Source organism: Acanthopagrus latus, chromosome 17 (assembly GCF_904848185.1).
Source record: "Acanthopagrus latus isolate v.2019 chromosome 17, fAcaLat1.1, whole genome shotgun sequence".
NCBI classification, from domain to species: Eukaryota; Metazoa; Chordata; class Actinopteri; order Spariformes; family Sparidae; genus Acanthopagrus; species Acanthopagrus latus.
Genome location: NC_051055.1, coordinates 29377339 through 29449427, shown reverse-complemented (window position 1 = coordinate 29449427; position 72089 = coordinate 29377339). Strand labels below are relative to the sequence as shown.

Sequence of the window (72089 nt, the reverse complement as noted above, 5' to 3'; positions counted from 1 at the left end):
ACAAACAAACAAACAAACAAACAAACAAACAAACAAACGTCTCCATGAGGAGGAGACGAGGTGAACGGATTCCTCTTTTCTTCATCCCGCCGTACATCCTCTTCCTCGTCTCGTCCAAGACACAGGGACTGACCTGTGGACGTGGAGACTTGGATTGTTTGGGATTTGAGGAGAGGCGTATCCAGTCCTGCTGAAGTTGCCTTAGTTAACACAGTCATGCGCTTACATCATCATCATCGTCATCATCGTCATCATCATCTTCTGCTTCTTCATCATCCGGACACACAAAGCTTACATTGTTTTTTTTTAACTATTTGACATTAACGTTGGAATAAGAACTCTGCGCTGATCATCTAATTATTAGAGTTATTTTAAAAGAAAAAAACAACTTAACAAGCAGTCAAAATGTAGACGTGTCATCACCTTAAATCTCATCTTTAACTCAAAGACTGTGTATCTGGTGTTTTTTAATCTTCAATTTTTCGCCACTTTCACGCGTCTTGAGTTTGTTTCCTTCAACGGTTACACGCTCCTCTGTCGCTGACGGGATATCACAACCGTCAAGCCCAGATACAGGAACTAAATATGACGTTTACTTTGTTGTGTTTGCCAAATTCTTCTGAGAGAGTAAACCAGCCGGTTGTGAGACGAAGGCGTCGCGTGGAACAGCGCCGCACGTGTTTTCAATAGCAGGTGTTGATTTATCTCCCGACAATACGACACAGTTTAGCCGTTTTACTGTCTGTTTTTGTCAGATTTGGCCCGAGCCTCTTTGTCTGCAGCCAAACTTAAAAGAGCATCTGGTTTTGTTTCGGTTTAAGAACTCAGCTTAGATAATGAGACGGCAGGAACGATTAGCATTAAGTCTGCAGGCCGTTGGGGGGCCGCAGACGTTCCACATTCAGCTTTCGGTGTCAAATGTGAAGTTTGTGGACAGAAACCGAACAGGCAGAAGGATGTAGTCAGCTTACTTTGCTGGTTGTTGTGACCATAATTAATTAATCGATCACTGTTTTTTGTTTTTTTGTTTTTAGCGTTGTGTATCAGCATCTTTTTTACATTCATACTGAAATAAAAGTTTAAAAAACATGCAGCGATGTTACTCCAAATGACTCCAAATAAAAGTATGTTGATTCAAACATCTGTCGAACGATGTAGTTTTTATTCGTGGCTCCACACAGATCTGATGTTTTCATCTCCCCAAAGTTGGACGTTTAAGTCAGATGATTTATTCGTGTCATGATTTCTTTCGGCTGCACGTTGTCACATTTCCTTTCAATATAACCGACTCTCCCACCTCGGCCAAGCATACATTTGTTTTACGCTGTTTTATCAACCCATGTTGGCGTTGTGTGTTTCTGCAAACCACAGATACGTTCTAACTTTTCCCCACATTTAATTTTCAATTTTATGTTTTGACACTGTGTCCATGTTTTAGCTAAAAATAGCTGGTTTTGTTGCTTACAAATGAACAGACAGATGTCATTAAGAATATCATTTTTTTAATCGCCGCTAACTAAATACTAGAGTTTTTTATTACAGAGTCGCGATATCAGATGCATTCACAATAGCGACATTATCGCAAAATCTAAAAACATTCGATTAAAGAAATTCCTCTAGGTGAACTTTAAATATCACCATTATGTGGACGATTAACGAGGTATCAATATTTCATGTTTTTAAACTGCGGTATCTGTGAATATTGTGATCCAGCTTCACCCCAGAACCTGATAAATATTCATTTGAACCTATTTGTGTTTTATTCTGATGTGATTTTGCTGGTTACAATAGAAAAATATGTTGTTGGTTTTGGTCTTTTTCATGAAATGTGTTGAGCATCGTAACAACGCAGCGACTTCACCTGTTTTCGTGGCTCAGCTGTCGGGTGAAAGTGTTTGACTGTATTTTTTTTTTTTTTTTGGGTTTGAACCGGGCAGGCCAGACTTACGACAGCTTCCTTCCCCCTCTGGTGTTTAATCGTCTTTTCACTTTATCCACCTCATAAAGAGCATCTCGCTCTTCTGTGTTTTACTGCTGACACTCGCCCTCCCTCTCCCCCTTCATCTCCCCTGGTTAATTATCTGTTGGCATTCCACCCGCTGCTAATGAGACCACTAAACTGTCCTGTCAGACGGGCCTGAGGGCTGCTCTGTCACTGTGTGTGTGTGTGTGTGTGTGTGTGTGTGTGTGTGTGTGTGAGAGAGCAAGCCAGCCTGGCTTCGCGGAATCAAACCGTACAGTGTGAGTGTGTGATTTGTGTGTGTACATAATTACAGACACCATTTATAACCCCCCGCAGGTGTGTGTGTGTGTGTGTGCCTGGCTTCTCTCACACACACACTCATGCCTTGTCACACTGCCAGTCTGCTAATTTAAAGTGTGTGTGCTGTGTGAGTGATGTCACACACACACACACATACACATCATGTCATCACGTCAGGCTTTCTCACCGCTGATGCTGCCGCCAAGCATGATGGGACGGCGGGGGTTTATGGTGTTGAGTCAAGACCCGTGGCTCGACGTGGGGTACGGTATGTGTTTGTTTGTGTGTGTGTGTGTGTGTGTGTGTTTGTATACACACTGCAGCTCTAGACGCAGTGATGAGGAGTCTGTCTCGCTCTGTCATCTCGCTGACACACACTTTTATGGGATTTCCCGAGCCGCCGTCCGACCCGGTACTGTACAGCACACTGAGGAGAGCGAGGGGGGGGGTGAGGCGATGTCAGCGGCTCACTGAGGTGTTTAGATGGAATGAGTCAAACGTAAATTGTTTGCAGGGCCGCATTTCCAACCTCTCCTTCCCTGAATCTGAGAGGAAAAAAGTTGTTAGTAGTAGCTTGAGCCTCTTGGGTCATCGCGCTGACCCGGTCTAAAAAATGTGTCTCACTCAGCTCGCTCATTTACATCTGGAAGCTGCCCAGCGCACAACCACAGTGTGATCCGCTGGGAGCAGAACCGCTGGAGCAGAACATGAGTGTTGAAACTGTTTCAAATAGTTAAGGAAAAAAAAATTTAAAAAATCAACATTTCGATGTTTTTGTCAGAAAGGTCCAAATCTATTGTTAAACACCCAGAACTGCTCAGCCACAAGATCCACATCAGATCGTGGTCACACCAGCCACCTGATGATGCTTCACTTTCTGAGAAGTTAACAGAACCACCCTCTCTCTCACAACGGGTCTGCACCAGGACTATTCTGGGCTCTGAGTGGTTTTTGTGTCGTCCTGTTGATGAACCAACAAACGGACGTAGGAGAGTCGGGTATTATTAAAGCTCACCTGGTCCGTTTCCTTTCCTGCAGCGGCCCGACATGAACCCAGAGTTCTGATTATTTCACGTTAACTTCTGTGTTTTTCTGTCTCACTCCGTGTCAGCGAGTACGAAACATGAAACATGCCTCTGTACGTAACACTTCGTCACTGTCACAGCTGCGTATCCAGCTTCAGTTTCCAGAAGATTCAAATAACTTTCTAAATGGATTGTTTGGCTCGAGATAACAGCAGAATCGTCACCTCGTCTTCAGTTTCATCAGCTCCAGATTTGGAGATTCATGGTTCATAAAGGAGTATTACACCCAAACAGTAACGTGAAGACACGCTCGGATGCCGACGGAGGAATAAAGATTGATGAGTCATGAAAAGAAAAGAATATTACAAGTCGTATCCTCTAACTGAATGTTAATGATGGAGGAGATTCTTGTTGTTGTGAGTTTAATTATTCTCAGGAAGGTTTTTTTTTTTTTTTTTTTCCTTCATTCGTTCACAGTTTGTTTGTGTCTCCATACCGACTGCAAACACTCCGCTGTGTGTTCCAATAATAGACCAAAAACTTTACCGGACAACTGATTTCCTGCAGATTCCGCGAAACAACTCTCTGTCACACACACACACACACACACAGTCACACAGTCACACACACTTTTACCATCAACTCAGACCGCAAACTATGCCCTCCAACTCGGTCCCCTACTGTCCTGCCTGATTCCGTGAAACCACAGTCTCTCTTTTTTTTTTTTTTCTCTTCTCTCTTTTTCTTCACTTTTTTTTTTTTTTGTGTTGCTGTAAGCGTCTCAGGGGGGCCGCGGCGCTCTGGTGTGTATCAGACAGCAGAGCGCAGATCAAGAAGATCAACAGATGAGAGCGATTAGTGATGAAGAGGAAGTCATGAGTGTGTGTTCGCCTTCCGAAGCCACGCACGCACACACACACTCACAGATACAACACACCAGATTGAGACAGAGAGATAACTGACATGTGAAAATGACGACATCCTGTAAGTGTGTGTGCGTCTGTCTGCTGTCACACACCTTCAATCTGAATACGGAGGTAAAAGAATAAAAACTCAAAATGTGGAATTAACAGAGAGAATAAATCTGAAGCACGAGTGTTAAAACTCAACATGTTCGTCTGTTTGTAGTATAACAGACAAACTGTTCCACATATCATCAGGCCTCTGTAACATGATAAAAGTTACATTTTTTTATGTTTAGCCTCCTGATTCTTCCTGGAAAAGTGGAAAACAATGTTTTTCATCACTGTGGGTTTCTGTCTTCACAGTTTCCAGTTTCTCACACGTTTTGTCTTCGTTTTCAAATTTGTTTTATTGTTAAATTTGATTTAAATTTAGTCCCAGAAGCAATAAAGCTGTAAAAGTATGTCTTAAATGTAGTTTTGTGTTCGATTTAAGACTAAACGTGAATCAAAAAGCTCTTATATACTTTGTTTTTGTGTTCTTCCCTCATTGTAGTTTTATATCCATCTATATCCAATTAAAGGTTCATCTTTATCTTTGGATGTGTCGGGCGTTGAAAATACTCAACTGTCAAATATTCAACTTTCTCCTGAATATTTCAACCTCGTTCTCCCAACTGTGTCGTAACTGTGACATAAAGAAACGTGCGTTTCATTTTAACATCTTATTTTAAATCACGACACATTTGGAAGTCTTGTTTAAAAGACCCGAGTGGGAGAACAGTCGCAGTCTGATCCGGGTCAGAGGTCTCATCTGTCAGTCAGAACCTGAAGTCACTGACAGAAAACTTTTATTGGCTCGTCTGCAGTTTGTTTCCTCTTCCAGCGAGAAGCAACCAGCGCCGTGAGTGCTTGTTTGTCGGGGTAACAGTTTACTGGCAGTCCAGTTTTTTTTTTTCCTCTTCCTGTCAGCGCAGTAAACACCAGCGTACTCCAGGCTGTGGCTGCTCGCCTCTCACTCGTCCTCATTAAACCGTAAGAATGTGTCACACTAATGTTTAATATTAAAAGATGCATGTTTTCTGTTAGTTTCCTGTGTGTTTGCATGGGTTGATCCTTTTCTAAAGACACGCAGAACAGAGCCAGATTTAATTCTGACTGCTACGTTTGGTTATAATCACACGGGACACAAACACAATTAAGACACACTTTGGTGAAAATACTCAAACCAGTGATTTTGTGATCTGTGAGTAGAGAAACGACCAGATGTTGAGGATGAAAGTGGGCTGATTTGGAAAAAAAAGTGAACACTGAACCATCCAACGCGACTCTGATGCTTTTATTTTGAAGTAGTAAAAGTTACATCACGTTGCTTTTATGGACACATTTACAGCTTCTTAAACTTCCTGCAGCTCTGAATCTGTCACCAGACGTTTTGAAAGAGATCTGTCGATAGCTTTTGCAACCGTGACCGTTAGTTAGTTTAGCTTCATTTTACAATCTAGGATTTCTCCACGTTACATAAAAGTAAGAAGTCGAGTGCAAAGATTTAAACCGTGACGGCTGATGGATGAAATATTTTTAGTACACATTGAGTTTTTTTACTTTTTCCTCCAGTGAAACCAGTAAACAATCAGCGGACCACTTTGTGTCTCTGTTCCTGGCAGCGTGACACACACACACACACACACACACACACACACACACACACACACACACACACACACACACCCTCCCCTCTGTGGTTCTCTCTCTCTCTCTCTCTCTCTCTCTCTCAGAGGATGGAGGGATGGATGTCCATTTTTAACGAGCACGACAGCCTTTGATGTTTGTAATGAGTCAAAGGACGCAGTAACTCTCTCTCTCTCACACACACACACACACACACACACACACACACACACACTCTCACACACACTCATATGACACATTAAATGTCAGTCGTCTCCTTCTATTGTCACGTTCTCCTTTTCTTTGTCTAAAAACTACAATCACTCCCTCCCTCTCTCTCTTTCACTCTCTTTGTCTTCCTCTCTCGCCCCCTCTTCCTCCTCCTCCTCTTCACTTTCCTCTTCTTCTTCTTCTCTCTCAGAGAAAACTTTCCCCTTTGCAATAAAACCCCTAAACCACTCAACTTCCCCTCCAGCCTCACAAACAAAAGTGCTCTTTTGTCTTGTCGCTGGAAACGAGTCGACGGGCCAACGACCCGGAACACGGTGCCGCAGAATATTCTGTACACGAGTGACATCGCCAAAAGTATATGGACAGCTGGACATTACCGGTTCAAGTCCCAGTTCAGGTTCCAGTTCACCTCAGAGGTGTTGATGGGGTCCAGGTCAGACCAGTCCAAACCCACCACACCCAACTGGGAACATTATTACTTTACGGGTCTGTTGTATAAAACTGACCCATGATCAGTTTTAGTCTCAGTAATAATAATAATAATAATAATAATAATAATAATAATAATAATAATAATAACCTTTATTTATACAGCACCCTTAACAACAGTTGTGTGAGGACTTCTGAAGTTTCTCTGTGATGTCGGCAGTAAAATAAAATATAATTCTGAGAAGAATTAATTCAAATTGTTGTAAAAAAAAAACAAACATTTTACTTCCTTATATAATCATTAACATTATAGTTTTAATTGATGGCAGAAAGTGCTTCAACTCAGGAAACTCATGAATATACTATGATGGAATAAATACTGAGAAGTGGAGACGAAACACTAGGAAGCTCAGTTTAAAGAGAAGTTAAAACAAGAAAATGTAAAAAGACAAGGAGTCGTTATGAGTAATTACAAGAATCAAAGCGATAAAACAGGAAAAATCACTGAAAAAAAATCACGAAGAGATAAATAAAAGAATAAAATCAGTAAATAGAAAATGACATCAGATCAGACAAGTACAGATAAAAAGATAAAGAGCAGTAAGAAGAATGGAGGATGATAAATACATTTAAATTAACAAATTAAAGCAGTAAAGGACAGTGAGAAACACGAGAGGGATCAGAAACAGATGTTCACTCAGAGGAAGTTATTTAAAAAACCTTCCTCTGATGTGAAAAAGATCACGGGAGTCTCGACTTCACTGATTCTCCTGCTGGCTGTGAAGGAGAACTGCAGTTTGGGACGCGTCAGAGTCTCAGATGGACGTGAGTTCAGACTCCTCTTCCATCGCCGCGATCGCGTTTAGATTTTCTCTTTTTGGTCCAACCCTGACTGAAGTCTAAAGTATCACTGTGTGCGACTGAGGCATAAAGATTTCCACTCACTGGTTCTGCAAAACAAAAGGAAAAAAAAACAGTTTGAGTCCAAATGAATATAAAAGTCCACAGGCGTGTCCACATACTTCTGGCCACATATTGTACACACTTTGTCATGTGGACAAAACAACAGAGACGCTCTCTCTTTTTCCTGGAGGTGCCCTGTGGTTTCCAGTCATCCTCACACACACACACACACACACACACACACACACACACACACACACACACACACACACACACACACCAGCCTGTTATTAACCCTGCCGCCCTCTAATAGGCAGGTGGTGAAGAGAGAGAGACGGACACACAGATAGAGAGAGAATGACAGGAGGATGTGGATGATGAGGGCTGGCGAGCTTTAACACTTTGATCTCTCTCACACACACACACACACACACACACACAGACTGTCATTAATAAGCACTGTCGGCCTCTTTCCGGCTCCTGACTGGCTGGTATTATTTGTCACAAACAGGCTGCGTTCAGATGAATTCTTCAGTGTTTCACCGTCCCGTCGACTTCACAATCAAGATGACGTTTTTTTTTTAACCTCACAGGAAGTTGTACTCATATCAACCCTACATGATTTAAAAACCTTCAGAATTAGTAGAAGCTGAAGTTGTCTGGTGAACTGCGTCTATGGTTGACATGTTTTGAAGCCTTTAGCTCTGTTAGCTCGTCCAATACGTGAGTCCAGTCTCAGATCAAACACAGGCGATGTGCACACAACCATGTTCAACTTGCAACATGACACAGCACCACAACAACATCATCATCATCATCATCATCATATCCAGAGTCACAGAAATGAATCAGCGCGGCTGAACAGAGATCAGCCAGCAACAAGCAAAGCTGCACGAAGACGAAACGGAGAAGAACAACGTCACGCTTGCAGCCTGGATTTCTGAGTGAGGCCTACATCGTCATCCCATCTGATCACTGAGCGCATGATCAATCAGTCCGAAACGTCTGATTTGAGAAACAGTTTGGAAGTGCCTGCTGTCTTAAAGGGATAGTTCATATAAAGTACATATCTATAGTCGAACCCCCGTATCCCTCCGCAGTTGCACTAATGTGGAGGAATACGGAGAGTTAAGTTTCGTTTTTAAAGAAAGTAAACGTCTCGTCCAGCAGCTGGGCCTTTACTGTTACAGATTTTTTAAGGTGAGCCTTGTTTTAGGTGGTTTATTTCACTTTTTCTCTGCAGTACAAAGCTGAGTGTCTGGGCTGGAGCGGCTCTCTACCTCTACAAATTGAGGCTGCGTTGATCGGTGAATACGGTAAGGAACAGATCGACTATAGATATGTACTTTATATGACCCCCACTTCAAACAACATGAACTATCCCTTTAAAGTGGCCTCAGATTTACAGTTATCAAATGTCAAAAGTTGTGTGACGACTTCCAAAAATTATGAGTGAAAACAGCAGCAGGCGAGTGAGAGTTGTTTTCCTGCACAAAATGAAAAATGGACCCCAACAGGTGGTGCCACTGAAGACCTGTGACCAAACTACTGTTGAAATACGGTGCAGAAACACAAATGTTGTAAAATAAGTACGTTTTAATGCTGCACAGAGTTTATTCCACTCATTAATTCTATAATAGTCCCAGGAAACAATGTCATTTTGGAGTCATAATGAGTCTTAGGATGAGAAACACTCACAACAAGTCAAGAAACAAACCGAACCAAACAAAAAGCCAGAGGAAGCGCTCGGCTGCTGGCTTAAATCCTGTCAGCGCAGGTGAGCTGAATTCACCTGACGACCTGACCCCGCCCCCCTCCTCCTCCTCCACACACCTGCAGGATAAACAGTCTGTGCATGAGGGTTCACAGACGGTAAATGATGAACGTTTCCAAAGCACACGATAAACCAAAGCAGATAGTCTGATATCTGACCGGGAGAGATGACCACAGTAATACTAGCTGCCGGTAGCAGGAACTAGCAGTTACCACCGAGTTAACAGTAACTATTAAAATGTCAGCACGCACACACACACACACACACACACACACTCCCCATGTGTTCCAGTAAGCATATAAAAACGCTTCCTCGATGACCAACACGGCGCAGCAACATGTCGGCGTGCGAGACATGTGGACGGTCTGCAGGAAGCGACGGCGTCTGCTGCGGTTTTGAAGATGAAGAGAAGAAGAGACGGAGCCTCCATGTGTCGAAGATACAGGAGGAGGGGTGGATGCTTTTTAATTCTGCTGAGTCATCCTCCGCCGTCCTCCACACGTGTGTGACAGACAGAGGTGATTAACGAGGAAGTGTGTGAACGTTTGTCAGGCGTGATGACAAACCTGCGGCGAGAGCTTTAAACCCATCGCTGCTCTGCAACATCAGAGCTGTCCTCGTCAAGAATCAAGGAAAAGATGGCGACTTCTTACCTGATCTCCTGGTTTTAAGTCAGATAAAAACTGACAAACCATCCTCACAAACAGAGTTTAATAAAGTTTATTTGAAAAGAATCTACGACCAGGCATCGTCTCTAAACGTTAATATAGTTCTGATTTGATGACAGGAACAGTTGGGGTTAAAGGTCAAATGTCAGGAAATCATTTACATCTTTGATAATCACGAAAAAAACTCCCACACACCTGATGACCTTCCTGAAACGTTGTCGTCATTAAACTTAACTGCAAGAGCTGCGGACAGTGAGAGAGAGTTTTCTGATGAATCCTGTCCAAATGATCTGCACTGTAAAATCTTACAAACCTTAAAATTGAACAAGCAAAGTAGTCTAATAATAAAAAAGGGAAAATACTTTATTTAATCTACTTTTTGTCCCTGATTTTGTCGGCTTCTCCTATGCTACCTGTCAATCCTCAGGTGTGCACGAGCTCCACACGGTTGTGGAACAATAAAATAATTTCCTCCAAGCACGCAGACACAAAGCCAACATGCAACTATCCGTACGACGAGGACGAAGAGAACCTGTAGATGTTTCATTCACTCTGCACTCTTTCCTACTGTAGCCGTCCATCTTCGTTTCACTGCCTTTTTTTTTTGCCGGATATTCAGAAAATAATAAATTCCAAGCTGCCGCGAATGAGCGCAGGTTGGACTGAAATCTAAAATGAGAGTGTCAGAAATGAGTCTAGGTGTCCTTCAGTAATGAATCTGAATATTTCTGTTTGATCGTTAAAGAGAAGAACGACGTCGGCTCTCCAGAGAGCAGCAGGACTGTCTGGTAGTTTCCTATTCTGGTCTGCATCGTCATCTGATGAACTGAGATGACACCAGTGTAGGAGTGTGTGTATATGGAATTGTTTCATTTCTTATACGTGTGTATGTGTGTGTGTGTGTGTGTGTGTTTTCTTTAGCGTATGTGTCCTTATCAGAGTGTGTATGTGGGGTTTTTAATAATATCCATGCAGAGTGTATGTTGAAAGATGACGGGGGGGCTGTGATGTTCTGAGTTAATAACTTGTGGTTTTTCATGAGCCACATGTTACAGAGGAGCTTCTGATCTATCACACACACACACACACACACACACACTTACTTCCTGTATTGTATTGTACGACATATTCCTGTATATGTATACACACACTCACAGACACACACAAACACACGCGTGTTAAGGGTGTATGATGTGGTATAAACAGCTGACAGCTTTTAAGTTTCATGTCTCATCTGAAATCTGATCGCTGATTTTGATGCTGTTATCTTTTTTTGTTTTATGCTTTGGATGTTTTTTTTTCTGGCTCGGTTTCATCAATAAAATAAACTTAAAGTGATATCTTGTGGTGTTAATTGCGCCATTTGGTGTCAGTGTAGAAACACCAACACAACACGTCACAGATAAATATAAATAAACAGATACAAATCTTTAAATTTAATAAAAAAATGTGTCATTGTCGGTTTTTGGCTACTAGCTTGAGATGTAACACATCTGAGGTCAGATGTGAACAAACATGCTACTTGCTGCAGCGCATGTAGGATTCAACTCTTTAAGTGAAACTCTCGTCTAAATGCAACCGAGGCTATTTTTGTGAATGTATATGAGTCAAACCTTCATATAAAAGCATAATTACAATGAAAGAGGCACTTTTAAGATTGACCGTATTTTCGTTTTCAGGTCAAACTCATTTTTAGTGGGAGTGCTATGGACACTTTTATGTTAGCATCAAAATCTCTGTTTTTAAAACAGTAAGAAGTCTCGACACAACATGAAACTTTGCTGGTAGCATCACCAGGGTCTCTACACATGAACACCAGCACTGACAACATTGTTTGTGAACACAGAGTTTAATAAAAAGAATGTTTTTGAACAACTCACGTTAGCAGTAGCTTGTTCAGCTAGCCACCATCTTGCCGGTGGAGAAGTGTCGATCTCAGAATGTGACGTAACCTGGACTTTTACGTGAAGCTTTGACTCGGGTACATTCACCAAAATAAGCCTAGGCTGGTTTTTGGCAAGAGTTTCGTTTTAACACCATTTGGGTTTAAGCTACATCAAGAGAAGTCGACAGAAGATTTTCAGCATTGCTGACGTGCTAACAGTGACAATGCTAACGTGTCACCTGGCATCTTTACAATCTCAGGGCACTGGGTTAGCACGCTAATGTTAGCGCTGTTGCTGTCAAGGATATCAGATTTTTACAACACAATCAATAAATGATAACTATTTTATATATCATATCTAAAGTAAATGTGTGGAATCCCAAAAAAAAACCTCTAAACTGGCAAAGCTAACTTACAACATCATTTTCAGCAGCTAGCTCGCTAGTTTCTGCAGTGTCTCCTTTATCCTTCGGAGGGCAGGTGGACACCAACAACAAGGTGTGAATGGATGATTTAAGAGGCACTTTATAGTATCATATATGTACCAATAATATAAATTTCATAGCGGTCCATTCAGTAGTTGTAGAAACACTTCGGTGACACCAAGAAGATGTCAAACCTCAGGGGGGCGCTAGAGGTGAAAAAACAAAACAAAACAGGAAATCCACTAAAGCCAGCAGGATTCAGCCTCTGAGGACCGTGAACGTCAAATTCATCTGGTAGTTGTTGAGTGTTTCTGTCCGCTGGTGGAACGACAGACCGACATTACCGAACACAGAACAACGTTGCTGCTGTGGCTGAAAGGTTTCTGATGACATCAGACCGTCACGGGAGACAAAGATACAAAAAATAAAATAAATCATGTCCAAAATCTGTATTGTCTTTTATTAAGACAGAGAGGAAACTGTTAGCATGAGGACGCGGAGCTCTTTGGTGACAAACTGCGACGTGATATATGGGAAATGTGGTCTTGATTTGGAGAGACATTTGGCTCACGATCATCTCCATCAAGCTCTCACTTGTTTATAATGTTTTTGATTATTTGATTAGGCGCTGCAGTCAGTTTGACGATGACATTGATGTCTGATCCTGTCACTTCAACATCTTCAAGAAAAAAAACAAAACAAAACACCAAAAATGGCTTCGGCTTCCAGTCACAGCCTTTTTTTTTTTTTTTTTTGGAAGGAAAAGTATATTTCGGGGAAGTCGGAGGGAAGTCAGAGGAGGTTGGGGTGAGGCGTCTGACTCACCCGTCCTGACCAGTGACCCTCCTCTGCTGTCTGAGCGGCGTGACGATGTGCTGCAACGCGTTTACGGTAAAAACAGCCGCCAGGGACGCTGCTCGGTTTCCTAAAAACATCTTCATCTCCTCCATGCTGCGTTCCAGAGTGACGCAACTGGAGTGTGTGTGTGTGTGTGTGTGCATACAGTTTGTGTATGTGGGTGTCGAAGGGTTTGTTTGGTTTGTGGTTCCATTTTGATAGAAACTAATCACAACATTTCAGAGGAAACTGATACAAACTGATCTCCCGAGAGACAGATGACGAATCAGTAAACGGAGACACGAAAGAAGATGAACCTTAAAGATGTGTGTGAGTGTAACTCTCAGTGTGTGTGTGTGTGTGTGTGTGTGTGTGTGTGTGTGTGTGTTTGGAAGTATGTGTGCTTGTACACGTTTTTATTTGTAATTGTACAAAAAGTGCATTTGCGCCTCCTGATGTGTGTGTGTGTGTGTGTTTATACTGTTCTCCATGAGTTTTGTGTTTATGAGAGTGAAAATGTGTGTGGCCTAGTGTGTGTGTGTGTGTGTGTGTGTGTGTGTGCACAAAACTCACAAGTGTCTTCACTGAAACGACGCCAGCAGCGCTGTCACTGTTTACTGTCGGCTCTTTCGCTCCGGCCTCGCAGACTGACGCTGCGTCCTGACCAGAGGAGTGTCTCTTAATGACCAACTTTATCAAGATTCGTCCTCACTGCGTCTCGAATACACACAAAGAATTTCACGACGGTCTGTTGGCCAGTCGTTGCGAGAAGTGTTGGAGCGACCGTCTGACTGTATGTCATCGCCGCTGATCACCACCAGCTGTGCTGACGAGCAGAAACATGTTCCGAACAAAAAATAAAAAAGTAGAATGCTCTTGGAGAAACAAAAATGTTGCTCTAATAAGAAAGAAATGTTCGCATCTGCATCTGATCTGGATCAAAATACAATAATGGACCAAAATGGACTGAGAGCATAACTTCCTCTGCGTGTAGAGATCCTAAAATATATATATAAAAAGGACGACAACCACAGGAACAACATGTTTTTAGCTTGGACAGCAGCTTGACTTGATCCCCCAGGAGGAGCAGCAGGCTCATAGTGTCCAAACCGTGTAATTACAAGGTCATGTGGCCTAAAAAGTCTTGACCCATCAGCTTACATTGTGAAAGAAATGTCTGCAAAACAGTGGATACATGTTTTAGAGCATCACAACTCCTGAGAATTGACTCGTGTCATTGTTGTAAGTTGATCCTTTGGCTCCAACAAAACCTGGAAAGTCTAGAGCCGCAAGATTCCCCAGTCAGATGCTGTGTGGGCCACAAGAACATGGAAGATCTGGGTATTTAATTCCTGGAAAGTCGAGTTTCTTTGGCTTTAAAACGCCACAGAGGAATGGAGCTCCGCCTCTAACGCTGTGTCCAGATGTAATGTAATGGCTGGCCAAGACTCGGTTTGATGCAGACACATTTTAAGCAAAAACAAGCAAAACATGGCGGGTCTCCTGGGCGCCGCCTAGTTTCTACGAAAGATTTCGCCACCTTGTTTTGTGCTGCCTCACCTGCATGTGTGAGGGGGGGAAAGCACATTGTTAGTGTCTTTGACAAGGAAGGAACCGGAGGTGCACGAATGCAAGCTCATCGCCGGGTTCTCGGACTCGTGTCTGCGGCACTGTCGAGGGAAAATTCCTCGCCAATTCAGCACCATGGACAGGGCTGGCGGTCAATGAACTCACAACCGCAGGGAGGTCGTTTACTTTCAGAGCAACAGGTGTTTGTTTTCAGGGTGACGGACTTTTGGAATAATGAGCTCTTGGAACGATGGCGTGGCAGAACTGTTTGCATCTCTCCTCCCACCTCTGCACCGGACACCAGAAGACCAACACAGATGGTCAGAGCAACTTCAGGGTCAACTGTAGGAGCCGAGGGGTTTACATGCTGCACCGTCAGGAAGAACGACTGTAACATACAGTATGTAAAGAGCCAGATTAGTTACAAAGGTGAAGGTAAGACCAGAGAATGAATGAATATCATCCTCTGATTGACTGACATGTTGATTTACCTCTTGTAACAGTAAATAACAGAAATAACAGTCCACCTCAATGATTGGGTGACAACAATCAGATTCGCAGAACAGACTTTAGCTCTAAAAGACTTTTCCTTCACGTTAACTAGAAGCCGTCAAACAGACTACAGTTTCTTTTAACTGTAAATCGTGGGTGTCCCCTTTCTTCAAAACTGTGGGCATCTCATGCTTGTTTGTGTGAAAAGGAGGACTGTGCAAGTTGAGATAAAACTGGAGCCTTTATCAAACCCTGTGGGGAAGTCGGATGGCAGATAAACAAACCTTACCTCGGCTCAGGCGGGCCTGACATTTTGGTTACATGCATCTGGACCCGTGGGATATCCCCCCTCCTCCAGTGGTGGTAGGTGTCGTCCTCCCCCGCTCAGAAAATCTTAGTGAAACCCCAGCGTCACGTCGCTGAGGTAGTGGAACTCGCTGTGTCAATGGGTGACTTGAGAAGTTTCCCTGATAGTAATAATAAGATAGAGCAACAGGAAAGAGAGACGCAGTGTGCAAAAGTGAAAGATGCTGAGTCAAAGGGTGGGGGCGCACCCAGTGTTTTTAGCTGGGTGATGAGGTAACGGATCGATACTGTTTTCTCATACGGTGAACTTTTTAATCTGCGTGGAATCCTAAATAACACGGAGGTGGAATGTGTTTTATTACTTCCTCTCTGACAAATGTCAATTTGCACAGCTGTCTGCGGTGCAGATTAGTGTAAGAAGAAATCAGTTTTTTTATTGTTTGTCGAGTCTGAATTTGTCATAACAGTCACATCTGACTTAAACACCGATGCTGCCAGCCGGTGGCTGTATGAGTGTGAAAGTACTGAAGGAAACTGAATTCGTTGAAAATATTTATCATCTGTTCTCTGTTGCTGCTGTGGTCGCTGAGGGGGAAGATATCCTTAATTGATATTTTTCTTTGGAAGATCGTTCGAACGCGATGTTTTTAAAAATATTTTTATTTTGGTGGCGCTCGGGGCTTTCTGTGTGGGGATGCTGCCTCAGCCGGCAGTGACTGTGTGAACTGATAAAGACAGTTTATCCAGTGCGGTTAGTTTTCAGGTCGTCATAACAAGATAAAAATGCTCGGACATATGTTCATTTATTCGCGCTCCGTCTGAAGCGCGGATGTGGAATGAAACCTCTGTCATTCCGATGAAACCTGCTCAGTTGCCTTGGGAGCCAAAAAAACCTCGACTTCCTGGGTGTGAAATTCCCCGTCTCTTCCGTGTCGCGGGGCCTTCAGAGTTATGCACACCGGAGACTTCTGCCAGCTGATTTAATCTTGCTGCTCCGGTAGACTTTCCAAATGTTAGTGAACTGGATGGATCACACTGTGAGAGTGAAACAAGTCATTTTCCAGGGGTTGTTCTCCCGTTATCTATCCAGATATCTTTTTGTACTAAAGTGCATTACGTAAGTAACGGTTTGTCCACTAAAAAATATGGCTCCATAGCCTGCTGCTCTTTCCGGGGGGCTCGGCCTCAACATGTTCCTGCCCGGTCTGCAGTGACCGTCCAACACGTTCATCAGATCTGTTGCGGATTTTGCAACCTCGGCTGTGTCGAAGGCCTGGCTGAGGGTGGTGACATCACAACCTGCCCTTACAGCTCATTTTAGGCAAATGTTTCTGAGTCCAGGCTGTGTGCACTCTCTTGGGATTTAGTGTTTTGATATACTTTTAAGGTATTTGCAGCTCGGAACCTGACTCACCGGCTGACGTAACTTTTAGAAGAGCCCTGATGCTGTGAAGCCTAAACTTTGCCAATCTGAGTCATAACTCCTACATGATTTGGGGGCTTCATGCAGATTATTCAACACCTGGAGTCAGTGGCCTCTTCTGCAAAGTCACTGCTGTGTTCAAAGAGTCTACGTCAGTTTAGCCGTCTGTCTTTGACCACCCCCGACATACTGATGGCAAAAAACAGTCAAATGTCACCGAGCTGCTCCATCTTCTGTCTTCGACACCCTGCACGTCACCCTCTGTGTTGCGATTGGAATCATTGAGTGACGTAACGACTGCTGAGGTCACAGATGGAACGTGGGTGGTAACACCGCTGATAGTGAAGTAATATGACAAGCTAGTTTTAGTGCCCGTTTCAGTTTGACTTGAAAAGGGTATTTCACCGCTGGAAAATGGTCTTAATATGAAAAACCGTGCTGTCTACACAGTGGAAACACGGAGGGAAGTTCAACAATCATTCATTTGTTTGCACTACCCACATGTTACGCTACTGAGATGATTAAAAACTGGCAAAGCTTAACTTTAAATCTAGCAGATGTAACATGAGAAATAAACTCGCCTTAATGTTTTTTTTCAATTTAATCCTCAATCAGTTGATCTTTGACCTTCCTACTCTTTTTTCCACCACATACGTTCTGTGCTGGTCCAGATCGGGTGATACGATCCACATTCTTGTCAGATTGTCAGCTGAGGTCTGATGACTGTCGGCTCTAAAATGAGTCATGTTGTCTGCATGTCTCCTGCATGCAGGATAAAAGACAGACCACAGTTGTTACTGCAGCCCATAGGGCACGGCGAGCTGTGTTCCCATTTCCTGCTCCAGCCTTAAAGCTTGGAATTGCACGGAAATGGACATAAAGATTCACGACTTTTCTGCCAGAGAGCCTCAGTTTACTGCAGACGTTAAAAAGTTGTATTATGTGAATCAATGTGGTAGATGTTAAAAGACACGACTCTGAATCTCTGTTGGTGAGTCTGTCCGTCTGCTGTTTGCATCATCAGCCGCTTTCTTTTGGTTTACTGTCTTTTCTTTGAAGCTCTGTTCTCACAGTGTCCATTTACGACTCTTATTTGATGTTTTTAAACTGTGACCGAACTGTGTCTGGGATGAAAGTCAAACTCCACCCTCAAAAGTTTCATGTATTCTGGGCGATCAGAGCTCCGCTCAGGTGGAAGTGGTGGGAAATGACATCAGCACACTGAATATTTGTGCAACAGTACGTGATCGCCCACAGGAGCCTTGATAAAAGGTCTGATAAGACAAATTAAGCGAAAACAACCTTTGGTAAATTCCACGAATGGACGATGGACTATCTTAAAACATCTTTACACGTGGCAGAGAGAAACATCTCGTGGTCGAGAGTTTGGACTGACAGGCTCAAAAAAATCCCCAAGTCCTGTTGAAGGCCTCAAGCAAGATGTCAACTTAATCATAAACCTTTATTTTGTTTATCATTCTGTTATTGTGTCAGTATTTCCTGTCTTATTTAGTTCTTTATTGTGATTTTTGACATCTGCTCTGGCAAGGTGATAAAAAAATATTGTACATTTCTCAAGTTTTCTTTGTATTGCGTATGAACAAATCGTATTAAGACACTCGCCACGTTACACTTACTAGTTTTGCGTTGTTAGATCTTAGCTAACACAGACTTAATAAGTTCCATGTATTCGTAAATTATGGCTGGTAGACTATTTAACCTGTTATCTAAATATCTAGTAATGAGGTCAAGATCTTTCTTATATTTTGATTGATGTCTTTACCGCAAACTAAAATCATGTTATTTCGATTTGTGGCCATTTTATTTTAGTTCAACTAAAAAAAGTTTGTTTTGTTTCTAGGCTACATTCACTTTGGTTAAACGTGGCTGCTGATGACAAGGTGAGTAAAAATGTAAAGAGCATTTTAATAAGAAACCTGTTAATTATCATGTCTTCTGTAATTTAAGGGTGTCAGTATGTGTGAAATAGACAGTTTGTTACCCAGTTGGGTCAGTCTGTGTTGCTCTACAGCTATAATATGCTGGTGGTAAAGTTATAACAGCTAAATAGTTGTGTAAAGATCAGATATATGTTAACCAACACACAAAACAAAGAATCAAACACACGGAGCCACAGGGTTTTAGATTAGAGCAGTGAACATTTATATCATAATTTACACTTTTTTGACATTTTTGCACATAAATAACTATGTAAACCAGAATGTAAACAGAGACAGTCCTTTGGGGGGGATTCTCCTCTGGAGTTAAAGCTCTGATCAGAGAAAGAGACGCTTTGGTCGAACATTAGTTTAGAGAGAAACGATGAAACACAGAGAGACAGAGAGAGATGATGTACAACTGATGCAGAAAGTCACAGTTGCTGTAGTAACATTAAGTTTGGTCTTAATGCCAGTATGACCAGTTTTAAGATATTGTACACAGTGTGAATGGTGCAAGCATCGGCACTGAAGTTATAAAGTGGGAGGAGGGGGGCCAGTGCATAAAAAGAAGGCCGAGGTGCTTTGGTGTATGCCAGTTCATTAACAAGATGGCGGACGGGTGGTGGGGGGTGGGGCGGTTCAAGAAGGGGGCGTTGCTTCTCAACCAAAATATTAACAAACAACAAGAACAACAAGAACAAAAAAAAAAATCTACCAAAGAAAAAAAAAAACGAGAGCCCACAGCTAAAGAGCGAACACTTCATCATATACACACAGTACATCTTCCCTTCTTCAGCATTTTGATTCCTCAAGTCCTTCTTCCCTTGTTTTCCTCGTTTTCTTTCTTTCTTTTTTTTTTTTTTTAATTTTTGGTGTGCATTTGGAATTAAAGCCAAGTGAACTTTGGTTGCTAGCATCAAGTGTGAATCCCTTAAAAAAAACAAAAAACGGAGGATGTTCACTTCCCTGTTGGGTGCCGACAGTGTTGTAGAAAAATAAAACAAAAAGGAGGGACGAGGGAGGCTAGCCAGCTCCCCCACCGAGTCCGTTATGTGCTACATGTCGAGCGGGCTTTTGCCGCTCCTCTTTTGGACCACATGAAGAGCTGCACTCCAGTTCAGTTTGGTTTCTTCTTCTTTTTTTTTTTCAAGTAGCAAAACGCAAATAAATAGAAAGCTCCCACCTCTAGCTGTCCCTTTGAACACTCATGCACGCACACACACATACACTCATATAAGTCACATGCACACTGAGGTAACCGTTGTCAAAAAATATACAAAAAAAAAAAAAAAAAAAAGAAAAATGCCCTTTTTTTGTTTCATTTAAATTAAGCAGGCATCAGAAAAAAAGGACACAGACATACTTTAGGGAAGCTATCGAGCAGGGTTGAAATAAAGCTCTTCTCGCTAAATTAACAAATTTATGTGCCGTACTTTGGCAAGTTCTTCAACCCTTTTTAAAAACCTGCTATAGTGGTTTTCTCAATTTAAATAGACAAAACCCTGAAGAGTTAGACACCCCCTGGTATTATAGGTTATTAGAGGCTGCAGGACGGATACAGGCATAGAGAGAGTGACTATCTACAGAGAAATGGCCACAGGGAGAAACAAATATCAAACAGAAAGATCGTCTTTAACATTGATTTCACCGCGTCAGTGTAACCATCCCTTCCACTTATTGCTTTTGAAGACAACAAATAAAAAGTATAATAAATTAAGGAGGTTATATAACAACTAATTGATCCAAAAAAAACAACAAAAAAAAGACATTTGAAAATAGAGACCAAATAATACAACAACAATAATGATAATAGCATTATATTAATTACATTAAAGGTAAATCCTGGGTAGATGATTGTCTCTAAGTATAATAAACGCTGCTAAGTAGTCATGGGACAGTGTCTCTTGAGCCCTGAGTACGTGAGTCCCTGATGAACCTGGTGTAATCATGATGTCACTCCTGATCACAACCAGGTAGAGAATTATTTATTTACAGCTGTTGCTCCTGGCAACCCAGTCCGCCTTGAGTCATGCAGTCTTGACTCTATGTCCTTTTGGGTTCGAGGGTCACTTAGGAGTGATCCTCTGACTCCTGCTTGATGGTGACGCTGGCAGGAAGCGGCAGGATGGGGCTGCTGCGCCGCATTTTGATGACCGACGTCTCATTCGGGGACTCGTATGCACCGTAACCCACAGACAGGAGCTCGGTGGCGCCGCTCTTGTGGTGGGGATGGAAGTGAGAGGACTTGAGGTCACTCTCCCTCCACAGCATTCCCAGGATCTGCTTCTCCAGCATGGCCTCCACTTCCACTCCTCCCTGCAGCTGCTCCAGACGCTCGGCATGCTCGCTGACGTCGAAGCGCTCGATCTCCTCGTTGGCGCGCTGCACCTCGTCCAGTGCAGCCTGACTGGAAACAGCTGGGCTGCCAGAGCTGGAGTTAGCCGCGATGCAGTAGCCCTTCAGGTGAAGCCGCAGGCTGCACAGGTGGATGTAGTGGCGGTGGCAGTGGAGGCATTTGTGTGGACGCTCGCGGGTGTGCAGGCGCTTGTGCAGCTTGAGGTGGACAAACTGGGTGAACTTGGCTGGGCAGAGTTTGCAGTGGTAGGGCTTCTCCCCCGAGTGGAGGCGCAGGTGAGTTTTCAGGTTGCTGGTGCTGCTGAAGCGCTTGTGACAAACCTGGAAGAGGAGATGATGTCAGTTAACCATCACATCTCGTTACTAAAATCATCCATCTAGGAAATCAGCCGAAAGAAAGTGCATCATCTTTGGCAGCGTTTTCTCACCTGGCATTCATGCGGCTTCTCCCCAGTGTGGACCAGGAAGTGCTTCTGCAGGTGAGCAAGTTGGGTAAAGCCTTTGTTACAGGTTTGACATTTGAAAGGTCTCTCACCACTGTGGACACGGAGGTGAACCTGACGGAGAAGAGGAAGGACAGTTTGTCAGTTGGTTTCGTCTGAGTAAGTTTGTTTCTTGTAAAACATTTTGTGACACACCCCCTATTTTTAAATGCCATCAACCTGCTCTGTGGTCTAATGATTACAGTGCATATCCCCAGAGTGCAAAGGAATGGAATGATAATAAGGCAGACAGGATGTTGGACGCCAAACACAAAACAACCCTGCAGCGTATCGAGCCTCACCTTCAGGTTTGACAGCTGTCCGAAGGTCTTGCTGCAAACGTTGCACTCGTACTTGATTTTGCCGTTCTGCTTCTTCAGCGGGTACGGCAGTGCCTTGTATCCCGCTGAGCCCACGCCCCCACGCTTCACCTTGGTCAGGTTGATGGCCTCCTCATCAGAGCAATGCTCTTTGGCATTACCAAGGAGGGCTGAGGTAGGCTTGGTGGGCACCTGCTCGTTGGGAGGCGATGTGCCAGCTGTTGGGGAGCCGCTGGAGGGGGTGTGGGAGGGTCCGTGTGGGTGAGGGTGCCCAGAAAAAGGGTGGTGAGGCCCTGCTTTTTCCTTCAGAGCAGTGGCAGCTGAGAAGGCACTGGTGGGCCCGGGAAGGAGGAAGTCTCTGTGGGCAGAGATGGAGGAGGGGTGGACGTGGTCAGGCATCAGTAAGCGCCTCCCTGCTGTGTCGGTAGGCATGAGGGGCACGTGAGGGGGAAGAAGGCTGTTGTAGAGAGGGTACATCCTGGGGAAGATTCCTCCTATGGTGGGGACACCACCGCCAGGGAGAGGGTAGTGATGGGGCAGGAGGTAGCGAGAGTAGGGGGCTCCTGGAGGGTAGAAGGATGATGGGAAAGGGGCAGATGGCGGGGAGTAACCAGGGTAGGAACCCAGTCCAGTGGGGTAGAAAGAACCTGGAGATGGCGCCGGACCCGAGGGGCTACCCTGAGGGCTGCTGTCTGGGCTACTTCTCGCTGATGGGCTGGGTGTGGCTGAAGACTGGTTGCCAGGGGAATGAGAATAACCGAGCTGGCTGGGTTTGTGACTCAGGAAGTCTTCAGGGATGTGTGGGTGTGGCCTGAGGGCCGGGTAGAGGGCGCGGGGGTACAAGGGGCGCTCGGGGCTGTCGGCACAGCGCGGGCGGGTGGGAAGCGGCCGGTTGGGCTCCCTCTTCGAGGAGGAGGAGTTACTGTTGGTGCCTCGCAGAATGGAGAGGACACTGTGTTCCCTCTTGGGTGGGGTGGGGGTGGGGGTGACTGCGACGGGTGACGGGCTGGAGGCTTCAACCAAACGCTCCTCGCTGCTCACCTGCTGCTGCTTGACCTCCAGGAGAGACTGCTCTGTAGAGACAGAAATAGAGAGAATAAAGGTCAGTGGGAGTTCATTTTTATTGTGATAAGCTCCTCGTGGTTCCACTTGGGGCCTGATAATCGTGACTTCTAGTTAATGTCATAAACACTCTGATCCTCTGCAGGCCACATACGTCCTCTACCGGCAAAAATGTTTGTCTCTCACCGGGTGAAAGAACACCATAAGTAACTCAGTGGACCAATTAAGGTGACAGATTTGACAAACGAGCACAGAGGGGCCAGGGCGGGGGCAAAAAGACAGGAAGTGAGGCGTGACAGCTGCCTTTAGGCATTGTGTGTGTTTATATCTGTGTGTGCCTATAAAATCGAGATAAAATCAAACTGGTGGCAGACACGCAGCACTGATGGAAGGTTTCCTGCTCAAGACATCTACCGCAAAAACAGCTCAGCCTCCACCTGCACACCATGTGACAAGGTACGCACCCAGAGGCGCCTGCAGACAAAGGCCTCTGTCTGATTTGTTGACTCCTCCACTTTTAGTGAACACACACACACACACATTCACACACTTTTGATCGAGCTCCCACTCTCCTGATTTTTCCTGGCCCTTTGCTATTGTTTCCGGGTCAAAGGTTAGATTAGAGAGCTTCCTCCGCAGTCACTCACACCTACTGTCTCGTCCGCATGATGAAAGAGTGGATTAGGGAGGAGAGCTCACACGCACACTCTCTAAAAGCCCGGAGTAGTCAGCTCGCCGCACATCCCGGCTGTTAAATGGCCACAGACGGGCCTTTTAAAGCGCCGCGGCGTATTATCTGTAAGCTCGTTTACTGCCCAGTCAACTTTTTACCGTGAGGTCGCGCAGAGGGGAGTGTGTGTGTGTGTGTGCGAGTGTTTAAGAGAGATGGCGCTTGTCAAAGTTAATCCTGAGTGCCAGCACTGATGAAATTTGTTTGACTCCCCCTGATTCACCCCCTTCACTCACGAACACACACTCACACACACACAGTCGGTGACCCTTGCATCAGTAGTATAGTGGCAGTGTGTAAACATTGAGGTTATCAGTGAGCCTTCCTCTTCCTCCTCCTCCTCCTCCTCCTACTCCCTCCTTCCCCCCTTTTTTTCCCCAGAAAACAAACAGGGACGCCATCTTGGAGATATCAATCTGTCAACACGGCCCCTCTGCCAGGAAGTTCAAGTAGTCAACAGAGGGGGGGGTGGGAGGTGCAACTCTACCTCGAGTGCTCCCTCCTCCACCTTTTTCTGCTCTTTCAAGTGGCAAATATATCAGGGCAAATGGCCAACACACACACACACACACACACACACACACACACACACACACAGTTACGTGCATGCTAGCATGTGTCTGAGATGAAAAGAGTGGGTGTGAATGTGTCGGCATGTCGAGCTTATGACTGTGCGTGTGTGTGAGGAGAGAGAGTGTTTTTGTGTCGGCAGAGTGTCTTTGAACACACACACACACACACACACACACACACACACACACACACGGCTAACAGGTGCTTTCGAGTGCTAACACTTAAAGAATGCTAAACGACGGCGACAAAAAAAAAAGGGCTGAGAGAAAGAAGAAGAGAAGAAGACGAGAGGAGAAAGTGAGGGAGTGAGGGAGTGAGACCGCGGTGCGAGCTCAACACAGATGTCTGGTTTTGCTATGACTGCGCTGGAAAGAGCCAAAAACCAGCGAGAACAAACTACGACATCATCCCAAAATGGATCAGAGACTGATGAGCGATGTCTGATATCATTCACTGATTAATGGACCTGAGTGCAGCCCCCTCCCCTTTTATTTTTTTGATCCAACAGAACTCAAAAAATAAATATAACAGTGCTGAAAAATGCCGAATTCAGATCGAATCAGGAAAAACTGAGGGAAAATCAGAGAAGCATCGTCCTCGGTCTGTTCTGCACGACTACAAGGATTCATCAGAGCTTCCTCTTCTTCTACCTTTTGCCCTCGTCGCTGGGTTTCAGTCTAACGTTACTCAGTTGAGAACAGATTGTGGTTTTCCTGGTTTTACTCAGCCGATGAGATTATTTCTGACGGGCTTTGAGTGGGCCACACCAACAGTCAGAGCTCGTACTCATTTGAGGAACGGTACGCTCATCAGACCGAAAAAAAAGGAGAAAAGAAAAGTAGAAACTCTGTAGCGCAAAAAGACAAAAGTGCAGGTAAAGCATTTTTTTTTTTTCTGCTGCAGGTAAAAACATCATTGTACAAGTTCAGCGGAGGGTCAACAGGAGAGCCTGTGGGGGCTAAATGACAGAGGAAGCTAATTAAAAGGCAACAGGTATACTGTATACACACACTCAGGCTTTAGAGAGGTGTGTGTGTGTGTGTGTGTGTGTGTCCCTCCCCCCTCCAGGTCATGCGCATTTTCTCTCCCCGGGCAGTGGAGTCGGCCAGGCTGAGTCTGCCGGTTCCTCTGCCGCCTTTACGCTGCTATTAGCCTGCAGTCACACCTGGAAGCCCCTGAGCTCCATCATTCTCTCTCTCTGTTGTCTTTGTCTTCCTCTTAGCTTCTCTCTCTCTTTCTCTCTTTGATCAGCTCAGCCAAAGTGGATAAAGGGCCGTTAGTCTGCCGTGTCATCAATGTATAGGGAAAAGTCACGATTTTTACTCGTTTAGCCTTTTTTAAAATATTAACAAAAGGGAAAAGTGAGAGAAAAATATTTACAGTTTTCTCTGCAGGGGACGGAGAAAATCAGACGCTCACTTCTTCTGCTTGTTTTTCCCTCGTAAAAAGGTCACAAGACAAGCTATGCACACACACACACACACACACACACACACACACACACACACACACACAGTCTCTGCTCCTTTTATTGAGGTTGAGCAAGGTTGTGTGTGTGTGTGTGTGTGTGTGTGTTTCATGTTAAAAGCGGGTCTTTAAGTGTGTAAGACTGTGGCATTAGGGGCCATATCCCCCTGTCTGTGTAATTACACTGTCACTGGCACACACACACACAAACACACACACAAATATCCAACGATGGCACTGACAGAGATGAAAGGTTGTTGGTCTTGTACTCTTGGTGTGTGTGTGTGTGTGTGTGTGTGTGTGAGATAATGACAGGCTAACGTTCAGAGAGGAAGGAGACACGGCTACACTCAAAAGACACTGTTAGGCTTTAAGAGCGGCGACAGGACGCGCTCACGACACACACACACACACACACACACACACACACACACACACAGCAGCTCAGAGCATCAGATGTTTAATAAAATAACCTGTCCTTTCAGAATAAAAGCTTACACGCACACACAATATTAACATCTGATGCTAAATAACTACATTCATTTTTATCATATCATCTTAAAGAAAAAACTGATTATTGTTTAATGATCAAAAAATAAAAAAAAACTTACTGAGTTTCTGCATCATCAGCTCTCCGGACGGTGGGTAGTGGAGACGTCGGGCGAAGTCGTGGCAGTACCAGACGAGCAGCTCGGCGCCGGCCGGGATGGGCTTCACCGTGTAGAAGTAAATCTCCATGCCGTTCTGACACGCCGCCAGGTTCTGCTCCGCTGCCGAGTGGGCCGGGTTCACGTACCGCATCCAGTTAGAGCGGGTCTCGTCCAGGCCGTCGACGAAGTGGTGGAACTCACCGTCTGTGTAGATCTGGAGCGAGGGAAGAAAAGACAGGGGGAAGATGTTAGAAAGACCAGGATTTATTTTATTTGTCTTTAAATCAGTTTGCTTTTGAGAAGAATGGAAGGTGTACAATGTTTTGAATAAAGTAAATTAGTAAATTAAAGTGGAATAAAAGCAACAAAAGCACATTTTAAAGGCATTAAATACCTCCTCTGACAATCTAACAGTTACCAATTACAACAGTATCTAAATAAATAAATCATAGTTCTTCACTTAACTCAGCGCGGTATATCAGATAATAAAAACTAAAAAAGCAAACGACAAAGAAACTTAGAAAAGAGTTTTCCAGACTCAGTAACTTCAATAAAAAACATTAAAAGCCAGAAAGTCATTATTGAACTTTAAATAAAAAAGTAATAAAGAGCAAAATTAACCCAGCAGAGTTTAAATCTGGCCTGTGTTAATATAAATCACATTACATCTAAACCATTTCCCTTCTCCTCTCACTCATCCCTCTCTCCGTCCTTCTATCATTTCACTCCTCTCACCATGTTCCTTCTCTCTCTCTCTGTTCACCTTCACCTCCTCCGGACAGACGAACAGACCGACGGAGGAGGAGATCCTCTTTTATATAAAAGGACTCATTTTCTCTCTCTCCTCCCCCTCGCTCCCTCGCTCTCTCTCTCTCCCTCGCTCGCTCTCTCTCTCTCTCTCTCTCTCTCGGCTCAGTGTGTGTGTGTGTATGTGTGTGTGTGTGTGTGTGTGTGTGTGAGAAAGTGAGATATGAGCATCAATGGAACACCTTTCTGACTTTGCGCCTGCTTTGTGGTTTTGTAGTGAGTCTCTCTCTTTTTCATGCACACACACACACACACACACACACACACACACACACACACACACACACGCTGCGTAGGTGTTGGTCAGGTAGGTGGTTTGTGAGCGTGTGCACTCTCACTGTCAGTTACTGGTAGTGATGTATAGTAATCTGCAGAGCTGTGTGTGTGTGTGTGTGTGTGTGTGTGTGTGTGCGTGTGAGTGTGTGGGTTTACAGGAACCACAGTGTGTGACATGCTACTCTGATAGTGACATCACATCCCCCATTTCTCTTTCTCAGACACACACAGAAAAAAAACCCAAAAAAAACAGCGAGCCCCCATCTCTGCTCTATGAGACTTTGGTGACGTCACAGGAAGGAGTCCCTCCGGCTTCTGAGGAAGTGTGTGTGTGTGTGTGTGTGTGGTGGGTGTGTGTGTGTGTGTGTGGTGTGTGTGTACACTCACCCTCCAGAAGTACTTCCGGTTGGTGTCCTTGGGGACACTGTTGGCCGTGTAGATCTCGCCCACCAGGGGGCCGAAGCGGGTTCCTTTGGGGATGTACTCCCTGCTGCACACGCCGACAACCTGCAGGAAGACACGCACACACACAAACAGACACACACACACGGTTAGACAAAAGATTGAGGAGGATTGTGTGTGAAGTTGTGTGTGAAGTTGTGAACTTCACACACTAAACTTCAGCCCCTGAAACGCTGATCTGAATCATCTAAACGAGTTCACTTCTTTGTTCTTTAGATGTTTTTTTTTTTTTTTTGCGGCGATCCACATCGTTAAAGTGCGATAACACAGTTTTAGCCACTAGCATGGAAACATCCATCAACACTGGTGTGAACACACAACCGAAGTAACTTTAACCCACTTTTAATGTCTTAAAAACACCAGATTTAAACTTGAAATGCAAACATTTTGCATGTCAGCATGTAAAGATGTTTGTGATGACGCTTTTAAAAGGTGCAATATGTCAGCTACCTGCTGCTAACTGTTGTTTTTATTAGCTAGTTATCTCAGCAAGATGTGCAGTTAGTGATCCTGACTGGGACGCAACACACAAAAACTGTTAATTCTTCACATTCTGCTGATAATTTGAGCAAATTCTTTATGTTTTACACTAAAATTCTTGACGTTTTTGACCGTGCAGCTTGCCGTAGATGCATGTCTTCATGCTGTCGTGCACATCCATCAGTGATATGTGCCTTTTAGTCTAATTAAGTCTCATTGTACGTATAAATACAGACTCCCAGACACACGCTATCAACCAGCTGTCAACACGGACGATGATTAATGAACCGACTTCACGCCTCAGTTAATCTGGAGGTGTGTGTGCGTGTTCGTGCGCGGCGGCTGTAGGACGACTGTAAATTATCTCCTTTCATATCTCTTTCTCTTCGTCTCTCGCTCTCGTCACACCTCCACTCATCGCCACATCAAACTAAAACTGCTGCCACTTCAGACGCTTCAGGGGCAGGAAACCAGAAAGAAAGAAAAAAAAAAGTAATCTTCTGTTTTTTTTTTTTGTTTTTTGTTTTTTCCTCCTCGTCTGATTGAATCAAAGAAACAAAATGGGAGGAGGAGGAGGACGAGGAGGAAGAAGAGAAAAGAGAGGGATTATGTGGCGACTAGACGTCAGGCTCCCAGCGTGGATGGGAGACACACACACACATTTTGTTCATGCAGAAACCCACACAAACAGACGTCTCTCCCAAACCCCTGGTGACGTGGAAATCCCCCTTCTCCTTCTCCCTCCTGAGGACCAGACATCAGCGTGTGTGACTGGATTTTTTCTGACTGATTAACAGACTTTTACAATGCTCTCTCTCTCCTTCTCTCTCTCCTTCTCCCTCTCTTTCTTTGAACCAAATCATCTTTGATCAGAGCGACAAACTCCCGTCCTCAGCCTTTCCCTTCTTCCTCTCTCCAGATAAATATTAGCTGATAGCCTATCAGCTCGTAAACAGAACTACACCTCTCTCTCTCTCGCGCTTTCCTGCGTCTTTCCTCTGTTTTTTCCTGATGAGAAAATCCATGCGGTCACGTCGTTTACAGGCAAACTCACAGGGTGTCAAAATTGCCAAAGTCGAGACCTGCTGACGTGCAGTCACGCACCTTTTTTTTTTTTTGTCCAATCTGAAGTCGAGATGTTATTAAGAACTAATCAGTCATATTCGGTCAGAGCTGTGGGAGGATGCAAATTTGATCTCTTTTTTTTCTTTTTGCAAACTTTTCAACTTTCAGAAGCTTTTTCGTGATGCTATAGAGTCATTTTGGTAGTGTGCGATGCCTTCGCTGTTATCTAACATCACATTCAACCTTTGACTTTTTGACTTTTTCACCTCCGGTCCGATCAATGACCCGCCGACAGGTTTGTCAAAGAAAAAAAAAAAGAAAAAGTCACAAGCTCACTATTTGGTTTGTTGAGTAAGATTAACAGAGGAAATGTCAACAGTTTTCTTCCTGCCTGATAAAAAAACTGTGGGAATATCTAACAGAAGGGTTGATACGTTTATTGATTATCACCTTTGAAGCGTCTGAGGGGCTGAAGTTCACTTTATAACCTCATTAAACATCAGCGAGGAGCTTAAAGAAATCAGAAATCAGCAGACAGACACGACTGATGTGTTTTAATTGGTTGGGACGTTGAACACTGCCCCCTGCCAGCGCTGACGGCTACTGCAGCAATTTACAATGAAAAGGAAGTCTGTCAGATTTGAGACACACACACACACACACACACACACACTTTTGGGATGAAGCCATCATAATTCTCCCAGACGATGAAAGACTTTTCATGGATGGATTCGAGTCGATCAAGTGGCAGCGTAAACACACAGCTACAGTTACAGTGTGTGTGTAAAATTTGCTTCAGGCGTTTCACACACCCACTCGCATACACACAGATTCCTCTCTGTAATGTGTGTGTGTGTGTGTTTTACGACGAGACACGACCCCCTCTTCATTACATGACCCGCATCTGACTCACGTGTGTGTGCAGATGGCTTTCTCTGCCTGAGTGTGTGAAAAGAACCCGAGAGAAAGTTTGCATGTCTGCCAGTGTGTGTGTGTGTGTGTGTGTGTGTGTGTGTGTGTCTGCGTATGTCTGCATGCAGTGTGTGTGTGCCAGAGTGTGTGTGTGTGTGTGTGTGTGTGTGTGTTTGAGTCTGACCTCCTTGCCGTCAGCCGGGTGCTTGAAGACCAGGTTTCTGGGCAGCGATGCCTCAGCTCTTGTCGTCGTCATGACGTCACCGTCTGGCCCCGCCTCCCACGCCGTGTCCTTGACGATGTATGTGCACTTCTCCTCGAACTCCGCCTCCTTCCACCGGGTCATGTCCGCCTCCTCCACGTCCAGCTCCATGTCCACGTCCGTGTCTGGCGTGGTCTCGGCTGCGTCCAGGCCGGGGCTGCTGGTGGCTGTGGAGGCCATCTTGGCCTCGTGGTGCGCGTCGTCCTGCTCCATGGTGTGCGCCCCCTCACTGGTCAACATGGCCGAGCTATGAGAGGTCGCCTGTGTCGAGAGAGGAAGAGATGTTTTATTGTTAAGAACCTTTGTTTTAAACATTTACACCGACAAGAACTCAGGAACCTGAAAGTCAACTGGTGGATTCCAGAAAGAAAGAAGGAAAGAAAAAAATGTGAAGGAAGAACTGAGGAGAAAATGACAATAAATCATGAAGAAGAACCCAAAAGCAAAATAAAAGATGAGAAAGACAACAACATGGAAAGCAGAGACAGAAGAAGATGTGGGAGGAAAAAGATAGAAGATATAAATAAAAAGAGAGAAAGAAAAAGGACAAAAGGCGACGGGATGAGAGGAAGAGCTGAGATTATTATGTGGAGTGACTCAATGAGCGAGGGGGGGCCTGACTAAGACTGCTGTCACACACACACACACACACACACACACACACACACACACACACACACACACAGACAGGAAACAGTTTGTCTTGTCAACACAAAACATGAACTAATTTGGGAAACAACTGGTGAATAAATAAAAAAAAAAGCCTCCAAACGTGATTCTGTTTTCACCTCTGATGTTTGTTTACGTTTCCAGTCTCCTAAATTAATTTCACTGATTGATTTCTCACTGATCTTTTTTTTCTGTTTCCTGTTTTCTATCAAAAAATGACAAAAAAAAAAGAAAAGAAACCACAAAGTAAAAAATGTACACACTGAGTCAGACGGAGATAAGAGACTTTGATCACAGGAGGATGAAGAGGAACTGATAGAGGAAGTCAACGCGTCTCACGTACAGCCAGAAAATAAAAGCACGCTGCTTTTCTCCGATTACCTAAAGCCTCAATTATTATAAAAAGTTCTGGATTTTATCCTCGAGAGAAGAACTGGATGACGTTTTCCTGTTAATGTCGGCGAGTGAAATCCGTATGTTGCTTTTTTTGTGAATGAACAATTACCAAACAAAGAGATAACGAGTGATTAATCCAGTAATAAGTCAGATTATCAGCAGGTCTGGACGCGTCTCTCCTCCCTGAACAACTAAACCAACTTCTCTTTTTTTTTCTTTCCTAAGCAGAAAAACAAAGTGTAACTCAGCGGTGTGGTGGATTATAAACCCCAAAATCTCCCCTGTGTCCTCCTCCCTCCTCCTCCTCCCTCCTCCTCCCTCCTCCTCCTCCTCCTCCTCCCCGGCTCTTCCTGGGGTTGAAGACAGAGGAAGGAAATGCTGTCTGTGTCTGAATGAAGCTAAAATTGGAAGCAGAGTGGCACTGCAGCGGAACCGGCAAATCATCCCGACTCCCAGCGTGTGTGTGCATGTGTGTGTGTGTGTGTGTGCGTGTGTGTGTGTTGGTAATGGATGTGGAGAAGGGAGAAGGGAGGAGGAGGAGGAGGAGGAGGGGGGTGATGAGGAAGGGAGCGCCAAAACTTTTCCATTTGGGGGGCCACAGCAGCACAAACAAAAAAACTTCAAACGCAATCCCACCCAAGACACACACACACACACACACACACACACACACACACACACACACACACAGAGGCAGCAGATATCCACACAGGGACAAACATGCCGCTCGTCCCACGCAAGATGAGCGGAAAAGCTTCCAGATCTTCGCTGACCGCGCTCGGCTCTGTGAATTCTTCTGCAGCCGCAAGAAAGAAAATTATTTCACATCCAACTGGCTCCGGTCACAGAGGATGACTTTTCCTTCCAAACAGCAGCGAGACAAACTCAGCAGAGATCATCTCTGAGGAGTTGATTTAAAAAAATAAAAAAAAAAAGAGTCAATAACAAGCCAAGAGACTCATTATCTCCTCATCTGGATGTTTCTGGAGCTCTTGCAAGTCACACAACTGCTTCTTTTTTTGCTCTAAAGCTTCAATAAAAGGCTTTTAAAATCCTGAATCATTTAGAATAAGAGATTTTATTTGCTTCAAACACAATCTGCCTCACTGAAACTCATCAGACTGGAGCAAAGCCTCAAAATCACATTCAAATCCTACAAAAACCCCACAAAACACATGATTTGAATTGTAAAAACTGAAAAATTCCACCAGCAACAACAGAATTTCTCCCCAACAGCAACTGCACGTTTTCTTTTTTCCCCCCCATGTATTTGCCATTTAAATGAAGCTCCATTAAAACAACGTGATCACAATATTTCATCTCTCAGCAGAACATCTCCTCTTTGCATAACAGCTGCAACATCGAGAACTAATAGTGAAACCAAAAACCAAGAAACAATTCACCTCTGGCACATTAAGACCAACTGAAAACACACAAAAGCTGAATGTGCAAGTTCAAAATTAAAAGGTGCAAGTTAAGATGAAACCGTGTTGAGCCGTTTTAGAAGCACGCAGGGGGACAAAATCACACTTTTCCGATCTCCACATGGACAGAAAATGTAAATTCATCTCTAATATATGAGGACAAGGGTTAGAAACAAAAAAAAAACACCGCAAACAAATCCAAAAACACACTTCATCAACCTCATCAGAGGGATAAAAGCGAGAGAAAGAAAATCTGATCCAGTGTGAAATTAAAACATCTACGAATCCGTGTTAGAAACTGAAAAAATCGGTTTAAAACAAGCGGAAAATACCATAAATTTGCTTCCAAGAGCCCAAAAATCATTTTAAAACTGAGATTTTTGACTTGTTTTCGTTCGTTGTCACGGTCCGGACACGTGAACACGATCTTTAAATTACAACCAAAGCAAACAGAAGTGATCAAAGTGTTCGTCAATTAAATTAATAAATATAATAGAAAGAGTTGCTGGGTGTCGCGCGCTGCTCCGGACTCACCGTGTAACTTTGGTCCCATCCACACATAGGGACGACCGGTCCGAGCCTGTGTGTGTGTGTGTGTGAGGACAGGTGCAGTTCTCCACCCAGGTCGGTCCGTCCGTCGGTCCGCTGATACTCCACACGGGGATATATGTGTGTGTGTGTGTGTTGTGTGTGCGTGCGTGTGTGTGTGAGCGTCTGATCCGCTCGGTGTCCTGCGTTAACTGTCTGACAGCAGGACCGCTCGAGGACTATAGCTGGAGAGAGGGGCCGTCGCTATGTGGCCCCGCCCATCCCGGGGTCAAGCCCCTCCCACTCCCCCTCCTTCACACAGACACACACACACACACTTTTCTCTTTATGAAGAAGAAGAAGAAGAAGAAGAAGCAGCAGCAGCAGGCGCTTTCACCTGAGGCCATCAACACACACACACACACACACACACACACACACACACTGGAAACACAACTTTTTCTGCATAAAGTTTTCTATCACTGATGATGCTGTGTGTGTGTGTGTGTGTGTGTGTGTGTGTGAGAGAGTGTGTGTGTGGGGGGGAAATGTCTGTTAGCAGCTTCAAAAGCGTAAACAACATGTGTGTGTGTGTGTGTGTATGTGTGTTTTATGTGTGTGTGTTGGTGGGGGGAGCATTGAGTCACACTGTCACAGGATGTCCCTCTCTTCCCCAGGAAAAGACACACACACACACACACACACACACACACACACACACACACACACACACACACACCTGATTCCCTCTGATGGCTCTGCCTCTAGGGGGCAGGACTGATCTGCCCTGCTGCCTCGCTGACTTAACTCTCTCTCTCTCTCTCTCTCCTTCTTCTTGTTATCATTTATGTCTCTCACCCCTCTCCTTGCTTCTCTCTCTCTCTCTCTCTCTCTCTAACTCTCCCTCTTCTTCATTTCCAGTTTCTGATGTTAATCTCAGCTTGCTCCACTGGCCGACATGCGGACACACGTCCTGGATGAGCGACGCAGAGAATAAAAGAAAAAAAAAAAAAAGGAACAATAAAAGCCAAAGTGAGCAGATTCAAGATATCCACATGCAGAGATGTTGGAATCTAGATGTGCCGAATTCACAAGAAGGCCCAGATGAATAAGAATTATTCAGAAGCAGCTCTTCACAAAGTTTATCAAGTGTCTCCAAACTCAAGAACTCACTAAATTGAATGATTTTATAAGGGAGTCTGGAGAAGAACACACCCAGCCTGATCGTACAGACACTTTCTGTATTCTCTCTATCAGACAAGAAATACATAACACCGCTTGCTTCATCCGTCTGTTAGACCTGAAGTTACGTAAAAAGTTGCGTAACGCTCTGACATGACAGGACTTCTCTCCTGCTGCATCACCAACGGACTCTAAAACGTACCGTCAGAGGTGGAAAGTCACAAAATAATCAAGTACTGTTACTGCAATTTAGAAGTATTTGTACTTTACTTGAGGCTTTACTTTTATGCCTCTCATCCAGTAAATTTATTCAGTAACTCTGATATAAATTTACTTTGCAGATTCGGGTTAGTGATGCATAAAATAGTCAGAATAAATTGTAATTATTAATTACTGATAAGGACTTTACTGAGCATTCACATGCAGCAAAAGTAAAAGTGTTATGTTAAATATTATTTTGGTGAAAGTGAAAGTATGTCAAGAAAAAGTCTTCAGTAGAAAAAGTCCTTTTCTGGCAATAAATTCACTTAAATGTAAAAAGTACAGGTAAAAATAAATTATACATATGTTTACTTGTATGTATAAACTGTACACTCTGGGTCCAATGATTATTGTAATAACTGTTCTTTAAAATCAGATCACTGATCAAATTAATTGATTTAAAAATGCATTAATTCAGCTCTGATGCAGCAAAAATAACTAGTCAGTAAAGCTAATAAAGTTATTTTAGATTTGTGCACTTTTACTCACATTAAAGACTTGTAACAAGACTTGTTGTTAGTTCTCCTTCTCCACCAATGCTTTAATTAATAACGTATTGATTAATAATGATTGGGAGCTCCAGGGACAATCAGCTCCCCATTTCTTGAGAATTTCTGCTCACAAAATGTTACATGATTCTGCAAAAACTACCGGAAAACCTGCTCATAGAAGCCACGGAACGTAAACCGTGAGGCGTGAATCGGGATGTGTGAGTTGTTAAACCACACAGGGAAACAAAACAGTGAGGAATCAATAAAATCTATAAAATCAATAAAATGGAGAAAAAGTAGAAAGAGAGAAAGAAACTATTCTGCCAGCAACCATCTGACGTGTGCAAGAAAAACTCTTTAAAAGCGAAACACCAGTTCACACAATCAGAACTAAATGGGTCACATGTTTACTAAGGAGGCACACGTTCATCCCAGGTGCATGATGGGAAATGTGAGTTTTCTGTCGCTGGATTTTTCTTTATTTCATCCAAGGACGGAGCTGACGTGGAAGAAGTGCTCTCAGGAGATGTTGGGTCAGACATTTCTCATTGATTCTCCCTCGTCTCTCCTCCACGTCCTCCTCTCAGACACGCATCAGTACGTTAAATAAATACGCGCTTTAAGTCGAAACAAACGATATATAACGATTCAGATATCAAGCAACAGAAGAGCCGCGCCGCTCTCACTCTCTCCGTTATAACAAAAGCTCTCTCGCTCACTAACACTGGAAATTCCCGTCTAATTGTCCCCCCGACTCCCTCAATTTACCTCCTACTCACTCGCCTCCCCCTCTCCCCCTCCGATCCCTTTGATTTTCACGCTGTATTTACAGAAATGATTTTCCACACTGACCTCTCTCTCACTATGTTTTTCCATCACTTTTCTCTCTGTATTCCCTGCAGAATAAATAAATACATTCATGAAAAACTCAGCGCTCCTCTGTCTCTCTCTCTCTCCTGAGGATTTTCACGTTTCCCTCGGTTTGATGTTCTCAGTTTTTTTTTCCTACCAGATGCATTAAACTGCGTTAAAATGGAAACTCAATATAAAAAAAAAGAACCTCACTAAAGAGTGAAGTTTAACATACTGGTGGAAAAAAGGTTGAAAATTGAGTGAAAACTGTTTAAATTTGAGAAAAAAAATTGAAGGTAGAAGTGAAATAAAAGAAGAAAAGAAGACTTTGTAATAAAACAGACAGGAAAGACTAAACAGATGTGTTGATTCTGTTGTATTGATTAAAATCAGATGAGTCATAAAATGTGACATTAATTATTGATTTGATCAGTTAATAAAAACCTCAGCTGATTTTAATTAAATAATTTGGTTAAAATTCCCAATAAACATGAAAACAAGTTGTGTTTTTAAATTAGTTTTTTATTTCCTGAGTTTTTTTAAAAATTTTTTCCTGATCCGTTTCTTTCAGAATCACACTTGTTTACTGCAACACTTGGAATCATCACACAGCTTCCGACTTTAACACCAGAACACTTGGAGCAAACTGAGAAAGGTTCAACAAATCAGATTAAAAGCTGCATTTTTAAAAGATTCATCCTCCTACTTTTTTTTTCGTTGGCGGGAAAACCGTCACACTGAAACTGAATCTCGTCCACGTGATATAATCAACGAGCTCAACAGTCCTCAGCTAAATGAGTCTCTCCCTCTGCTGGTGTGTGTGTGTGTTTTTTCTCCCTCTAATGAAGAACGATGATCAGGAAAAGAAAACAAGCAACAGGAAGAAGAAGAAGAAGAAGAAGAAGAAGAAGAAGAAGAAGAGAGACACACAGGACCTCCCTCTCTCTCTCTCTGGTGACAGAGGGTCTGACCACATCACTCGCTGCCTACTGCTTCCTGCCAACAGACGACCCCGACACACACACACACACACACACACATATGTGCACGCACACACAGCTGCAGATCTGTCCCACAGCTGTCGGACATGTTGATGCTTTTTTTTTTTTTCTTTTTTGCGAGCGAGCCAGTCCTCCCTCTGCAAAACAACCAGAGACAGACAGAGAGAGAGAGATTAAAAGGAAAGAGTTGTTTCCTCTTTTAAGAACATATGCTCTGGTAGCATGTTGGCTGACGGCCATATGTACGGACCTGGGCGCGCGCGCACACACACACACACACATCGACTCTATCGTCATTCTGGAAAAGGAAGTTGACTCTTGGGTATCGTGGACACGTAGCATCGGGATGATACGTGAGGTAGTCATCAAGCATTTAAAGCAAGTTAATCAGATCTCCGTTAAATAATCTTCATCTTTCTTGAGAATTTTGTTTGGATGTAAACACAAGGACAAATTAAAAAAAATAGGTAAGAGAAACACGTAATTGAATCACCCTGTTTTATCACTTCTGATCACTGTAAATGACTATAAATATAAATATTTAATCATGAATATTTGATTGCATCCTGGCACTTAACTGCAACTGTCGTTTTCCACAGTAACAGGACGCTAATCGTCCTTGAACGATCGGTACGACGTGTCATTTGTTCATGAAGATCTCAGATTTATCGAGTGAAAACTGCTGACATTATTGTTTTTGCTTTGCACACTACGGTAACGCTTATAAAACGTTTAAACGACCACCTGTCACACCTGCAGGTGGTGAGACTGCTTGATACTGAAAAGATTTCAGGTGGTGCTCTGATATACTTCAGGCACGGATATGGAAATAAATGTGCTAACGTGGCACCGCAGAATATAAAAAATGCAGGACATATCTCTCTATAATCCGAGTGAATTCAAGTTTCCCTGAATCTCCTTGAAATGTCGGGGGGGGGCGTACCTTTTTTTGGGGGGGGGGTTAACTTCAATAGGTGGGAGAGGCGGGAGTGTATGTAAGGGTGGTTCACTCCCCCTGCACACAATCAGCTCTGAAGTCACATTGAAATGTGTCTTTTTGTTTCTGCGGCGGCTCTGCATGCATGCCTGCAGGAGACGGAGAGGGGAGACAAAGGAGGGTCCAGAGACCACCTGGGTCTCTGTTAGTTTAACAGAGGGCCTCTATCACACTCACACACACACACACACACACACACACACTTCACTCTTGCATAAACTTTCTGCTCCGCTCGCGAATTAAATCTGCCTGGCGAGAGAGCTGTTTGAAAATACAAGCCATGAGGAGGAGAGGAGGGAGGGTGAAGGTGAGACGGGAGAGAGAGAAAGAGAAAGAGGATGGGGACGGGTGGATGGTGGGTGGATGAGCTGCAGGGGGCTGCAGGTGGGATTAACACCTCACATTCCTGTGGATGGAAACGTAACGTGACAGCTTGTGTTGATGCGAGTCAAAGTCTGGTTACGCGACGCGGTCAGAAGAATGTGGATTCCCAAACATGACGTCTCTCCCTCCAGAAACACGGACTTTACTACAATCTGCTGCTGTAACAGCCTCCTGTTTTCTTTTTTAAGGCTTTCCACCAGGTTTTATTTTAGAAACAGATGATGTCAGCAAGGGTTATTCCCAAAGCAGCAGATCTAGATGTCTTATAATGTCGCCTCGGCGTCTCATACAGAAACAGAAGGAACCCGAGGAGACCGGGCTTCATGTCCTGTGTTGAAACCAGATGTCAACAATCTTTTCCTAAACCCAGCTGAGTAACGTCCAAATTGCTGTTTAACATCGGACATTTAACCACGTGCTGGAAAGGCTTCCTGACAGGAAGCTTTGCAGGTCCTGGTGTGAGAACATGTTGGATGTTGGGTCATACGGTGTTAGATCAGGGTGAGATCAGCGCTCCGTGCAGGCCAGTTGAGTTCCTCCAAATCAAAATAGGTAAAACATTTCTTTATGGAGGAAAAGAAAACACCTAAACCTTAACCAAGCGCCTTAGTTGCATATTGGGTGCAGAACATGACGTGTTTTCTCTCTGATCACCCACCTCCCTCAGACTTCTGTTCAGGATGAGAACATCACACAGAGAAAGTCTGCAGTGATGTCGTCCCTGCGTGCTGCTGAGCTGAACTGCAGCCTTTTCTCCCAGCGGTTTTTGTTCTCAGGTCTCCTTCAATAACGGATCTGAATCTCTGTGAGACGACCCGGTTAGATAACAGACCCAAAACCAGAGAGAACTGACTGCGCTCAGAGTCTCTCGGCGTGTTGTGCCGAGGTCACCGCTCGCCAGAAGCTCCGGAAAACAAACCGTGTCCAACTCCTAATGTTTTGCATTGTATTTTGGAGAGGAGACGGCGACGTGTGTGTGTGTGTGTGTGTGTGTGCGGGAATGTGGCGTCGCTTTCAAATAAATCAATTGCAGCAGAAAAATTCCAGCGGAAAACACCAGATTCTCTGGATTCGGAGCTGACGGGGCCAATTAAAACACACACTGACACACACAGATGAGAGAAAGTCCCCCTCAAAAGGAAACACACACTCGCCGAAAGAGAAAGAGAGAAAGAGAGAGAGAGAGTTCATCCTGATAAAGTTGTTCTGAGTGTTAAAGCCTTTCCCCTCCTTTCTCTCTCCCTCCCTCTCTCCTCCTCCTCCTCCTCTTTCTTCTCCTCCCTTCCCGTCTTCCCCCGTCCTCTCCCCTGAGTCCCAAACATTTTAATTGCAGCCCACAGGCCATTTGATGCCTCGCCAAATCACTGTGAAGAGATCAGCTATTGTCCATTTCCTTTGTGTGTGTGTGTGTGTGTGTGATGGTGTGTTACCAAGTGACGGTTACACTGTAGGCCGATGCATGATGGACCCTCTGTGAGTGTGTGTGTGTGTGTGTGTGTGCGGATTTAAGGAGTTAATCCCTGAATAGAGAAGCCATTAGAGAGAATTAGGCAGGTTAGACTCAAGCATGATCCCCTCTCTTTCTGTGTGTGTGTGTGTGTGTGTGTGTCGGGGGGGCAGCCGTGAACACGTGGCATGCGTCAGGGTCGAGGGTTTCAAAAAAAAAGAAGGGACGGAGGTGCGTCGGGGATGCAGGAGGAGGAGGAGGAGGAGGGTGGTAGCCAACTCTCCTAATCTTGCCAATCCACCCCTGCTGTGCACACACACACACACACACACACACACACACACGAGTGGATTCATCTACACACTCTCTCAACAGATGGCTGCAGCAGAAAGGCCAAGGGTAAACTTGAGCAATACCCAAACCAGACAGTCACCCCCCGCCTGCCCCACGTTATCTGCCCCCCTTCAGTGTCTACAGCTAATCACAGTGTCCTCAGCACGCAACCAAACACACTCTTCATTCAGAGGAAACTAAACACTGACATCAACAAATCCATTTCATGTCCCCCCCCCAAAAAAAACAACACACAGGGATGTTTGCACACATGATGCTGACGTGCCTGCAGATCAAGTCTAATTAATTCCTCTAAAAATGAAATTAACAGTGATGTGTGAGCGATGGAGGAGTTAAGGACCGGTGACGCCTGCGTATAAGCCCGATAACGGTCAGATCAATGTTGGCTTATCGTCTCAGGTGGTAGTGGTTTGTAGTTGAAGACCGTCTCTGTTCTTGATGTTACGTGCTAGACAATTCGGAGCAGAAGAAATTCAGATTTCCTACTTGAAAGAGGTACAACAAACGCCACACCAAAGTAAGAGTTTCCACGTTTAAACTCGGGGCAAATCCATCGAACCCCCGACTTCACGAGGGAGCCGTAATTAGCATAACGGAAGATTTGGATACGTCTCCAAAGCAAAGAGTGGCGTCTGTTACTCTGGTTCAGCTCCTCCGTTTCCTCTGGGTCAATTGCGCGTTGACATGCCAGAGAAACATAATTTAATCACAATCAATCAAGTTTTTGTTTCTCTTCTGACGTCGAGCTGCTGGAACGCTCGGAGGTCGGAAGTTACTAATTTTAACCGGGAAATTCCCGCCTCGGTCCCGACGCCGCGGTCGCCGTGATTCATGGTTTGGCGTCACTCATTTTATGTCCGTTTGTGTATCAAATAAACACAATTCAGTTGCCAGAATAAATGTTGGCAATGTGTCGCTGCACGCAACAGACATGTTAGAAACTTTACGTAGTAATCACTGGATAAACCTCGTTCAGGTGTTCCCAACACGGCACACAACATCCCATCAAAGATCTGCTCTTTGGATGCCACTAACAAGGCTGGAGAAGCTCCTGATATCTCTTTAAAAATATCCACTGGTGTCGTCACAGTCACAGCGGTGAATCGTCCCAATATCTCATCGAAAATATCCGCTTTGGATGTCTTCAACGCTGCTGGGAAATATCCAGTGGTTTCACGCAAACAGGTGTTGGAAGTGCGTATCGAACGGTGGTCTCTCGCTTCCTCACATGAAAGTACGTAACTCAACACTTCACTTGATGACTTGATGCAACTTAAATCACAGAAATGTTGATAGCATATGCTGGCGAGCTGCTTCCTGCTGCTTTTAGTCTTTATGCTAAGCTAAGCTAACTGTTTCCTGGCCCTCGCTCCACACTTAACGTTCACATGAGAGTCCATCATTTACATTAAAGTTGTTTTTTTTTCCAAGTTGGTCGAAGATGTTTTGTAACTTCCACGTTGGACTGCGTTCGTCATCCGACAACGCAGAAGTCTGTGACGTTAAAACTGTGACTCAGTAGGCAAAGATATGATGCAACAGGTCTCGTAAATTCTCCATTTTTTTTTTTTTTTTTTTGCTCCTTGTCTTCTCACGTCGGTTTTCTGACTCCTCGAGTCAACACAACACAGAATTACAGTGGAACATCTGCAGTAAACAGTCTTGATTTATCTGTATACAACAAGCAACCAGGCCTAAGCACAACAAAAGATTAGCAGTGACTCTGAAAGGCTCACAGAACTTTTTTTTTTTAAACTTCTGATTGCAATGTTTGTCCTTCGTCTTGTTGTTCATGTTCCCTGCCTGAGTGCTGAGCCGTCCAGTCATGTGAGTGTGTTTCACTGCTGCTGCGGACGTCACTTTCAGCCAACAATGAGCGTCAGTCCCTTCGATTCAAAAAAAAAAAAAAAAAGTTTAAAGAATCCATCTGAGAAACGAAAATAAATCAACTCTTATAAAGCACTTTACTGAGAGACCCGGAGGCTTCCCGCACTGGCTCTCAGGTAGCCATTAAAAAACTTCAGGACATAAACATGTTCCAGCAATATTCCAGTAAACAGCGGAAACGTGCAATGAGTCACCGCATGCAACAGCGGAGAGGAGATAACACACACACACACACACACACACACACACACACAAACACACGCCTGATGTCACATGACCCCCCGTCCTGGTAGTTTCCATTATAACAAGCCTGAGGACAAACCACTCTGGAGCAACTATTATACTTAAAGACTCACAGTGTGTTTGTGGTTGAAAAGAAAAAAAAATCTAATTAATAGTGACTTCATTTCTTTGTGGTGTTTTTATCTTCCACTGTATCATCGTTATTCCTCATGCATGCTTCGTATTCCTGCAGGGACGGGACTTACACGGGAAGTACATGTTGTAACGTGGCTGTGTTTAAGTTTCTGCAAGTTTTTATCTGCAATATCTTTCTTTTTCTGGTCGAGGTGGCGAAATCCTGCACTTGAGACGGCTAGTGGACGAGAGACCAGCGTTTGAGACCACCTCAGCTGAAAAAATCCAAAACTGATATTTTTGACGTGACGTCGGGACAATTTCCAGCTACATCTGTGGCGACACAGTCAGGTAAGTTAAAACATGATATTCTCCTAAACCTAACAGCGTACCTGAACCTCACCAGAACACAGCGTTTAAAACAGTTAAGAAAAAAGTTTGCTGTAATGTTCACTGACAACATTTATACTCTTCGTTTGGAAACAAATCAAGAGTTATTTGGGTAAAAATTAATATGATCATCAACCTGCTAAGCTGTATTAACGATCCAGATGATAAGAGAAACACAATATGTGTCCTTTAATTTTGTTTCTGACGTTATAGCACCATGATATAAGAGAACGGTAGATTGTTATTACAGCCAAATAAAACCAGCATTTAAAAACCTTAAACTACAAAACAGCCACTATACATTCACAACTAATCAACTGAGTCACAACTGATGAAACAACCATGAAAACTAATTTTCAGAGGTCAGAGCAGCAGCTCACAGTGGACTGGATGCACGTATGTCTCCCCCTCCTTCCTCCGTCGCCGGGTCTCACCTGCTCCTGCGTCCTGGACTCAGAGTCGTCCTCACGTGTCGATGGCGACCTGTCGTCTTCTTACAGTTTGCTGCGATAAAGCGGAGCTCCCGTCTGTGAGTGTGAGTCTGCAAAGAGTTAAACGCTACTCGTGTTCCCGGTTCCTTATCCACTCACACCAAATACTTAATCCCTCCCCTCCCTCCCCTCCTCACCCAGCCACCCTCTTACTCTTTCTTCTTTGTATTATACTCTTTTCTTTCATCTCCTCCTTACTTTTTACCCTACCTTGTTTCTACCATCCTTTCTTCCTTCCGTCTGCCAATATTTCCTCTCCTCTTCTTCTCTTTATACTTTTTGCCTTGTTTTTACATTTTCTCTTCCCTTTTTCCTTCCCCCTCTTTTTTAAGTTTGACTTCATCTCAATGAGAAGCTTGTAGAAACTGTAAACCTGCATGAGACATCTACGTTTGTATTGTGAAGATACCGACAGAAGAGAGGCCGGGACACGAGAGGGAGAGAGAGATGCAACTAATGATTATTCTCACGATGAATCGATTATTGTTTGGTCCATAAAACGTAAAAATTGTGAGAAATGCTCACCATAATTGCCTCGAGACCAAAGTGATGTCATCAAAATTGCTGCTTTTGTTCAACAAACAGCAAAACTCTTAATTTCCTGGCAAAGAAAAGTAGAAAATCCTCACATTTAAGAAGCTGCAACGAGCAAATGTTTAATATTTTGGCCCGAACTGAAATAAATATTAATGATTATAATTTAAAGCTCCCCAGCTGGAGTTGAAGCAGAGGAGCTGTGATTTGTGTCAGGACGTCTTTATTCTCATGCAAAAGTTAAATTATAAAGCAAAAACAAGAACAAAAAAAACAATTTCCATGTTTTGGGACTGTAAAACACAACAATAAAGATTTCCCCTGATAAATGTCTTTGCAGTTTGGTGGTTTCCTGGTTGCAGATTCAGCTCAGAGGACGCGTTAGCTGTGTGTGTGTGTGTGTGTGTGTGTGTGTGTGTGTGTGTGTGCTATCCTTCAATGAAAACAAACCCTCAATACACAACTGTGACTCTGTTATCTGACGCACATTATGGTAATTACTACACACACCTCTGATATTAACTGTCCAATTAACACTTACTACTTTCACTAATGTGATCACACTGAGCACACACACACACACACACACACACACACACACAGATTCCTAACAGTGTGGACAAATGGAGGCGGGAGGAAGCTGTTGACGCGTCGTCGACACCCCACGTCTCCTGTCTGCTAAACCCTGAAAAGACACACAGAGACTGTTTAACGTTCGCGTTATCTCATTCTCAGTTCTGACCAACTTTCAGCCAGTTTTACAGAAGAAGTGAAGCTCATACAGGCCGCAACAAGAAAGTCTGAAGCCCGTTAGCTTTTAAGGATCCTGGTAGATGAGAACTTTGTGGTACAGAAAATCTTACAGAGCATCAACTCGAAAGGTGCAACAACAAATCAAATGTAAACACACACACACACACACACACACACACACACACACACACAGGCGCGCGACACTCGTTTGCCAAATGAAGCAGAACGAAGTGAGACAATGCACCACACGCCGGCCGAAAGTGGGTCACGGTGGGGAGTCGATTACGCTTAACTGACACGAGTGCAGCTCAACTTACACACTCGCAAAAAACTACATGCAGAACATTTGACATTTTAAAAATATCACACACACAAAAACATATAGTTGCAACAAAGCAACGCATCCTGAGTGTTTTATATATATATATATGTATATAATCTAACCTGAGCTTTTGACTCTCAGAGCGTTAATGTCGGTGTGATTTTGAACACTGAACACTGATTGGATCGGATGTGTGGGAGTCTGCAGCAGCTCAGTGCACTCAGCTGTGAAGCCTTTAATTACACGATCCGTCGCTGCTACTGGCTCTTTAATTGTCCCTCAGCTCGTAATGTTCATGTGTATTCGTGTGTCTGTGTGTGTCCAGATTGACTGACCGGTCATTAGGAGGTTAAATGGGGTCTGTTGTCCGAGCGCTCTGCTGATTAAGCTGGACTGGTCAGGGCTGGTGGGCACCTGCCATAATCAGCCTAAACCTCATCCATCACCCGCTGACCTGGCCACAGCCTGGGCCCTCGGACACTGCAGAGGCCCCCCCGGGCCCCGAAGGCTCCTTTGCCCAGGAACTGACCACTACCATTACCCCCTGGACCTGGAGCCAGGATGACCCAAAGAGAGGCCCCTTCTCCTTTCTAACCCCGGCACCAACCCCTCGCCCTGACCCTCCAAAGTGACCACTATCATTACCCCAGAAATCTTGGATAAATGAAGCTTTCAGAGGTCGTTCTGAGCTCAGGGGCCGACTCCAAAATGCTGACCAAGACAGCCAGGGGTCCTCTCTAACTCCAGCCAACCCTGCTGGATCCAAATGTTAAGATGGCCAATGATGTTCCCCCCCTAAAGTGTGAATTAAGTTTGATTCCTCTTTACTGTCTCTAAACAATGTCTAACTCCAGAATCCAATCCTCAAAGTTGGAAACACTCCAAAGTTTCCCAGGACATAGAGGCATGTAAGAGTTTTAAGACCTTCTAATTTCAAAAACACCGACTGTGATCGCAGCCCATGAGAGGTAGAGCTGTCTGAATCTTGAAGCTGATTCCTTTTTCTCCAAATCTGACCAGCGATGTGACCATCACGTTCAGCTAAAACCCGGAGATGGTTTCTCCTCCCTGGTTTCTTTCATGGTGTGATTGCTGTCTGGTTAATCTGTGAAGTCTGTCCTCTTTCCAGGTCTTCATGTTGGAGAGAGGAAGTTGTGCTTCTTGGCATCACTTGGACGCTCCTTGGATCCATTGTCTCCATATGTGTTTACAAGCTATTTGTAATTTTGCTGATTGGATATACTTCTGTACACACAACATCTGTCTGTTCTGGAAGACGGATCCTTCCTCTCTCGTTTCTTCTGAGCTTTCTTTGATTCTCTTCAGTCAAACAGATTTTTAAATGTGAACCACGGCCGCTCCACTGACCTCAACCCTCAACTGGACATTCACAGGCGATTCTCGGGTCAGAGTGTGGCCCAAACTGGGAACTTTAAGACCTGGAGCCTTCTCCAATCATGCCTCTAATTCCGGAAACGCATGAATTCAACCAAATGTGCAATTAGTTTGACCTCTTCTCTTATTCTTTCAAATGCTGGTCCTCTGCAAGTTGACCTCCCAGCTGTAATTTGGTAACAAGGTGAAAACACCTTCTCGTTTTGTGTCTTTGGCTCCAATCCTAAATACAAACTGTGGCTGACCTGTGTCTTACCCCCAAACATGAAGTTGATATGATACCCTTCTCCTCTTCAAACCTTTGTGCTCACCCTCACGTCAACCCCTAAAAGCCCAGAAGTGCCATAACCTCTGTGACCTGACTCCAAGTCGGCCCTCGGCGAGTCCTTCCTGGCAAAAAAAAGCTGATCGCAACTGCTGCCCTCCGAAGACCGAAGGCCATGTTGGGCGTCATCCTCCTCCTGCCTTCGCAAAAAAAACACACAGGTCGTCTGCAGCACCTGAAAAAGTCTTATATCGGTTTAAAGTGCTGCAATACATGATTAAAAGAGTTAATTTTACAGTACAGACCTCTAAAATTAAAAGTAGAACATAATGATCTGACTTGATTTAAGTGTGTCAAGAAGCTGCCGACATCTTAATGACTTTGTCAAGCTAAGAATAATTAATATCAGGAGGACATCTTTCAGATCAGTGGTCACTTCCTGACATAGATGCAGATGGTTAATGACTCCAGTGTCGTTTATTTTACCTATCCAGTTTAATGAAACTGAAGTAGATGCTCCAGAGTTCAAATTTAACTGGTGCGAAAAAACAGACAAAAGAAATGGACTTATTTGCTGATATTTCTTTTAAATGTGACCTTTTTATTTGTTCACATTGTTTTCTGCGGCAGGTACGCAGCCACCTGAAGGCTCTGACACTGACATTAGGATTTAATTGGCGAAAACATTAAAGATTTTCTAATAAAAGCAGATTTAAGACAACATATCCACTCCTCCGGGACAAAGCCTGAACCAGACAAAACACGCTCCGGGGACACTTAATACCGTCCGCCTTAAAGAACAAATCAATAAAAAATAATCAGCGGGCTTGTGCCGTCCACAGCCCCTCCAGCTGTCGGCTATAAATCAGAATCAGAATAATAAACTGATTAATAACAATACGTCTAAATTAAACAGACTGCGCTTTGGTTCACGTTGTAATTAGGCCAAAAGACGACGGGGGGTCGGACCAAAAACATAACTGGAGAGAGGTGAAAGTCGTGGACAAAGACTGGACGTCACAGCAGGACGGTCGTCTTCATGACGAGAATTAATAATTGGTCAGAAAGAACAGCGTGTCCTGAACGGAGTCTAACAAAAGCAAGTTTTCTTTTTTTTTGTTTGGGGAGACGAGTCCTTAAAAAGTGGAATCTTAACAGAAGTTATTATGAAATCTGTAAGTTGACTCCAGTGAGACCAGGTGTGGGTGTGTGTGAGGTATCTGATCGGAGTTTAACTGGTTCACTGTTTCTTTTATAAGCGATCACACACACACACACACACACACACACACACACACACACACACACACACAGACATAGAAACATATGCATCGCCTGCGATCTCTTATCAGCGTGCAGGGAGGCTGCAGTGTTGGTAACACTAACCCACTGACCTGCTGGCCTTGAAAAGTGAAATGGATTTACTGCTCCTCTGTTTTCAGCCTTCATTGCTTCATTGTTGTTGCACTCAGCAGCAAGTAGTGTGTGTGTGTGTGTGTGTGTGTGTGTGTGTGTAGTAAAATCTACACTGGGGTTATTGATAATAATGGTGTTCTTTTCAAGGCAGGTGCTGAAGTTCATGTATGGTAACAGCATCTGAACCAAGAGAACCAGAGATCACTGATCGTTGCATCGATGTCCAGGACGGATCAGCAGGTCAATTATTGATAATATTGATTCACTAATGTGTAATACAGCAGCACTATGCTTTGACATCAAGTTTGAATTGTAGTGAAGTTTTAGAGATGAGCTGTTAATGATAACTTGAAGCTGCTGAAAGGAACTTTTATTTTTTTATTTTATAAAACCATTACGATTCAACTCAGGTTGAGATCATGAAGGTTATACAGATCTGGGTGTAGAGCAACAATATGTTCTGGAAACGACTGAAATTTAGCAACTTACTCGGTGGCTAATGTCGCTAGCTTGGTGCACAGCCTCTGGATCTATCTGTTGTTCTTTATCCACAAGTTTCCTTTGGAGGTTACCTGTGAAATGATTCTGGATGATGCTCAGTAGATGAAGTATCACAGTATCATGATAGCTGACGTGATGGCGGCACTTTTAAACAATTAGAAGGATTATCTAAAGGGGGTTGAAGTGATAATACTAGTTTTAGAAGTATTCACCCGTGGAGGTCACTGAACTAGATCTTCTTGAGTGAATGACATGCCAACAAATCGCTCTAAGAAAGACGATTAGCGTCCTGTGACCATAGAAAACACTGGTTCTAGTTTAAAGACGTGAGAGGACTGATGCAGTACTTCTCTTATCGTCCGGTCCGTCTCAGGTTCAGTTTAAGACCCTGACAGTCCCTCTTCTTTTGTTCAGGTTGTTTTACCTTCACACACACACACTTTCTCTCGCATACATTTTCAGTTGTGTACGTATATTTCACATTCAAGAGGCCACACACACACACACACACACACACACACACACACACTCTTTATCTCTGGTAATTCAGGAGCTTTTCAAGGACGATAAAGAGACGCGGTGACACACATTCTGCAACAAAACAGCTCTGAAGTGGGACACTTCTCAGCACAAAGCCGCTCATCCCATCCTGTTTGCTTACCTGTGTGTGTGTGTGTGTGTATTCACAGCCACACACACACACACTTATACAGTATCACAGGAATATAAGGTGACACCTAAACCGTCAGACAATACACACATACAGGTCATACAGTGAATACCTGCACACACACACGACACATGACCCATTAACATCTTACGTTACAACACTTTTCTTATATGTTTTGAAGGGAAAGATAAAAAGCATGACAGGAAATTTCGTTCACAGCCGATGACTTTAAAACGAAGGAGGCACCAAGTTTACGGAAAGAATGGTGGTTTTGGTTAAATATGGAAGAAGTGAAAACATCCTGTCTCCTGCTTCCTCCGACTGTGACCGAGCGCGTCGAGCGCCCAAACACGCGTTAATAAAGCTGCAGCTGCTGCCGACAGAGACCATCGGAAAAACAAATGAAAATATGCGGTCAGCCAAAACAATCTTTCTTCAGATGGCATCACATTCTTACTCAGTGATGTTTGAATCTAGAAGAGTGGATCAGTTCCTTTTCTTACCATCCGGCACCATTTTCTCGGGGGACTCTGCCTGTTTTCTGCCACAGAGTCCAGACGTTTGATCATTTTTTAATTTTCTTTATTCACACATTTTACCCCCTCACAAGTTGTCACCCTGTTTCTTGCACTTCACAGTGTGTAGTCTACTATACTGATAAATTAGGGGAAAGAAGATATATTCTTAAACAGCTGTAAAATATCCTGGAGAGAAAAGTACCTTTAAAAAATGATTTAAAGGATCTGCTGTGTCGAGTTGTCTGTCTGAGCGACATCAACATTGAGAAGCTGACGAATAACAACCAGAAGTTCTTCAAAATCTGATCTTTATATCATTAAACTGATGCAAGAGGAGCAAATTAATCTGCGTTCTTTCCTGGGAATTAAAAGTAAAATAAATGAAGAGTTTAGTTTTGAAATCTTTCCAATTTTCCCAGTGAGCCAAGTTGCCAAAGTTTGAGAGACTCAGAATCAATTTTTTGAATATTTCGGTTATAAAAACACATCACAGTCTCTAACAGGAAGTCGAAATCCAGCTCAGCGAGCTGTGACGCTCACGTCGTCAGCCTGTTCTCAGGTCCGATTGCTAAATCAGACCCAGACCCGAGGTGGCCTGGAAATTATATGTGGAGCAGAACCTCAGACGGGCTTGTGCCCACCTGCAGCAGCAAGAACCCGAGACGCCATAAAATATAAATCTCAAGATACACACACACACGCAGCATGCCGCGGCGCGTGGCTGCTGCTACAAGGAGAAGTTACCTGGCAGCCTGCCAAGCTAAACACACGCACACACACACACACACACACACACACACACACACACACACTGACAACACACACACACTGACAACACACAACCATTCACAGCTTAGCACCAAGCTCAGATAGAGGCTTCCCTCGATCTGGCTGGGTGGTTGTTCCTGTGTGTGTGTGTGTGTGTGTGTATGTTTGTGTGTATATGTGTGTGTGTGTGTGTGTGTATATGTGTGTGTGTATGTGTGGATGGAGCGAGAGTGGAGAGGGAGGAGGTAAAGTTTAAGTACAGTCAGACAGGAGAGAGTAAACACTGATAAGTCCCAGCTGTACGTGTGTGTGTGTGTGTGTGTGTGTGTGTGTCCATGTGTGCACACCCCCCAACACACACACACACACACACACCCCAACACACACACACACCCCAACACACACACACACACACTAAAACACTTCCGAGCCCCCCAAACCTTTCCATCAAACCCATCGTCCCACACACACTTCCACCACTTTGATGAGGTGAAGGGGTGTGTGTCCACGTTCAGCCCCTGTGTGTGTGTGTGTGTGTGTGTGTGTGTGCGAGCCTGATCTGTTTCGTGTAAAGATCAGAAGATTCGGCTCATGGGCACGACGGAAGTCGAAAGCCACACAGTTTGGAGAAACCAGAGGGAGAGAGGAAGAGGAGGAGGATGAAGGGCAGCTCTCTGAGGTGAAGATACCAAGAAATCAAACTAACTGATCGAGGAAACGTGGCGGATGAATCCTCATTCTGTGCTCGAGTGAGTGTTTGTGGCAGCAGGACGATGTGTGAGGAAGAAAAGTGTCTCTTTTCTGTTTAGATAAAGTGTCACATCATGGATTACTGACCTGAATCAGGCCGTGACAGTGCTGTTCACACCACGCGACCTTCTGACGTGTCATCAGGAGTCCTGCAGTAGATGTGGTTAGTTCACTACATGACTGCTCAGCAGCGGGGGGTCACGCATTTTACTGTACGAGGAGGAAGATCCGTCTGGTGTCCAAACTAAAGCTTCATCATGAGAACACATGTGAGGGAGGCACAGGAAGTGATTCTGACACCATACGGAGGACAGGGTGCTCCCAAACCAAAGCCGTCTGAAGTAGGAAGACAAGAAGAGGAAGAAGAAGAAGGTTCAGAGTAAAGACACATCAGAATCACACGTTTCACTTCTGGGTCTGAAATCTGGATTTATCTTCACTCCTGTTTATCAACCCGACTGCAGCAAGCAATTAGGAATAACCTCAGTAACATGATATATATAACAATACCCAGTTTTCTCACGTGAGTCACGTTATTAAATTGGCACAGTTTCATAACTGCTGAACAGTTTCCTCGCTACACATGTAAAACAGGATCTGCAGCGAAGCGGCAAATAGCTTCTGCATTTCAGCCGAAGCCGCAAAGTTTGCATGAAATTATCCAACGATCAAAGAGCCTCATGTGAAAAAAAAAAAAAGAGAAGCTTATTGAAGCAGTTGAAGGTGTTTTTATCTCAGACAGAATCACATGATTTGTTTTTGCTAATAATAACTTGTAAAAACCACAAAATCCAATGAGGTCTGATTAACATTGACATTGTTTCCATTGTTATTAACATTTACAACCTAAATAAATGTTGGAGGTTTCTTGTCTGTTTGTTATTTTGGACCACATTCTTTTTTTATTATTGCAACTTTTCCCAAACTCTTGATGTAATAAAAACTCCTGATATCTACAACGCACGGAGGCTGAAAGATGAAGGAAAACATGAAGCGAAGTGGAAACATCAGAGAGGGATGTACACACACACGGACCGAGGCCGCAACGGACGGTTTGGTTTGGAAAACGGTCACTCATAATTTAAAATGACACATTTTTGCTTCCCGTCGTGACGACAGAAACTAAAAACTGACAGCGATCAGCCGTCGGCTCATCACTCACACATTTTCCGCCGCGTTTCTCTCCGTCGCTCCTGTTTTTGGCCTAAATCGGATCGTTTAGGCTCCACAGCGGTCGGCCCGATGACACACAGCTCTGTCTGGCCTGTGGTTTAATCTGAAGAGGTCCACCTACCCCCCCCTCCCGCAGCGCGCGCGCACACACACACACACACACACACACACACTGGACCAAACACACTCACAGAAACACACATCAAGAGATACACAGATTGATGTAATCGCGCACACACACACACACACACACACACACACAGAGGATGAAAACATGCTGCTCAAGAACAAGCTGAATCACACGTGCACACCCCCACACACACTCCCACGCACGCACACACACACACACACACACACACACACACACACACGTATGCACAAACAGCTGTTTCCAACATGCTGAGGCGGTCTGGAAACCACTTCCTCTCAGCGGCTCAAACACGTTTTATTCATTTACTGTTCGCTCAAACAGGCCGGCTGAGCACTTTCACTGCACACACATGCTCTGGGTGTGTGTGCGTGCGTGTGTGTGTGTGTGTGTGTGTGTGTGTGTGCGCATGTGTGTGCGTGAAAGAGAGAGAGAGAGAGAGAGAGAGAAAAGAGAGGGATGTGTTTTTGCATGTTTGGATGAAAATGAGTGTGTTCTCCAGAGTTAATGTGATCACTGTGTGTATGTTTGAAGGAACTGTTTTATGATGTGTGTGTGTGTATGTGTGTGTGTGTGTGAGAGAGAGTGAGCATGTGTGTGTGTCAGAGCTAATAGTTGATCTGATACCGATTGTTAAAACTTGTTAAGTGAGTGTTACATTTTTTCCCCTGCAGCCGCGCAACGCGACGCTGTCCGACGTAAGGCTGGGATAATGTGTGTAATCCATCCAAACACACACACACACACACACAGACACACACACTCGACACACTCCTTCATGTCATGGCTGGTGGCCAAAGTCTGCTTGGTTTTGATTGGCCGGCGGTCTGTAAATATTTAGAGGAAGCGGAAGGGTCCACGGTCCGGCCTGTCGCCACGGGAGACGGATCGCCCCTCATCCCTCAGCCCCTCCCCAAACACACACACACACACACACACACACACACACACTCATCTCCGGTCTCTCGGCTCTATAGCCACGGCCACCGGGTTGAACGGATCAATCACACACACACACAGACACACACACACTGCAGAGTAGATATTAGACAAGGTGTTGATATGTCCCCCCTCCTCTCTTCAACCCCTGGACGACCTTTCACCTCACCTCTGTGTCGCTTCGGCCAATCAGAGGTCACGACTCGCTCCCCCCCTCGCTCCGTCCGTCCCGTGTCCAGCCGCCGCCGCCACACGAGGTCCAGTTGTTCCGTCGCTCTGAACACAAACCCGATGTGTTGCTCTGCAGAGACGTATGAAAGGAACGTGTTTACTCTGCTTTCACACACGATTCTGACGAACCGCTGAGACGTGGCATCACTCCGGTTTTCCACAATGTTCCACATGTTCAGGGCTGCAGAACGTTTCATTATTGACTAACGTGACAACTACTTCTTATTTAATATGTTAGTCTTTTAGGTGTAAAGTGAAAAATGTCCAAAAAGTCCTGCTGAACTCTTCACATCGTAAGATATATTTGATTTATTACCAAAGAGAGACAATCAGCAGCTGATTAGCAAAGTTGCTGTTAATCAATGAAGTATTGCAGTGAGCAGCTAATATCTGATCTCTTAAGGATTCTTTAGCAAGTAAGTGTTCAAAAATCAACTTGCACAAATTTAAACCTGTGTTAGTTACATCAGCTATCAAACTGAACAGTTAAGATTCTTTGTTTGAGTCATTTTTGTTCTCGAGTTCTGGATGTGTTCATGAAGCTCTGACATTAGATGTACGTCCCTTTTCATTTATTATTTTTTTTAACCTATTTTAACAATGGAGCTTAAAAACTGCTGAATGTTGACGATGGAGCAACATCGAGAGAACTTCTGATGGAAAAGTGTAAATTATTCACTTTTTCTTGGAGTAGTTAACAACGCTTCCTGTTACCTGCACTGAAACACAATGTTTTACTCATAAATTAGGTGCGTATCCATCAGCTGAGTAGGAAATATAGCCGTGATTCTGCGTCGATACAATTTCCCGTCCAATGCAACAGTTACTTTACTCTGTATGTTGTATAATTCAGTTGTATACATTTATTTTTTTTACATTGTTGGACAGAGGAACATGTTTCTTTACCGTGCGTAAGACAATAAACACTTTGAATCTTGACTCCTATGTTGCACGCTGCTGAGATTGTCAAGACAAACTGGCAGTTTGGTACCAAAACCTAAAACAAAATGTTGACGGTGGAACAAACAGGGAGTTTAAACGACACTGTTCAAGACATTTTTATTCCAGCTGCATCAGAATCAAACACATGAAAGAAACTCTTTCTCTCTGTGTGACTCGTGGACGGGAAGGTTGTCGTCTCATGGTCACTCAGAAGTTAAAAAAGGTAAATAATTAAAGGGGAAACACACACACACGCAACACACAACACACACACACACACACACACACACAGGCGCACGCTTACATCCAGACCATTACCTTTCTACCTTCCGCTGTAATCTACCTCCGTCTCTCTCCCCTCTGTCAACCAGCCATACATCTTCTGATACCACACACACACACACACACACACTTCCATTACTGCTTCATCATGTTGACCCCACATCAACCCCCCCAGCGTCAGCTCTGACCCCAGTCTACCCTTCCTCCACTCATCCCTCTTTTCTCCCCTCTACTCTCCTTTCCCCCCTTCGTACCTCCTTCTCTTCAGACTACCTTCTTCTTCCTCCCTTCATCACTTCATATTCAATTCTTCCCCGTGTCTCTCTGTCTCTCCTCCCTCGGCATGAACTGAAAGAGTCATTGTGTGGTGATACTGAGGGAGAGTCATCAAAGGTGGAGGAGAAATAATGACGGGATGAAAGGAGAGAAGAAGAAGAAGAAGAAGAAGAAGAAGGGATGAGGAGGTGGTGACGTTAGAAAATGGAGGTGATATGGGACGTTTCTTTAAAATGTTAAGTGTGTGTCTGTTAATTAAACTCAATATAAACTTTATTTTGGATATTCTAAAAGCAACAAGTTATTACTTATTAATATCACAACTAACACACAAAGGATATTTCCTTGCTCAATTAAAATAATGTCAGTTTTGATGTTTACCTGCATCTTTTGAATCGTGTTTACATGTTTTATAATATTGTAATAAGCCAACGGTAGTGAAGTCTTTGTAAGTGTTAATAAAAGCATCATGAACATGTTAATTGTTGAATCAGAACATCTGTAAAAGTCAAACCAAACTCACCTATCGTGTTGAATCAACATTTAATGTAAACTAATCATATTTAGAAACTACTACATGTACAGAACTTGTTGCATGTTGCACAATAAATGTAAAAAAACAAACATTAAAATGATGCTGAATGAATCATTTTTACAGTGTTTGTCAGATGCCAAACGACTGACATGGTTCCAACAGTATAAATGCCGTTGGTATCACGTGATGTCTGTGTTTCACCAGCGATCAATAGTCAGTTCTGGTTAAAAACAAACCCTAAACACAGCTGATTTCTGCGACACGCGTCCTGCAGACTGTTATCAATACCGCCGCGGGACCTGGAGCGAGAACAAGGCCTCATCTCGGTTTACAAACCCATAACTGCTTTTATTTATGAGCGACGGTGTTATCAACACATAATAAACATATTACGTCATCCTGTGAATGATCTGTCAGGTGATTTTAACTCCTCAGGTTGTTTTTTCACAAACACCTCCTCCTCTGCTGTCTCGTGTCTTCTTCATCCATCCATCCATTCCTGACTGGACGCTGCGTGAGTCGGGAGGTTCGACCTGTTTGTCAGCGTCTCGCGGAGCTTGATGTCATTTCTTTTACGAGCTTGTCGGGGCATTCCTGACCGCTGTTCACCAAGTTTAACACACTGCTAATTAGAGACACAGAAGAAGAAAAAAAAGGACAGAGAGAAGTGGAAAGAGAGAGAGAAAGAAGGACGGAGGAGGGGGAAGAGAGTGTTTGTGAGTAAAAGGGCGGGGGAGGAGAAGAGTGAGTGTAATAGCTCCTATTAGCACATACCTTCAAAGAGCAACATGTTTTACAGACTGGCGGTACATCATAACATCTGAGGAGACGACAGGAGGAGGAGGAGGCGAGCAGAGATATTCAAATCTGCTTTCACGGCAGTATCGGTTCAGCTCGTCGTGGCACGAGATGTTTCTTGATGTTTCCCCAGAAATCCTCGTGTTTCAGAGTCTCATGTCAGCTCGTCTGGTGCTTGAATCGGTCGAGTGCTCACTCATACGTAGCGTTAGCATGTTTGATTTCAGCTCCAGTCGCTTTTTAATGAATGGGGCAACATGTTAGCGTAAGTGTTGCAGGAGGAAACAACTTGCAAGAGGAGAAAAATCTTGAATTTGTTTTCAAGAGGAAAAAACATTTAAATTTGACCGACAGAAGAAAACACAGATGGATATTCTTTGGAAATTTGATGATTAAACATTACAAGTCTTGAGCTACTCGTCTGGAAATATTGATCTTGGAATATATTCAAAAAAGAGCGTCAGACGATCCATAAATGGACGGGAAATTACAAATATAAATAAAGCTGTGCAGACGATGAGTTTATCCGTCACATGCTGCAAACACCAAACTGTTACTGCTGTTGTTCCAGGTTCCTGACAGGATCTCATCTGTAATAACACTCAGAGGAAAACAGTTATTCGCAAGTAATCAAAATGAAATCCAAGACCTGCTAGCTACCGCAGGACTCGGCTAACAATAAAGCCAGAGACTGGAACATTTAACCAGAATTTAAATCCCAGCCTGGACTGGTTGCTGATCGTTTGTGGGACATGATGCTCATTTTCTAGACTTTTTGTGAGAAACCCTGAAGTGCTTAGAGCCTCAGTTTCCACAGCACAGATCACACTGAATGACAAAACTTGAGTAGGACTTCCTGAGAAAATCAATCGGGACAACTGCAGCATGACTGAGGCGACAGGAGGTGAAAAGGTGAAGGAGCAGGGTGCAGACGCCTCCACAGGACCTGCAGTCACCTGACGACTGAGCACTGCCACTAAACTCAGATACAGAAGGAGAGTTACACAACGAAAAGGTTCAAAAGATGCATCCAAACAAACTACGAGGTCAAACGCAACTCTGGGGACGCGTGCGAATGATTTCCACATCTCATTCTGACCTCACTCGTTACACTATTTACATCAAAACATTTGCAAAGTGGTGTTTTGATGAATGTCTCTCAACAAAAGTTAATCAGCCGCTTAATAATAGCTTATTGTCAGCGCGAGCCGCCCCGAAGGAAATCAAACCCCCAACCCTTGCCCCCAGCAGAGAGGGGATCTGAACCCCCAACCTGTTACCCAACAGAGTGTTAGTTACTCAGTAACTCACAGCCTCGCTTATCAAACACCTTCCCCTGTGTGTGTGTGTGTGTGTGTGTGTGTGTGTGTGTGTGTGTGTGTGTGCCTATCAACACCAGTAGCGTGCTAACACTAACTACTTCCTCTTCCCTCTCTCCTGTCATCAGGTGACTCCCACCCCTCCCCTCCCCTCCCAGCCTCCTCCTTCTTCTCTTCCCCCCACTCCATTTCCCAGCAGACAGTCCTTATCTGACCTCTGACCTGTGATGAGCACAGATAGAGGAGACAGTCACCACTCTCTCACTCTGAAAAAACAACAGATCGCCTCTCGGTAGCACCGGAGCCTCCAGCCAAACATCCCGGCGCTCAGTGTTTGCGTTAGCGTGTTGGCTAGCAGTTTTTTTTTAAGCATCGTTATCTTTTCTACTGGAATATTATTTTCAAGAGGGGAAGTTTAGTTCACGTAAGGATTGTTCAAGTTGATTAGCGTCCTTAAGTTGTAAGAACAATGTTGCTCAGCTCCTGATGATAAAACGAGATGTTAGCTTGTTTCCTTTTTCAAAAACTGTAAATGATTTTGTGTCTTTTTCTTTCGATGTTATCGTCCGAAACAAAGAGCAAGAAGAGGAAAATAAAATAATACATTCCCTGATCTCCAACACTCCAACTTAACACATTAGTATTGATAACAACGCTAATATTCAGAGCTAGCTTCTGTTAGCCTTATCTATTTTTTGTCCATATTATCAAATAAATCAGTTTCGACTACAGTACTGCACAGTAAATGTTATCACCATGTAACATTATCGAGGATAAAATAAAAACACTTATTTGAAATTGCTCCAGAAAGTACAAATATACCGTAAAGCTTCTTTATGCTACACAAGAAAAGAAATCAAGCCTGAGGAGTGAAGCTGCTCGGTGGTCTGGTGGTGCAGCAGCAGTCACTTCTGTATTTCTGGGATCGGGTTTGTTGTTCTGCTCACTGCGGCACTTTATTTGGTGGCGAACACATGATTGGTTCCATTGTAACCAACTGCACCGAGCCCGACGTTCAAATCTAAAACAAGCAGGATAAAATGTGGATTCATAAACAAGAAGTGTGATTGCAGGAGAGTCAAACCTCCACATGTTGGCTGATTCTCACTTTTGCCAGCAGAAAAATAAAATTTAACGAGTCGTCATGACTGAACGACTCGTTAAGGTGGATGTTTCTCTGCGGCAGCGTGGAGGGGCGTGTCACCACGTGCTGTTATGATCCGATCTGACCGAGCGCTCGGCATTAAGCAACGTGAAAGGTTGAAAAGGGAGGAGAAAGAAGAAACTGAGAGGCAGTAACAGGAGTGTGTGTGTGTGTGTGTGTGTGTGTGTGTGTGATCCTCTGTAATTTGTCCAGGCCTTGTGCTGAGCCTGTAATTACTCTTCTGGCATGCACACACACACACACACACACACACACACACACACACACACAGCACGGCCACAGGATGTGTCTCACGATAGCCCACGTGAAAGAGATAAGTGCAAAACACAAGTACCACACACTGCACAAAGCAAAAGTGACACACACACACACACACACACACATATATACCCACAATCCTACAGGTAGCCAGGTATGTCTCATTATCCCTTTGTGCAGAACAAAACTGCACTTATTGCAACACACACACACACACACACACACACACACTGTCATGGCGGTGAATAATTGCTGTGGCGGACAAACTGACACAGTGGGCCGACTGTCTTCTCGCTGGTTAATATTTAGTTAACCAGCCGCTCACATGATCAGAAACACACAGTGGGAGACAAGACTGATGTAGTTACAACAGTTTGTGTGTTCCTGTGTGTGTGTGTGTGTGTGTGTGTGACAAAGTGTCAGCAGGCAAATGAAAAAGAAAACTCATCGAAATCAGACAGAACAACAGAAGACGTGACCAGTTAACGTGTGTGTGTGTCATCTTAAGACAAACAGGTGTGTTAGACTGGCTCCAGACACAAACACACACACACACACACATTCCCATGTAATGACATCACTCATGCGCATTCAGATCATAACATTACCATAAAGCTGTTTGCACGCAACGTCTGATTTCTCCTGTTCATTTTTATCTTCTCCATAATCCACGAAACTCATTCTGCGGAGAGTCTGACTGTTTTACTGCGAGCAATAAAACAGAACGTGAAGCCTCGATGCTCTTATCATTCCCCAAAGATAAAACGTGCAGAGCAGCGGCCTCGTGAGAGACCAGCGTTCGAGACGGTGGTTCAGTATTTGTAAGCCTGAAAAAAAAAAATCAGCTTGATATTCTCAGAACGTCGGCCGCGTCAGTGGAGACAGAAACAGATATTTTTGCTGACACGTTGGGGCATTTACAGGCTGTGTTTGTGGCACGAGAACCATTCAAGTGATGAAGCGATGTCTTTTCTTCAGCCTAACCAGGTGTGTTTTAGTACCTGATCCTCACCAGAACACAAACAGCATCATCACGTCCATGAAAACTGAATCTAACGAAACGTAAAGAAAACAACATTTATTCTGGCAGTTGTGTTGAAAATAAGATCCGACAGCGAGGAGAGACGCACTGATGTCTGAGGGTTAAAAACTTTTGTAAATAACTTAACTGTTATTATCATTGTGTTGTATGCAGCTACACACTTTACACCACATAACAGCTGTGAGTGTCTTTATGTGTGTGTTTGTGTCCTGATGTAACCCCCCTGCTCTCTATCAGCACCGGGGTTCAAACCCACAGGAAGCCACTCATACACCAAACCCTGCAATCATTAACCTGCATCAAACACGTGCACGCACACAAACACACACACACGCAGTGACATACACCCACATCCACATGCCTACGCACAGACTGGTGCACGCACACACACACACACACACACACACACACACACAAAGAAATACACAGGTTTGAATGTAGACACGTGAACACAGGACTTGGAATGTGACACACGTGTTATTTAATTGTCAGCACAGGTAACACACACTTCCGACAAAACAAGATGGAGTCATGCTAACAGCTAAACCATGACTAGTCATCAGCGCGTCAACACACACACACACACACACACACACACACACACACACGCCCTCTCAGCAGTCAGGGCCTGGAGATATGGAAGCTACTAATGTCTCAGTTGAGGCCCGAGCAATCAATCACTGATAAAACACACCAGCTTTATGGTCCTGGAACAAGGTGAGCACTGTTTACACACACACACACACACACACACACACACACACACACACGTAGAGAGTTTGTGAAATAGAAAGTATGGAGGCCAAGGGCTCACCCTGATAAAATATGTCACCGGGTCACCGTGAGCCGCCACATACACACAGCCAGCGACTGGAACAAACAACTGAAATGTGGATTTAGTCCCATAAAGCCTTCGTCTCCGCCCCGAACTGCCCTGTTGAGCAAACCTGGCAACCTGTGACCTTTAAACCTCAACAAAAAGGACGCGGTGGTGTTGTTACCAGCGACACAAAAGCTGCAGTCTTGTCTCAGTCTGTCACAGGAACAGATGTGATAAAAATGCCTCGTCCAAAACATTTCCCACCACTCGAGTATTTAATCAGTGTTGGTGTTTAATTGGACCGATGCTACAGAAGTTAGCAGGAGATAGCTGCTGAGGTTTTACTGTTTTCCACTTCTGTTCACTTCTTTCTCTTCTTGTTCACAGATCTCTGAAATAAATGTGAATAATTTGTTCAAGATGAAACTTTTTCAGCTCTCACGATCTTTGTCTCTCAGTTTGCCTGGAGAGAAAGTGTGTGTATTTACAATCCAGACTCTTTATGTCGACACACAAACCCGAGTCTGGTGGCAGTAGACCAGGGCCCGACCCGTTCCCACCTGCATGTTCGAATAGGAACCACACCGACCCGTGAGGACCTCTGTCAGGTTAGTGGATTCAACCCGATTACAAATATAAAAAACTAAACATCTTCCCACCCTAACCCTAGTTTTGTTAGGGTTATTAGATTTATTATTTGACATTACATATATTTCCCCCCATTTTATACAAGTTCTTGTTCAAGTATCAATTGTTTGAAACTTACTGAACCAAAAGTTCAACAGTGGAGATGCTGATCAGGCTGCAAGAGGGATTTGAGAGATTTACGTAAACCTTTTGTCACAGTCCTCTGGGTCTATGTAAGAAAACATCATGACTGTTGTGGATCCAAGCTGCTCAATTTCAAGACTACAGGGGAGTGAATGATTTATACGTCAGACGTGGATTAAATTACACGTAACGTACGGATGTGATTTTATCTTCCGACTGTCGACAGCAGCAGCTGAACACGACTTCACGGTCCGACTGAGAGTCTGACAACAAATAGAACAACACACAGCTCTGTGTCGTCACACTTTGACCAAACTGACCCACACACGGTGACCAAAGGGACCCACCAACACTGCAACAACAAGGCAACAAGGTGGCAGACACACACACACACACACACACACACACACAGACGGACTCACGGGGCTGACGGGACGACGGGGGGCTTCAAACAGCTGAGGGTACAAATTGATTCTAATTGACTTTTGCACACACACACACACACACACACACACACACACATACAGGAACACACAGATTGAACAAGAACACACACAGACACACCCTGACCCTAACCTGCCCCCTCACACACACACACACACACACACACACACACACACAGGTAATGAACAGAGTGACACACACAGTAGAAATGACAGAGCTGTGTGGAGACAGAGTGTCTGGCTCCGTATTTAAACGCCACTCTGTCACCGTGTGTTTGTGTTTCTGTATCTCTCAGTCTCGCTGCTTTATTACTCTGTTATTTATCAGTAGTAATGAGCTCGGGCCTCCGCAGGCCTCACCCAGCTCCTCCACACACCCACCTGAAGGAGGAAAAACACAGAGCTCATATACACGTCCATTTGTCATTCTTTATGACTTAAACAGAAGTGAAGCGGGAGGAGCGTTTTAGCTTTAATGCAGCTTATTGTTTAATGATATTCTCCATGATCCCCAGTGTAGAAGTCAGAAACTGTCTTGGTTCTTGGCACAGAGGACATTTAGTTAGAAGGTTAGAAAATGATTCCAAAAAGGTGAGATTGTCGCGACTTCTGTCGTCACAAACACGACTCAACTGTGTCGTCATAGCTGGTTTTGTTTTGTTGGTTCAGGCACAACTGGAAAATATCTGGATATCTATTCTGAAACGTCTGAAACTTTTTTTTTGTGTGCCACAAACAGGCTGGAAAATGTCCCGACATCTTGTCAGAAACATCCAGCATCGTTGTCAGTAACGAGGCCAGAAATGTCCAGACATCTTGTCAGAAATATCTGGCTTTGCTGCCACAGACAGGCTGGAAAATGTCCATAAGTCTTGTCAAAAATATTCAGTTTTGTTGCCGATAACGAGGCTGAAACGTTCCGACATCTTGTCACAAATATCACACTTACAAATGTAGAAACACTGTCTCAAACAGTGGTGTCTTGCTTGACAGCTGTCTCGCTGAAGTTCAAATTAATAAACCCCAATTATTTACTAGATTTAGGCCCAAAAAACACTTTGTAAAGGTACATAAAATATGTCAAATAAGTTTAATGTAAATCCCCTGAAACTAGGCTGGATTTTAATCCTGTACAACGTGACACAACCGCTCTCATCAGACTCCAGAAGAACTTCTCCTGCCTCAGAGCTTTACAACACTGCAGCAGTCCTTCTTAATGTAAGCAGCCCTAATGGTGCCTTCAAGTGCAGTCGTGTTTATCATGTCTCCTTGAAGAGTCCATTTTGACCTCCCACGTGACTGACTGAGTGGACGTTCTCTTGGTGTCGCGGGGGAAAGAATTGTTTCTCTTCTTGTCCCGGTTCCATCTGAAAACCTCGAAGGAGACTCGAGAATCGTTCTTCATTGAGACTCGAAAAAACATGAAGTCTCAAGTTTTAAAACCGAGTACAACTCTGCACTCTGAATATGCGCCAAGCTTTTATCTCGATAGGAAACTAAAAGACTTTGCAGTTGTTCTGTCGCTTGTTTTGTTCTTGATAAGAATCTTTGAGCTTTTGTCTGTTTTAATCAGTTTTGGTTAAACGTTCACTTCCATGTTTTCAATGTGAATTTCCTCCTTTCTGCACATGAAACAGGTTTCTGAAAATACAGAGTAAACCCTGACTGACCTTTGTATGGCGCTAAACACACACACACACACACACACACACACACACACACATACACACACACACACACACAATCCATTTGGTAGCGTGCCAGCAGCTTTTCCTCTGTAATGTTATCAGTCATTTATTCATTACACCGGGCTGTAGTATTTACTGGAGCGCTGCCAACAGCCTGAGAGTGTGAGTGTGTGTGTGTGTGTGTGTGTGTTTGCTGTGCAATGAAAGAATGAAATGCCATCATATTGACTGACTTAATCCTAAAGCAGCGTTACGCCACGCCGGAGCATCAACATGTGTCAGTGTGCACAGTGAGCTCTCAGTCGGACCTTTAAACAGCTCGTCTGTTCGCTCGACTGCAGAACTCTGTAAATAAAAGGACAATCCTCGTGTCCCGGCCAAAAAAGCTGCACTTGAATGCAGCGCTAAGACAAAAGCTGGTGGCAAACTAGCATTACACATTTGTCTGGTGGCGTTCGTCTGAATACGTCATCTTAAATGGGAAACTGAAAGACTGCAGGTATACAAACCGTTAAAGCTGCGTTCATTTATTTTCATCCCTCTATCGCTAACGCAGCCGTTTCCAATCGAGGATACGTGTAATAAAAAGTTTCAGATGCCGCTGACAGACTCAAACATCCTTCCTGTTCTTGTCTTTCTCTTCAGGTGAACTGATTCGCCAGCTGGACAGTCAATGACGACTGTATTTTTTTCTCACCAACCTCTGATCCAACGTGCTCATTCGACCCGAAAAATCGGCTGATAAAGACCGAGAAGCGCCCGCGGTGCGGAGAAGGCGTCGCTCTGGTGTGGTGAGGCGCTCGAATGGTGCGAACTGAATTAAAGTTCGTGTTTCTGAAGGTAAAAAGTCTTCAGAGCATAATGATATTTTCCATTTTTGTGTGTGTGTCATCTGTTTTCCACCAGCTAACATGGAGGATCAGTGTGTGTGTGTGTGTGCGTGTGTGTCACAGTGAGAGTGACAAAGAGGTGCAAGCCTTTTAATTACACAACTGACATATGCAGGAATGCAAGGAGTGGTGTGTGTGTGTGTGTGTGTGTGTGTGTGTGTGTGTGTGTGTTTCGGCCCCGACCCGGCCCTGACCTTGTGCCTTTGTGTATGTATGTATATACCAATGCTTTTAACCGTCTTTGTCGGTGTGTGTGTGTGTGTGTGTGTGTGTGTGTGTGAAATGCAAGGCGTCCCAGTCATCCCGGGCTGCCCTCCGTTAGCTTGCTCACCTGTTGCGCGGCACGAAGCCCAAAGCAAGCACGGCGGCAGCTGACGGGGTCAAAGTGCGCCACAAAGTGTGTGTGTGTGTGTGTGTGTGTGTGTGTGTTGGTATCAGCTATTGTTGTTCTTTCTCCTTTTTTTTCGCCCCACCTTGTGTTCAGTAACTCAAGTCTTTTTATAGCTGCTCTTTTACCACACACACTCACACACACACACACACACACACACACACACACTCACACACACACTGATGTGATGGCAGCAGTGAAAGCTCTGCTGCTGCTGTCGATTTTCAGCCCTCTCTCTCTCTCTCGATCAGCCACAGTGCAGATCGACTTTCACACCCGCCTGTTCTCCGCTTAGCACCAAAGCACCTTCACTTCACACACACACACACACACACACACACACACACCACAGCACATATCCGCGACGATGTTTGCAGATTATCAGAGATTCACATTTATTATTTCAGACCTCATGACGGCCGCTGCTTTGAAGTTAAACGTTCACACAGTGGCTCCAGTTTGTTCCTGTTATTTTATAGCGATGGTTTCCTTTGAGATCATCAAACGTTAACTTGAAGAAAATAGACTTAAAGGCGTCACTTTCCTCGCTGACATCCAACTTGAAGTCAAATCTTTTGCTTGTGCAATCCGTCTGTTGAAGGAATGAGCTCCGTGCTCTGGTACCTCGACCCTGAACATATTCACAGTGCATATTAATATTATATTATTGCAGATTTATCTGGGATTGAAACCAGCGAACATCAGCTGCCCTGGAAGTCAACAACTATTCAGAAAACACAAAATAAAAAAACACGTGATTTCTAACACTAAACCTTCACGGACGTCTCCGAACTGCTCGTCCAAAACCGGAATGTACTGAATTTGCAATAACTTGATAAAGATTTAAAGTTTTACACTTCTGCAATGTTAAATAAAGTCCGAACGTGATTGTTTCATCTCTACACTTTCATGTAACAGATACATGGACGCACACACGACACAGAAAGACAAAGGACAGGGTGTGTGCGACCCCTGACAGCGTCTCTATTCCTGCGCTGCAGCCGGGTCAGAGTTGACCGTGGTCGTCATGCTGCTTTTACAGGCAGTTAAAAAAACTGCAACTGAATACACAAGTCAAGGTGAAGGGAGGAGGGCGGAGGGGCAGGTGTGGGCGGCGTGGCAGGACATGGAGCTGCTGCTGCTCAAAGACAAAAGAAACTCATCCGTCAGTGGTTGCAAACGCTTTACTTCACCAGACCGTAAAATGATTGTCTGATATTCAGAATTTATCTTTAATACTTCATCTTTATAATGTTATGAACCTACTGTTATTTTGTAATATTATTTGCAAACTACACAATATTTTGAACCTTAACCTATAAAGCAGATAAAGCATGATTTTTTTAAAGAGTACTGACAATCTCACTGTAAAATCCAGACATCTGAGGAAGTGTTCTGAAGCACTTATACTAATATATTTTTAAAGAATATGGCAGCATCGATTACATTAAAGTTTTAAACTATTACATAATATATAATTATAAGAACAAAATGGCTATAATGTGTATTTTAAAACTTAATTTAAGAGGCAAAACGAAGTATGAACAGTAATTGGATAAAGATGTGTTTCTGGAAACAAAGAGAAAAATGTTTGGAGAGAGAAGAAGAAGAAGAAGAAGAGAGGGAGAGAAGTTCTTGTCTTTCTTTTGAGTGTAAAAGGGAGAACACACACAGACACACACACAGACACACACCCACACACACACACACCTGTCTGAGCAGCAGCTGTCCTGGGAATCGATCTGTCACTCCTGGAGCGTGGCGAGGATGAGCTGCCATTGTGTGTTTGTAAAAAGAGCCTGTTATGTCTTAGTGTGTGTGTGTTCGTGTGTGTGTGTGTGCATGCGTGTTAATTTGTGAGAAGTGAAAGAGAGTGTGTGTGTGTGTGTGTGTGTGTGTGCATGGCTATTTATGTATGTATGAGTGTGTTTGTGTGTCCTCTCTGGCATTCGGCTCTGTTTGGAGGCCTGAAGATCTGAGCCGACCGACACGACAACTGACAAAACCACATCTGTGTCAGCAGAAAACACAGAGTGTGTATTTGCGTGTGTGTGTTGTGTCCCTTACAGATAATGTGTGTGTACACAAGTGTGTAACACAAAGACTACTGGGCGGCTGGGAGTTTTACAGGGTTTGCTCGTGCACCGGCCTCCACATTAGAGGGAGAAAATTACAACCTGACCGACGACTCCTTTCCCTTCAATCACAGCCGAGCGAGAACAATGGCTGAACAGCTTCAGCTCCCACAACACTCTCGCCACTTTCTGGTTGGAATGACGTTAACTTCCCGCCAGCTAAGCTATGAGCAACCGTGGCACTGATCTGCCGTGTGAGTGGTGCAGAATATTACCATATTGCTCCGTTAGCAAGGGCACGTCACGACTAGCCTGGCATCGAGAGACAAAACTGCAAATGTGAATGAATCTGGAACCTTATCGGACGTTATCAGCAGCCACAGACCACAGCGCCCGTCATGTGTTTGGAAAGACCTCTAACTTCCAGGCTCCATCACGCCTATTTACGTCACGTTGTGGCTGCGATATCGTCACCGCGGCGGATCTCGATGCTCGTGTTTCAACCGGCGGCGTCACAACACATTCACGCAGCTTCCCAGAAGAAACTTAAATATGCAACGCGTCTACTTTCTGCTACACACAGCAGAGCAAGACAGACAGGAAGTCAGACAGTGGAGCAGTAATGTGCATCTAGGTCAATTTTTCAAAATAAAACACCTCGTGCAGACTCAATAAAATAAACTCAATCTGAGCAAGTCGACGATTTGAACTGTGGAAATCGAGGGGAAGGTTTTAAAATCAATCACTGTGACAGAAAACACTTTTCTGTCTTGATGCTCTATTTTCAAACTCAGGTGACAGATGTCAGGTAAATACTGTAAACATCCTGTCACGTCTCGATTGGAGACGACAGACAGTCTTCACTCTGACAGACAGATGAAGCCAAAAACTAATTCTCCTCGTGTTTTCCTTACATATTGCTGCATAACAGAGGCAGAAAAAAGGGAAAAGAGACACTTTGTAATGTAACGCCTGCACATACACAATATACAAGTGTGCACGTGCATGTATGTGTGTGTGTAAATCCATCATGTTGTGATTTGTACGCACACACACGCACATTTAACCTGGTGAGGGGTAATGGTTAGCAGCTGGAATGATATGTGTGTCATCTGTATTGGAGCTGTCATACACACAAGGTCACACACACGTACACACACGCCAACACACACACACACACACACACACGCGCGCGAGGACCTGCCGTTGAACTGACAACCTGTAGCATGTAAACGGATGACAGATTACACTGGCTGACCAGATGAGTGTGTGTGTGTGTGTTATGGGGTCTGATTGGAGCTCTGATCACTCCACAGACTCAGCTGAGCCCCGCAAGTAAATCACACACACACACACACACACACACACACACACACACACACACACACACACACTCGGCATTCCTAAACCTTGGACAACAACACAGCCTGATTAGTCTCATCCGACACCAGCTAATGAAGTCTAATTAATGAGTACAGTGTGTGTGTGTGTGTGTGTGTGTGTGTGTACTTCTGAGCTAGCTGCCCCCTCCACCCTCCTCCTCCATCACCCCTTTGGGAAATCTGCCCCCCCACCCTCCTCTCTCTCTCTCTCTCTCTCTTCATACCTCGCTCGCTCACAGCTCTCACCCTCGTCTCCCCTTTTCATCCCGGACTTTCTCCCTGGCGTCCATCCCTCACCCTCCTCTTTCTCCGCTCTCTCCTTATGTTTCACTTTCATTTACCATCTCACGTCTTCTCCTCCCTCGCTACGTAAGAAGAAGAAAAAACAGACACAGAGGGGCTGTAATTAAAGGATCCATTTCCCTCCACGGTTCACCTGAGGTTCACCTCAGTTCGGTCATTCTCCACCTTTCTTTGCAGAGTTCAAAGATTGTACTTCTAACAGGTAGAACATTTAAAATCAACCCATATTCATTTCAGACTTCAGCGTGCAGATACAGATGGTGCTGTACACGTCATTTAGCATAAGCAAGCTGTTTCTGTTTTGATACGAGAACGTGTCTTTAATCCTAATCTGAGTGTTGGCGGTCGTCCACCGACGCTCCTGTACAGCCGACATCATCAAGTGTTTTTTACTCAGTTGTTAAGAAGAGTTGGTCCATGTTTTGACATTTAAAGGAGAAATATCTGTGTCCATGAACACAAATCTCAACGCTCGTGTTGTCTAAATGTAACCACGACCATCCATCCCATAACAGCTTCCTGCAACTCCAGCGTGGTTCATAAAATATATTTTAATCAGGTAAAGAAATGTGGTGAAGGAGGAAGAACCAGCTTGGATCCTGTAGATTTAAATTCATGACACTTTCACCAAATTCACAAGCTGTGACGCCACGTTCAAACATTATAGACATTATAGAATCAGATGTTGAATAATAAAGTTACAGAACGTATAATTTCCTGGCTGAAAAACGTGGATTGAGTCTGAAGTACGATGGACGCAACTCAATATTTAATCAATTTGGAAGCTGAAAGAACAGAAAAAGATGAAGAAAACAGGAGTGATGGGGAGAGAAACCGAGGGAGAAGAGAGAGATGAAGATGTGCAGGAGGTGATGTGTGTGTGTGTGTGTGTGTGTGTGTGATTGTAGCTGGTTAACCTTGGCGGGTTTCATTAGTGGCCCAAGGCCAGCAGACCCAGGATGAATTAGGAGGCCGGGGGCCACAAATTTATCCCGGACAAGGCCTTCTCTGATTAAACCTACTGGACACACACTCACACACACACACACACACACACACACACACACACACACATACACACAATCTGTCACACATGGGCCCTCACGTGTACCCCAATGTGTGTGTGAAGCTCGTATGAAAGTTGTCGTTTAACACTTTAATCACACAACAGTAGATTGTCTGTGTCAGATTTGTTCTCATGTACAGGAAACACTACGTCAGGTTCCAGGTGCTGCAGGAGGAGCAGGACACGTTTTCGATATCGCATCCGTAATGTAGAATATAACACTTTTGCTGCGTCTTCTTGTGATGTGGTTAAAGCTGCGTGCGTCTGTGAATGTGGCTTAAGAGAGAGTTCACCTTCACCCATGGTGACAGTTTGCGAAAGCTCAAAAGCCGTCGCGCAGCGTAAAGCGATCACACCGGCTTTACCAATAAAAACACGCCAATCGAGAGTTGTCGCAGCTCCAGGATCGCTCTCTCTCTCTGTCTCTGCTGGAGGAAACGATTTAAACTCACGGCGAGTTCGTTGAGTTCATCTCCCTGATCCCAGGTTACCCCCCCGACCCCCGCCCATGGGAGACGCCCATGACGAAGGATCATACCGTCTTCTAATCTCGCTCATCGTAGGATTCATAACACTTCAGCTTGAACACTTTTCGCTCTGTGAGGCCGAATGTTGGAGTCGTGTTTTGTGTTTGCACTTTTACCTGATCCAGGTGTTTAGAAACATCATTTTATCTTATTTCAATTTCAAAATAAAATGCATTTTCTGCCTGTTATCTGGGTCGGGAGAGACAGCCGGCTCCAGAAGTCCGTTCTGTTCAGAGACATTTTCAACCTCAAGACATAAAAATTCTTGATACTTGGACTTGGTGTCGTTACCTCACATAACAATAGTCACAAATCCTTCAGTTGAAAGTTTGAAAAAGGGGAATATCATCAGTGAAATCACTGTTTGACTGATGTGCATGTTGGTGCAACATGGTTTAATATGTTTAACAAACTGCTCGATTTCAGCTCGAATCGTCACTCGAACATCGACTCGTCAACCTTTACACCAGAGAGAGACGTTGCATAATGCACACTGTGAAAAGTGTGGAGGTTATGAAACCGGCCGAAGGTCATCATCTAACGGTCGTCTTCACCCTCCCCGCCCACCTCCACCCTCCACCCTCCACCCAGTGTAATCTGACTGAGGAAGGGTCAGCGGGTTCTTGGGACAGTCCGCTGGGTGACTGAGGTCACTTCTTCTCAACCTTTAGGGTGATATTAACCTGTTAATACCCACACAGAGCCTAAACCCTGCAAGGTCAGGATGACGATCAGCATCTTGACACAGACGACCCCCCACCACACACACACACACACACACACACGCATAGACAAACTATGTATTTGCACAACAACCAATAGGCTTGCAGAGGCCGCTAAGCATTTGGTTCCTGGAGATCTCCCAGGTTAAGCAGATCAGGGTTGATGGTTCGTACGGGGGTTGAGATGGAGGTGAACCAGCTGGCCTTTGGTCCCAGCTGGTCAGCACGGGGTTAAACTCTGCATAATTTAGATG

The 72089-nt window shown here is 44.2% G+C and overlaps 2 protein-coding genes and 3 long non-coding RNA genes across 9 annotated transcripts in view; 2 read left to right on the top strand and 3 right to left on the bottom strand.

The window, feature by feature from the left end:
- Positions 1–1143, top strand: part of atg5 (ATG5 autophagy related 5 homolog (S. cerevisiae)) — a 32677-nt gene extending 31534 nt beyond the window's left edge. For both annotated transcript variants that reach the window (XM_037074459.1, XM_037074460.1), the window contains one exon: positions 1–1143. This exon is cut by the window's left edge and continues 569 nt beyond it. The gene's annotated coding sequence lies outside the window, so the exon portion shown is untranslated.
- A 17799-nt stretch (positions 1144–18942) lies between these two features.
- Positions 18943–33865, bottom strand: prdm1a (PR domain containing 1a, with ZNF domain). 3 transcript variants are annotated; one of them, XM_037075808.1, is made up of 7 exons: positions 33670–33865; positions 30569–30907; positions 27853–27972; positions 26344–26596; positions 21883–22973; positions 21527–21655; positions 18943–21419 (listed from the first exon to the last, which is right to left on the bottom strand). In XM_037075808.1, exons 1-7 carry the CDS (start codon positions 33694–33696, stop codon positions 20814–20816), a joined length of 2565 nt encoding a protein of 854 aa, XP_036931703.1. In that variant the 5' UTR covers positions 33697–33865; the 3' UTR covers positions 18943–20813. The 3 variants fall into 3 exon arrangements, with proteins under 3 accessions (XP_036931703.1, XP_036931704.1, XP_036931705.1); XM_037075809.1 differs by lacking the exon at positions 33670–33865 and adding an exon at positions 33468–33557; XM_037075810.1 differs by lacking the exon at positions 33670–33865 and adding an exon at positions 33115–33231.
- A 3891-nt stretch (positions 33866–37756) lies between these two features.
- LOC119005308 lies at positions 37757–44620 on the top strand. 2 transcript variants are annotated; one of them, XR_005070468.1, is made up of 3 exons: positions 37757–37917; positions 43089–43227; positions 43627–44620. It is a non-coding gene; the product is annotated as an uncharacterized LOC119005308 (long non-coding RNA). The 2 variants fall into 2 exon arrangements; XR_005070467.1 differs by lacking the exon at positions 37757–37917 and having other exon boundaries at positions 41180–43227.
- A 134-nt stretch (positions 44621–44754) lies between these two features.
- LOC119005310 lies at positions 44755–54678 on the bottom strand. Its single transcript, XR_005070470.1, has 3 exons — positions 54079–54678; positions 51737–51985; positions 44755–44976 (listed from the first exon to the last, which is right to left on the bottom strand). It is a non-coding gene; the product is annotated as an uncharacterized LOC119005310 (long non-coding RNA).
- A 1488-nt stretch (positions 54679–56166) lies between these two features.
- LOC119005309 lies at positions 56167–58324 on the bottom strand. The gene is made up of 2 exons (XR_005070469.1): positions 56950–58324; positions 56167–56800 (listed from the first exon to the last, which is right to left on the bottom strand). It is a non-coding gene; the product is annotated as an uncharacterized LOC119005309 (long non-coding RNA).
- Between the last annotated feature and the right edge of the window lie 13765 nt (positions 58325–72089).

Excerpts from the sequence above, each read along its gene's own strand:
- prdm1a (XM_037075808.1), bottom strand. The coding sequence starts at position 33,696 with ATGTGTGGATGGGACCAAAGTTACACG. Across the intron at positions 21,656-21,882 it reads GACAGCTGTCAAACCTGAAG|GTTCACCTCCGTGTCCACAG; the intron begins GTGAGGCTCGAT and ends CTTCTCCGTCAG. Across the intron at positions 21,420-21,526 it reads AGAAGCCGCATGAATGCCAG|GTTTGTCACAAGCGCTTCAG; the intron begins GTGAGAAAACGC and ends CTCCTCTTCCAG.